Source organism: Oncorhynchus tshawytscha, linkage group LG11 (genome assembly GCF_018296145.1).
Source record: "Oncorhynchus tshawytscha isolate Ot180627B linkage group LG11, Otsh_v2.0, whole genome shotgun sequence".
NCBI classification, from domain to species: domain Eukaryota; kingdom Metazoa; phylum Chordata; class Actinopteri; order Salmoniformes; family Salmonidae; genus Oncorhynchus; species Oncorhynchus tshawytscha.
Genome location: NC_056439.1, coordinates 29,611,868 through 29,680,564, shown reverse-complemented (window position 1 = coordinate 29,680,564; position 68,697 = coordinate 29,611,868). Strand labels below are relative to the sequence as shown.

At 44.3% G+C, this 68,697-nt stretch overlaps 1 protein-coding gene and 2 long non-coding RNA genes across 5 annotated transcripts in view; all 3 read right to left on the bottom strand.

The window, feature by feature from the left end:
- Positions 1–10,185: 10,185 nt before the first annotated feature.
- Positions 10,186–36,415, bottom strand: LOC112261695 (protein jagged-2). 2 transcript variants are annotated; one of them, XM_042330004.1, is made up of 25 exons: positions 36,094–36,415; positions 35,186–35,506; positions 28,912–28,972; positions 23,582–23,836; positions 23,383–23,443; positions 21,459–21,589; positions 20,699–20,818; positions 20,413–20,526; positions 20,203–20,316; positions 18,848–18,961; positions 18,403–18,449; positions 18,092–18,265; positions 17,819–17,969; positions 17,432–17,596; positions 17,168–17,281; positions 16,845–17,072; positions 16,578–16,694; positions 16,461–16,488; positions 15,618–15,703; positions 15,138–15,251; positions 14,626–14,741; positions 14,291–14,548; positions 13,935–14,066; positions 12,689–12,848; positions 10,186–12,571 (listed from the first exon to the last, which is right to left on the bottom strand). In XM_042330004.1, the coding sequence occupies exons 1-25, from the start codon at positions 36,160–36,162 to the stop codon at positions 12,066–12,068; spliced, it is 3,756 nt and encodes a 1,251-aa protein (XP_042185938.1). In that variant the 5' UTR covers positions 36,163–36,415; the 3' UTR covers positions 10,186–12,065. The 2 variants fall into 2 exon arrangements, with proteins under 2 accessions (XP_042185938.1, XP_042185939.1); XM_042330005.1 differs by lacking the exon at positions 18,848–18,961.
- A 24,579-nt stretch (positions 36,416–60,994) lies between these two features.
- On the bottom strand, positions 60,995–62,164 carry LOC112262302. Its single transcript, XR_002955323.2, has 3 exons — positions 61,493–62,164; positions 61,255–61,391; positions 60,995–61,130 (listed from the first exon to the last, which is right to left on the bottom strand). It is a non-coding gene; the product is annotated as an uncharacterized LOC112262302 (long non-coding RNA).
- Positions 62,165–64,440: 2,276 nt separating this feature from the next.
- Positions 64,441–68,697, bottom strand: part of LOC112261694 — a 12,448-nt gene continuing 8,191 nt past the window's right edge. For both annotated transcript variants that reach the window (XR_002955190.2, XR_006084556.1), the window contains exons 2-7: positions 66,693–66,761; positions 65,344–65,514; positions 65,115–65,212; positions 64,807–64,925; positions 64,643–64,713; positions 64,441–64,514 (exon numbers count right to left, since the gene is read on the bottom strand). This is a non-coding gene — a long non-coding RNA (uncharacterized LOC112261694). The remainder of the gene's footprint in view (positions 64,515–64,642; positions 64,714–64,806; positions 64,926–65,114; positions 65,213–65,343; positions 65,515–66,692; positions 66,762–68,697) is intronic.

Sequence of the window (68,697 nt, the reverse complement as noted above, 5' to 3'; positions counted from 1 at the left end):
CTGCAACTGCATCATGGACGCTACCCTGGTGTTGGAGCTACCCTGGTGTCGGAGCTGGGAATCCCCACACAACCCGTCTCTATTCCCATGGACGTCAGAGCACTGGATGGGCGCTCTTTTGGCAGAGTCACCCACAATACGTTTCCCATTAACCTGAGAGTGTCAGGTAATCACAATGCGTATATGCAGTTCCTGCTCATTGAATCCCCTCATGCACCTGTGGTTTTGGGGTTTTCATGGCTCCAGAGGCACAATCCTCTGATTGACTGGGCTACTGGTTCTATCATGGGTTGCAGCCCATTCTGCCAAGCATATTGTCTGAAGTCGGCGCAGCCCGCCCCGGGATGTCTTCCTGCGGGCTTGGGAGAAGCCTCGGATCTCTCCGCCATTCTCGGGGAGAACCAGGATCTCTGGGAGGTTTTCAACAAGGTGCTACATCTCTCCCTCCGCATCAACCCCACGACTGACAATCTTCTCAAAGTTGGACCTTCAGAACTCCTACCATCTGGTTCGGAAACAGGAAGGAAACAAATGGAAAACAGCTTTTAACACGGCTAGAGGGCACTACGAGTACCTTGTTATGATATTTGGACTGACCAACGCTCCCGCAGTGTTCCAGGCCTTGGTCAACGATGTGCTCCATGACATGTTGAACCAGTTTGTGTTTGTCTACCATGACGACATCCTTGTTTTTTCCCGGTCAGCTCAAGAACACATACTTCACGTCCGACAGCTCCTTAGACATCTCCTGGAGAGCCAGCTTTTTGTTAAAACAGAAAAGTGTGAATTCCATCACTTCACCATCTCCTTCCTAGGGTACGTCATTGCTGCTGGAAAAATTCAGATGGACTCTGACAAGGTGAGAGTGGTGGTGGACTGGCCTCAACCCACATCCAGAGTGCAGATGGAACGTTTCCTGGGGTTTGCTCATTTCTACCACCCTTTTATCCGGCAGCTAACCATTTCTTTGACTCTGACCATTCCCTGGTCCTGGATTGGGCTCATTTGTCCAGACTGGCCTGCCTTCCTGACTCCTGTCGAACCCTTTGAACGACAACACTGTTGGTGGCCCACCATGGTTCCTGACGTCTCTACGTTTGTCGCCGCCTGCACTGTGTGTGCTCAGAATAAGACCCCGCGGCCAGCTCTAGCTGGCCTCCTTCAACCACTCCCTGTTTCTCACCGACCCAGGTCCCATATATCCCTGGACTTCGCCACTGGTCTCCTTCCATCATATGGCAATACCACTATACTTATGGTGGTAGATAGGTTTTCCAAAGCTGCCCATTTCATTCCCCTTGCCAAGTTACCCTCAGTCAAGGAGATGGCCCAGCTCATGGTACATCACGTCTTCCGGATCCATGGACTTCCGGTGGACATGGTCTCCGATTGCGGTCCTCAGTTCTCGTCCCGGTTCTGGAAGGCTTTCTGCACCCTCATTGGGTCATCGGCCAGCCTGTCCTCTGGGTTTTACCCCCAGTCCAACGGCCAGTTGGAGCAAGCCAATCAGGACCAGGAGACGGCTCCTCATTGCCTCGTCCCGGCCAACCCTACCACCTGGAGCCAGCAACTCGTGTGGGTGGAATACGCCCACAACACCCTTCCCTGCTCAGCCACTGGTCCCTCGCCTTTTGAGTATTCCATGGGATATCAGCCCCCGCACCTCCCTGAACAAGAGGAAGAGGTCAGCATACCCTCGGCCCAGATGTTTGTCCGCCTCTGTCACCGTATCTGGAACAAAGCCCGGTTTCCTCTTCTCAAGACCACCTCCAGGCCAGGTATCGGCGAAAGGCGGACCGCCACCGGACCCCTGCTCCCTGCTATCGTCTCGGGCAGAGGATATGGCTGTCCACTCGGGATCTGCCCCTCCGGGTGGATCCCGTAAACTTTACCCCCGTTTCATCGGCCCTCCGTATACATCCCACTTTTCATACCTCTATCTCACAGCCCTTTGTCTCCTGTTTCCAGGGTTTGGGGATTAAGGGATTGCAAAAAAACGGTAACTGTAATTCCTTACATTACCAGCAAAAATATTGTAATCAGATTACAGATACGTTTGAAAAACTAGATGATTACTTAGAGGATTACTTTTAAATTCAGAACGAATGTTTGCGAAAAAAAACTTTTACACTTCTGTTTTATCAATGACATTCAAATCAGCATTGAAAAAACGCGCCTGAGCGAGTCTGACCACAAGTCAGAGACTACTACGATGACACACCAAATGGGTTTGATGGATCGCGGGATAAGAGCAGGAATAGGCTTTTGTAGGCTACAGTCCAAGCTATGTCTTCCAATGGTGCGACAGCTGTCGGCATCCAAAGATTATAAACAAAATCTTGGCTGTAAGGATGATAGCAGTGGTGTAGTCTACGGCTATACGGATATCACTTATTATTCATATCTACATAACGCAATGATGTGAATCACACTGCTGCTCTCTCATTGAGCTATTTGCGCCTTACAGATTGTGGTTGTTGTGGATGGCTGTTCACAAATCTAAATATGTTCTTGCAACAGCTGCATATTGCAGATCCCAGCCTATGGAAAAAAGTGGGGCTTTTATTGCTCAATCTAATTCATTCTGAATTACATTGTTAATGTTGTAAATGTTGTAATCTTGTAAATGACTATTGTAGCTGGAAACGGCTGAATTTTATGGAATATCTACATAGGCGTACAGAGGCCCATTATCAGCAACCATCACTCCTGTGTTCCAATGGCACGTTGTGTTAGCTAATCCAGGTTTATCATTTTAAAAGGCTAATTGATCATTAGAAAACCCTTTTGCAATTATGTTAACACAGCTGAAAACTGTCGTGATGATTAAATAAGCATTCAAACTGGCCTTCTTTAGACTGGTTGAGTATCTGGAGCATCAGCATTTGTGGGTTCGATTACAGGCTCAAAATGGCCAGAAACAAAGGACTTTCTTCTGAAACTCGTCAGTCTATTCTTGTTCTGAGAAATGAAGGCTATTCCATGTGAAAACTTGCCAAGAAACTGAAGATCTCATACAACACTGTGTACTACTCCCTTCACAGAACAGCGCAAACTGGCTCTAACCAGCATAGAAAGAGGAGTGGGAGGCCCCAGTGCAAAAAACTGAGCAAGAGGACAAGTACATTAGAGTGTCTTGTTTGAGAAACAGACGCCTCACAAGTCCTCAACTGGCAGCTTCATTAAATAGTATCTCCAAAACACCATTCTCAACGTCAACAGTGAAGAGGCGACTCCGGGATGCTGGCCTTCAGGGCAGAGTTGCAAAGAAAAAGCCATGTCAGACTGGCCAATAAAAATAAAAGATTAAGATAGGTAAAAGAACACAGACACTGAACAGAGGAACTCTGCAAATGTTTCTCTCAACCCCATAGCAAAATGAGTAGAATTGCATGAAATTAGTTATACAATTGCTAAATCTTCTCTCAACCCCATTGCAAAATGTGTAGAATTGCATCACACTTGCTTTAAAACTGTAAAATGTGTAGAATTGCAGGAGAATCACTCAAAACTTTTTTTTCTCTTCACTGTCAAGATGGGGGCGCCTAAAATATTTTGCTCTTAACGTAGGGGCCTCCAAAAGGCTAGGGTTGGCTGCATGTGTGAGTATGGATATGGGTATGCAGACCCAGGACCCACTGCAGCCCATCATAATGAGTTCAGAAGGGCTGCTGTTGCACATCCCACGTCTATTGGTTTGGGCTTGTCTGTAATTATGTAGCCTTGGGGATAATGTGCATGTAAGAGAGGCAGGCTGTGTCATAAACAAATAGATTATGATTTTATAAGGTGCTGAGCTCTTGTTACTATCTGCTGAACCAAAACCAGGTGGATTTTTACCTGATATGGCTTTGTAAAGGTTTTACAAAAAAGTACTTTTTTGATTGAACTTTCAAACTGTTTATAGCTACATAAGTAAACTTAAAAAGTTGATGACTTACAGTAGTCAGTGAGAGGTGCCTGTTTTCCAATGCAGAGACTCTAAACCCTAGAACTGCTCTCAGACTGGGCTTTGTTAGACAGGAGCGACTGACTGCTCCATAAGGCAGATGTTGTGTTGTTAATACAGATGTTTTTGTAATAGGAGGGGGGACTGACTGACGGACATCCCCTGACATAGATAATGAAGTTATTAGGAAGGGGATCGCCTTACTGTAAAGAATGTCTTGGCTCACGTTACTTTTCCTTCTGCCTAAAAATGCATACTCACAGGAAATAGGAATCAACGTCAGCTATTCCTATGTACGACCCTACCCTCTTATTGTACTAAATCACATATACATTTTTTTCTCAGCATGAACAGCCTGGAGCTGCAGGAGGACTGTAAATGCTCATTGTTTTAGTCCTCCTCCCCAGACTTTGATGTGAAGGGTCGGGCAGAAGCCCCCTCTCTGCATTTCACAGGAGAATATTCAGTGTCAGGAACATCTGGGATTGCACTAAGTAAGGCTTACTTGGCAGGCGGTTGTATTGGCATTGACACCATCCTAACAACGCCTTTCATCTCTGTTTGAACATGTGGATTCAGCTCTAACCCTCTCTGGGCCATCACGGGAGGAGTTGTGGGCCTGCCGCCAGCACAGACCAAGGTGTGGCAGCAGCTCCCTCTGAGACGAGGAGGAATCTCATTGAACCCAGCCTCTTTCCCTTTCCCACTATCCTCGGGACTTAAATATTTCTCTCTCTCCACACACGCTATCCAGGACACTCCCTCCCCTTTGAATTCATACCATTATTACTCTGTGCTACTTGATGCTGAATCTGGTGACGCCATTGAGAAATCCCTTCAATAAAAACGTTCTTATCTGTTCATTAAGTGATTTCTATGAGGAATATCGTCAGGTAAAGTCATTAAGGCCTGGGTGGGTTCAGGCCTGTGTATCTGGGTCATTGTGTTTAAAAGCAGCAGCAGGTCAGGAAATACCTTGGGTACTCTGGTGTTGCATGGGATGCTCTGGCACTGCGATAGCCCTCACTACGCTACCCTGGGTTAGTCTATTACTGACCCAGTCCCATGTATTTACCTGATGTGGACACTACATTACCCTGGATCATTCTATTACTGACCGGGGTTTGTGTATGAAATGGTACCCTATTCATAGGGACGGGGATGCCATTTTGGACACAACCCTGGGCCACTGACCCACCACCACCACCACTACTGTGTTTACCTCATGTGGATACCCCTCACTTGTGAGATCATAGGAGATCCTGGAATGGGCTATCCATTTTCCACCAGATGCATCTTCCTCCCCAGCAGATTAAATGTTCATTTCTCTACCATTTTAGGTAAACACAGCGTCCTTTTAGAGAATTTGGCAGTACGTCCATCCGGCCTCACAACCGCAGACCACTTGTCTGGATCAATCCCAGGATCTCCACATCTTGCTTCTTCACCTGCGGGATCGTCTGAGACCAGCCAACCGGACAGCTGATAACACTGTGGGTTTGCACAACTGAAGAATTTCTGCTCAAACTTTCCGAACACGTCCCAGGGAAGCTCATCTGCGTGCTCGTCATCCTCACCAGGGTATTGACCTGACAGAAGTTTGGCGTCGTAAACGACTTCAGTGGGCAAATGCTCACCTTCGATGGCCACTGGCACACTAAAGAAATGTACTCTTCGCGGATGAATGCCTGTTTCAACTGTACCGGGCAGATGGCAGACAGCGTGTATGGCGTTGTGTGGGCGAGCAGTTTGCTGATGTCAACGTTGTGAACAGAGTGCCCCATGGAGGCAGTGGGGTTATGGTATGGGCAGGCATAAGCTACGGACAATGAACACAATTGCATTTTATCGATGGCAATTTGAATGCACAGAGATACCGTGACAAGATACTGAGGCCCGTTGTTGTGCCATTCATCCGCCGCCATCACCTCATGTTTCAGCATGATAATGCACGGCCCCATGTCACACTTATCTGTACACAATTCCTGGACGCTGAAAATGTCCCAGTTCATCCATGGCCTGCATACTCCAGACATGTCAACCATTGAGCTTGTTTGGGATACTCTGGATCGACGTGTACAACAGCATATTCCAGTTCCCACCAATTCTTCACACAGCCATTGAATAGATGTGGAACAACATACCACAGGTCACGATCAACAGCCTGATCAACTCTATGTGAAGGAGACGTGTCGCACTGCATGAGGCAAATGGTGGTCACACCAGATACTGACTGGTTTTCTGATCCACACCCTTACCCTTTTTAAGGTGTCTGTGACCAACAGATGCATATCTTTATTCCCAGTCATGTGAAATCCATACATTAGGGCCAAATTAATGTATTACATTAGGGCATAATAAAATTGTTGCATTTTTATTTTTGTTCAGTGTATGTAGTATCACACCCTGCTCCTAGTAACAGACAGCATTGTTGTAATCACAGCTAAAACAGTGTGATACTAGATATATGTGGAGTGGAGGTGGCTAACCTGTCTTAGACAGATACCTTTGACTGTAGCCAGTGACTCGTGGAATCTGGTGTTGGCTTACATGGCACATACTGAACGGTCGGAACACATACTGTACAGTGCGAGGTACTGGGTGCCATGAAGTCCTCCTCTCCTCTCCTCCCCCCTCTCCTCGCTCTCTCTTTTATTGTACTACCAAGTAGGTCAGTGATCCTGTACTGTACACACGTGACTTAACTGATATCTGATCCTGGATTCCAGACATTTCAAACCATGGAGCGTTACGGAGTCTACGCAGCTACATTACTGCCATCATAGTGAATGATTCTAACGCAAATCATTACATTTAAGATCCAATGCAGACGTTTTTATCTCAATATCAAATCATTTTTAGGTACTTTAATGTAAAGTAATTAAGTACTTTACTGTGATTTTTTTCAATCAAAAATTGTTAAAAAGAAACTAAAATAGCTTCCGACCAAAGGAACATTTCTCAAGCAAGAATTTGCTAGAACGGCCTGGGAGTTGTCCGAGTGGGGAGGGGATAACTGAAAAGTAGCTGGTGTGAGGTTTGGAACTCTTGCTTATTGGTCTATCAACTCATTTACGGCATGGTGTTGTCACCATGGAATGCCAAAACTCCATCCCACTAAAACAGGCTGAAACGTCAGGCGGTCTTTTCAAACAGGTCTTACACTAAAAGGGCATTGTCATCATTTTCACAATTTCACAGTATTATTCCAACCTCATAGTGTGAAAATGGATCTACAGTGGCAAGAAAAAGTATGTGAACCCTTTGGAATTACCTGGAATTGTGCATAAATTGGTCCTCAAATTTGATCTGATCTTCATGACAAGAGACAAACATAGTGTGCTTAAACTAATAACACACAAATTATTGTATTTTTCTTGTCTATATTGAATACATAATTTCAACATTCACAGTGTAGGTTGGAAAAAGTCTACTGTGTTTATTTCCAGCAAACTTAATATGTGTAAATATGTGTATGAACATAACAAGAATCAACAACTGAGACATAAAATGAACAAGTTCCACACACATGTGACTAACAGAAATGGAATAATGTGTCCCTGAACCAAGGGGGGTCAAAATCAAAAGTAACAGTCAGTATCTGGTGTGGCCACCAGCTGCATTAAGTACTGCAGTCCATCTTCTCGTCATGGACTGTAACAGATTTGCCAGTTCTTGCTGTGAGATGTACCCCACTCTTCCACCAAGGCACCTGCAAGTTCCCGGACATTTCTGGGGGGAATGGCCCTAGCCCTCACCCTCCGATCCAACAGGTCCCAGACGTGCACAATGGGACTGAGATCCGGGCTCTTCGCTGGCCATGGCAGAACACTGACATACCTGTCTTGCAGGAAATCACATACAGACCGTGCAGTATGGCTGGCGGCATTGTCATGCTGGAGGGTCATGTCAGGATGAGCCTGCAGGAAGGGTACCACATGAGGGAGGAGGATGTCTTCCCTGTAACATACAGCTCTGAGATTGCCTGCAATGACAACAAGCTCAGTCCGATGATGCTGTGACACACCGCCCAGACCATGATATACCCTCCACCTCCAAATCGATCCCGCTCCAGAGTACAGGCCTCGGTGTAACACTCATTCCTTCGACAATAAACGCTAATCCGACCATCCCCCCTGGTGAGGCAAAACCGCGACTCGTCAGTGAAGAGCACTTTTTGCCAGTCCTGTCTGGTCCAGCGATGATGGGTTTGTGCCCATAGGCGACGTTGTTGCCGGTGATGTCTGGTGAGGACCTGTCTTACAACAGGCCTACAAGCCCTCAGTCCAGCCTCTCTCAGCCTATTGCGGACAGTCTGAGCACTAATGGAGGGATTGTGCGTTCCTGGTGTAACTCTGGCCGTTGTTGTTACCATCCTGTACCTGTCCCGCAGGTGTGATGTTCAGATGTACCGATCCTGTGCAGGTGTTGTTACACATGGTCTGCCACTGCAAGGATGATCAGCTGTCCGTCCTGTCTCCCTGTAGCGCTGTCTTAGGCATCTCACAGTACGGACATTGCAATTTATTCCCTGGCCACATCTGCAGTCCTCATGCCTCCTTGCAGCATGCCCAAGACACGTTTACGCAGATGAGCAGGGACCCTGGGCATATTTCTTTTGGTGTTTTTCAGAGTCAGTAGAAAGGCCTCTTTAATGTCCTAAGTTTCCATAACTGTGACCTTAATTGCCTACCGTCTGTAAGCTGTTAGTGTCTTAACGACCGTTCCACAGGTGCATGTTCATTAATTGTTTATGGTTCATTGAACAAGCATGGGAAACAGTGTTTAAACACTTTATAATGAAGATCTGTGAAGTTATTTGATTTTTACAAATTATCTTTGAAAGACAGGGTCCTGAAAAAGGGATGTTACCTTTTTTGCTGAGTTTATGTGAACCTCTAGGTTTAATGACTTCTCCAAAAGCTAATTGGAGTCAGGAGTCAGCTAACCTGGAGACCAATCAATGAGACAAGATTGGAGATGTTGGTTAGAGCTGCCTTGCTCTTTAAAAAAACACTCACAAAATTTGAGTTTGTATTCACAAGCAGCATTGCGAACCATGCCTCGAACACAAGTGATCTCAGAAGACCTAAAATTAGGAATTGTTGACTTGAATAAAGCTGAAAGGGTTACAAAAGCATCTCTAAAAGCCTTGATGTTCATCAATCCACAGTAAGACAAATTGTCTATAAATTGTCTATAAAAGTTCAGCACTGTTGCTACTCTCCCTAGGAGTGCCAGTCCTGCAAAGATGAATGCAAGAGCACAGTGCAGAATGCTCAATTAGGTTAAGAAGAATCCTAGTGTCAGCTAAAGACTTACAGAAATCTCTGGAACATGCTAACATCTCTGTTGACGAGTCTACGATACGTAAAACACTAAACAAGAATGGTGTTCATGGGAGGACACCACGGAAGAAGCCACTGCTGTCCAAAGAAAACATTGCTACATGTCTGAAGTTTGCAAAAGTGCACCTGGATGTTCCACAGCGCTACTGGCAAAAAAATTCCGTGGACAGATGAAATTGAGATGCTGTGGCATGACCTCAAGAGAGCAGTTCACACCAGACATCCCCAGAATATTGCTGAACTGAGAGTTTTGTAAAGAGGAATGGTCCAAAATTCCTCCTGACCGTTGTGCAGGTCTGATCCACAACTAATGAAAATGTTTGGTTGAGGTTATTGCTGCCAACCAGGTCAACCAGTTATTAAATTCACGGGTTCATCAACTTTTCCCACCCTGCACTGTGAATGTTTACACGGTGTGTTCAATAAAGACATGAAAAAGTATCATTGTTTGTGTGTTATTAGTTTAAGCAGACTGTGTTTGTCTATTGTTGTGACCGAGATGAAGATCAGACCAAATGTTATGACAGATTTATGCAGAAATCCAGGTATTTCCAAAGGGTTCACATCCTTGTTCTTGCCACTGTAAAACACAGGAAAATCTAGTTTTTGATTGCACTTGGCCTATAAGGGCAAATGTATGCATGCAAGGGACTTACCTTATTAGTGGTTCTGAATTGGTGTCTGTCTGTAAATAGACAACCAATCAGCTAGAGAAAGATTAATCTTATAGGAACAGCAGATTCAGCGCCATCGATAAAGTGTAAACACATCAAATCAAATTCAACACATTTTATTTGATTTCCAGAGCTAAGGTTAATGGGAATGAGTGGGAAAACTGAAACGTAAGGTCATATTCCAATGCTATAAAGAGGACAAAAAACAAAGATATTGGTATAAAATACTTTAATAAATAAATGGATTGTTCTAAGAACAAACACAAATTCCACTAACAAACCAAGATGCAACTGCTCTTTTGTACAAAATAATTACAATGTTCTGCACATTCAGCCCATGCTCTGGGGCTAGTGGGATTATGCTGACTGGATATTGGTAATGATTTTGAATTCCTTTATCATCAAAACATTTGAAAGACAGTTCTTGTCAGAGAATAACAATATTAAACTGTAAAGAACAACAAAAATCCTTTTCACTACCGCCACTGAGGTAATGCTAAATGGGTTGTCTTCCTGTCTTAGTGCAGAAACAGGATATAATACAAACACTGGACAACAACCACAACATCAACAACAACAATAAAACTTGTTCCCTTCATTAGACCAGTATTGAAAGCAGAAATCCAATGCACCACTGCAGGGCTTGGTAACTGAGTACTGCTGAAAAGCAGCAGTGTATCCATCAGGCTCCATCCCAGACAACAATTAAACCACAGGATTGATCTGATAATGGCCTTGAATTGAATTGTAGTTACTCCTGATTCCGACCTAAATCACGATGCTGAAAGCCTGCTAGCACTGTTTCTGTATCAGATCAACCTAACCCCTCCATGCACTGGTACACCCCTGCAATATAATAGGACATTCTAATGTTCACATACAGTAGCATAGTGAATGGGACATGGTGAGCCAGCATTCATTAGGGAAACTCCCAACAGATAGCTCCTACTAAAGCAGCAGACGAGGACAAGCCTAGAACTAGAACTAACAGCTCTGCTTACTCACAATTTTAAGTGTTGTAACAAAATAAAATCATAAAGCAAAACAAACAAGCACTTATAATAATTTGTTTCTGTCAATGGGACCCTTGATATTGTCCATAATATCTGTATAAAACCAGCCCTGTGTCAACGGACACTAATAAAACGGAATGACATCATAAAAAACAAAACAATCTTATTCTTTAGAATAACTATAATAAAAAGGGTCACTTAAGTTACTAAATTCAAATATACACAGCCATTTTTATATTTACATATATACATTGTTCAAAGAAATACCTTTATGGTGATATGAAGAGGTGTGAAAAGACATATTTTCCCTTTATATGAATTGAGTTCTGGATAAATGTTTTGAATGAGATGAAATGATAAAAGGGCTGAAGGCACTTTCTACCAAGCAAATAATAAAGCATCTCGGCTTGCAGGAAGTGGTAGAGTAAAATGCACGTTAAAGGGATACACTGTACATAAAATCTTTAGAAGCATTGACATGTCATGGAAAATATGTTTATGCTCATAAACTAATGCTGACCTCAGGTGTTATATACTGCGTATAGCTTTCAAAGGGTCTTATATATAACATTGTACATCATTTTACATATACAAATGACATTATTATACCAAGAGAACAAAGAAAAGGCCCACGGTGCGGGTTAAGGCAGATAGGGACTAAATGCACTAGTAGTAATGTAGTAGTACAACAACAGCTGCCATTCAACGGCTCTCCATAGTCCTCCAATGGCAGTGCTCACGCCAAAGTCACATAATAAACTAACTGCTCAGTGACATGCGGTGAAAAGAAGAGCTCTCCTTTAAAGGGAGCGACAGTTTGTAAACAAAAAAAATAAAACAAAAAAAAAGGTTTCCTTTTTCCTATTTTCAACAGTGTGATTTAAACTGAAATTCGGGTCTTTTTTTGTTGCTGAAATGTTCATTTGCAATGCTTTTAGTAGATAAGGAGCCTCCATGTTGCAGACAAAGAATGTAAAATTAAATGTAAAACGTGTCTGAAATCTTCACCATTGGTGTTTGTGTTTTTCTATTAGATGGAGACATTGTCTTTAGTTTGAGAGGTCCCACCTCAAGGCTGTGCTCATACATAATGGTCTTTGACGTCTTCACTGACGTTGGCAGCGTTGAGGTTTTTACACCGGTTGTCTTTCGGGCTGTACGCTGTCCGGTGGGGGGGTTTGACAGGGGCACTATGCGTCGTACAGATCACTCCCCCTTTGCACATCACTTTGTCCTGCACTCCTGCCAAGGAGCACTTTTGGGTGGAGAACTTGTCTAGCTCCATCCCTCCCCTCCTCAGCTCCTCCTCCTCTCCGTCCTCCTCCTCGTCTCCCTCAGCCCCGTCACACGTTCGGTCTGGAGGGTTCATGAGTTTCTTACATTCGTGCTGAATGTCTTTGCCTCGGTTGTCTTTGTGCTGTGGCAGGCTGACCCTCAGTGGCTCCAGCTGGTTGTTGACGGTGCTGTCCTCTGCTGCAGACTCTCTCTCACGCTCTTTCTTCCTCTTACGGGTCCACCACACACACACCACGATACAGAAGATCCACAGCACACTGAACACCACGCACAGCACTGGCACCAGGTGGTCTAGAGACAGAAAGTCCATAAAATTATACTTTACGATCATGTATTGTAATGCTACCTAATCAAAGCACAGTATAAGAACATGCAGACAGTGAAACCAAATCTAGTCCGGTCACTTACCCACAGACTGGGGCATGACCTGCGTCTCCACTTTGACCTCCACCACGGCCAGCATGACAGTGCTGTTGTGGCGTTTGGACAGGGCACCGACGATGGCACTGGCAGCCTCCTGGATCTGACCACGGTCTCCATTCTGCTCCTGACCATCCTGATCATATGACTGGAGAGGGAGAAAGGAGGAGAGATGGTAAGTCAACACAGTAGAGCCCCCCCCCCCCTCTCCCTCACACCCAGCGGGTCTAGTTAATTGCCTAATAAGTGGACCAGAGAGTCCAGGGGGAGCAGAGGGAGATTAGCTGGATGCTGTGCACTTCAATTAGGAGGAACAATGGAGAACAAGCAGAGATGTGGCTCCCTGGTGATCTCTGGCTAGCTAGTCAGTCAGCAATACTCCTCTTTCTGTGTAAGCAGAAGCTCATTCATTCACACACACACACAACTTTCTGAAAGTTAACAGCCTATGGGCTTCAGGGTGGACTACAGGCCTCTTAGTGAGAACTCACAGAACCCGCTGGATGGGACTAATCTGCAAAACCCAGATCCACAATAAATTAGGTTGAAATGATGTGACTTCGTGTTGAGTTCACTTCGAGATCAAGACTATTTCATAATGGTCTAAGAAAGCACAACTAACATTTGACTGTAAGCCTGACAGAGTCTAAGGAGTTTCATTATTGAACTCAGTACAAAGCTACCAGGACGTCAGACGCACCACTCCTTTTCCTGTACGTCCCCAAACATGACTACATCACAAGAAAAGGCCTAATCCCCTCCATTAAGGGCTTAGTGCCCTGTAGCGTCTGATTTCCCCTGTGTCTGACTGGAGAGCAGAGCCTGGGTGGCCACGCCAGTCCCAGAGAGAGGGAGAAAGTGAGAGAGGGAGGTATTTCATATACACGGCCTATGAGAAGCGAGAGAGGAGTGACTGCACAGTAACAGTAAGGTGGACCAAAGTAAAGCTAAATGGCATCCAGATGTTCAGGCAAAGGACGATGCGCTTCAAAAGGCACCACTTTTACAAGTCTACCCTGGATCCCATTTACAATGACCAATTAAGTGTGTGATTTAATAAAGTGAAAGAAAGAACCTAAAGGGGTGTGGTCCTCGGGGATAACTGAAAGAGATGGGAGAGAGACTATTCTTGCAGGCGACCGTGGGAGGTGAGGAGGAGGTAAGAGGGGATCATTGGCAGATGGCAACAGCTCAGAGACTGAAGGTGGGGGGCTGAGGTGGGATAGTCACTCACCATGGCAACCTCCACGGCGTCACTGTTGGAGTAGGACAGGTCACAGAGAATGAGGAGTGTGCAATCTTTAGCCAGGGTCTGGGCGATGGGAAGGTACCTCAGCTCCGAGCAGATGTTCTCCACAGTGGTGCCCTTTGATTAGCAAACACACACACAAAGAATGATAAGAGATAACCATTAGCATTTTCGGCTGAAGTGACTGCCAGCTCCTAGCTAATTCCATTCACTTGAATTCTCGGGTAAAAGTTTGGGGAAGGTGTTGTCGGAGATTCAAGTCTAGTAAAAAAACATCTGTAACTGATTTCTTGTGTTTCTTAAATGAAATCTCTCATCAAATGATGATGACCTGTACCCACCTGTGGAACTTTGTCTCTGTTAAAGATGAGTGTGATGCGGGCACAGCTGTTGTCCAGGTAACCACTGTTGGGTTCACACTGGGTGTGGAGGGGCGGAGGGGGGTCGGGGGTGGAACACACGCCCCACTGGTGGCAGGGCTTGGCGAAGCAGGTGAGGAATTGGTGTTCCACACATTCCTGTCCTCTAGGACACGGGGCACTACTGTCTGGACCGGCACCACCTCTCTGCAGCAGGCAGGGCCGTCGGCCACACCGTACCTGTACACACAGACAGAGTTCATGGAGGCAGCTCACACACACACACCGTCACCATGTGTAATAAAAGCAAGTCTCACCTTAGAACAGCGCACAATGCCATTGACACACTGGCAGGTATTACACTCCTCCTCCCATCGACTGCCGTGAGGGAACTGCAGGCCGGAGTAACGACAGGCCTTCCCGATCCCTATCACTGCAGAGAGGAGAGAAAGGAGCAGGTTTAGGACTAAGGCAACATCAGGCTCAGTCCTTAGAAACTCTTCCTACCACGCGTGAGGTCAAAGGAAGAAGGTTCCCCCACTACATGGATAGAGTAATAAAGGTGTTCTCTCTACACGCTTAGAAAAAAGGGATCCAAAAGGGTTCATCGGCTATCACCATAGGAGAACCCTTTTTGGTTCCAGGTAAAACCCTTTTTGGTTCCAGGTAGAACCCTCTGTGGAAAGCGTTCTACATGGAACACAAAAGAGTTCTACCTGGAATCAAAAAGGGTTCTTCAAAGGGTTCTCCTACGGGGACAGCCGAAGAACCCTTTTCGGTTCAAGACAGCATGTTTTTTTCTAAGAGTGTATAGCTGCAGTGTACTCACACTCTTGGCAGTGAGGCCCAGCCCGGCCCAAGGGACACACACAGAGGAAGCTGTTTATCTCATCCACACAGGTAGAACCATAGGCACAGGGCGATGACTGGCACTCATCTATGTCTGATGGGGAAACAAGAGGACATTACTATACACATATCTCTAGTCTACTGCAAGGCACCTAGCTAGAATATCATCACAACAGGGGATAGGCTTATTGGTTCTCATGTCTGGCATCCCCACGTGAAAAATAGACCTCTGAAAAGGGGGAAAGGAAAGAGGATTGTCCCTGAGAATGTAAGACTGAACTGACCTGTTTGCAGAATACAGCTGACCTCTCCTCACAAGAGAGGTCGGAGGTTAAGACAGGCTTCCTAAAGGCTTCCTAATCTGTCCCTCACAAACAATCAGCTCAAACTCCCCCGTCCCCTTTCACCCCTGACCCCTCCAATCTGACCCCCCACACCCTTCTGGTTCCCAGGGACTCACTGATCCGGCAGTCTGGTCCGGCGAATCCCGGGGCACACTCACAGCGGAACCAGTTCACGCCATCCACACAGACACCACCGTTATAGCTGCAGGGAGGAAACAGAGCCACACATCAATACGTCAGCCTATCCCATAGGAAACACTGGCACAGGTGCAGCAGCATACACAAGCCTGAAGGCTCAGACTACAAAGAGAATACATTCACATTCTCAGGTCTAGATCCCAACAGCAGAATCCCAAGGCAAGGGACTAGAGACTGTGGTCTCTAAAGCTGATCCCTTATCAATGTTCAGACTTCATATGTAAATCCCAAACTGACCCCATACCGTGCTCGCCCTATACCCCCTGCTACCCAGCCCCCCTCTCCTGCCTACACTGCCCCATGCTCAGGGGTCAGCGGTGAAGAATAGGGAGAGGGGCGTCTCTTTCCACCCCACTGCCCCCCTGTGCTAATCCCCCTGTCAGTCATTGTGGTGGCGGGAGCCTTTGTCCACTCAGCCCCTCTGATCCACGGGACCATGGAATACCCAGCTGTCAGGCCCTGCAGTGTTCTGTAGAGGAGTCAGGGATACACACACTTCCCCTTTCACACACACACCTTCACAGAACAAACTTTAATGGGAAATCTCTGAGCATTAAATTAGATTTGTGAGATGAGCGGTGTGTGGGAGTCATGTGTTCCTGTTTTAAAACCAGAACATTGAGAGAATATGATCTTATATGGGTGTGTGTGCTACTGGACAGGGAATGGGGTAAGAAGGCTGGGTCTCATCACTTGTAAGAGAACCAGTACAGGAGCCAAGAGGTTTAAAAGACTTTTACAAGTATTTCAATTCAATTTACCAGGGTTGAGGATTGCAGTCATTTGCATCTGTGAAAAAAAGGGGATAACACAGAATTAAAATCAGTGTGTTAGTTTATGATTATAACCTGGATATAGTTCAGTATATGGTGCCTTACTGTGAGCACATGTGGGCCCCTCCCAGCCATCCTTGCAGATGCAGGTGTAGGCATCACCCCCTCCGACACAGGTCCCTCCATTCTCACACGGGTTAGAGTCACACGTACTGTTCTTGGCTGACAAAATAAATCAAGTATGATGAGTTTAGAACCTATATTCACAAAATGTATTAGCAATAGGAATCCTATGGAGCATATGGACCAGAGAAGTCTATTGAACTTTTCCTTGAACGACATAGGCAGAACCGTACAATAATGGTTTCTCACCTGTGTTACAGGTGCTGCCCACCCACCCTGAGAGACAGGTACAGCGGAAGGTGTCCCCGTGGTCGAAGCACGTCCCCCCATTACTGCAGGTACTGGAATCACACTGGCTCTCACGTGAGTGGCAGGTCTTGCCTTTCCAGTTGTCCTGGCACTGACAGTAGAAGTGGTTGAGCAGGTTCACACAGCGACCTCCGTTCTTACAGGGGTTCCTACTGCACTCATTCACATCTGAAACACCACCACCAGGAATCAGTTAGAGAAACACACACCATGGAGAGGTACATTAAAACCACCCAGGGACACATACACACACTCAAACTTACCCATGTCACACAGCGTGCCCTCCCAGCCGTCAGGGCAAAAGCACTTGAAAGAGCTGATCCCGTCAATGCAGGTTCCTCCATTCTTACAGGGAGGCGGCACACAGTCATTTATGTCTGTGGGGGAGGAGAGACATATGAAAGAGAATGTGGAGGATGAGGAAGACGATGATGATACTCATACAGTAAGGACCAGGATGTTCAGTCTTATGGTATGATGACGGTGATGATGATGAAGTGTGATGATGATGGTGTGTGTCTGCTCACTCTCGTGACAGTATGTTCCAGTGAAGCCCGGTTCACAGGAACAGGTGAAGTTCCCAGCAGGCTGGCTGATGCAGCGTCCGTGTGGGCCGCACACATTGGACGAGATGTGCCACACCCCTTCCTGTGTGCCATTGGTGGCCACGGCGACAGTACAACTGTCAATCACTGGGATCAAAACAGAAGGAACGACAAGAGACTGTTGGTGAGATGGGCCTGAGAGGATTGGGTTGAAATGAGTGTTGGTCTAGAGGTTGACCGGAGGACTGAGCAGCTTAAGAGCAGGTTTCAGTTTAAACTAGACAAGAGAACTGCCTGGTTAGCACTTTTACAAGGGGTTGAGTTATTGGAATTGAGATGACAACAATAGGTTTATAGATTGGTTTGTACCTTCACAGGGATTTGTCTTACAGTGGTCCTTGAGCTCAGAGCAGGTCTTGCCCTCAAAGTCGTCAGAACAGGCACAGTAGAAGTCATCCATCAGACTGTGACACTGGGCCTGGTTTTGGCACGGGTTAGGGCTGCACGGGTTGCTCTGCACCTATGGATGGACCGCCGGAAGAAAGGGTGGATGAATGGATAGACAGATGTATGAATACATAATGGTGGTGTATAAAAGAGAAGATCTGACCTGTCAAAGGTCTGGGAAGGACTGTAGCTCACCTCACAGGTGGTGCCAGTGTACCCATGTGGGCACTCACACATGAAGCTGTCCAGCAGGGTGTGACACCTGCCCCCGTTCCTACATGGGCCGCTGGCACAGCTGTTCCTCTGGATGTCACAATGCCGGCCCACAAACCCCGGTGAGCAGGCACACACGTAGCCTCTCTGCCCCTCCTGCACGAAGTGTGAGAAAAACACATGTCATTCAGTGGCTTTCATACCCATGATGTCAACCATAGATATACTATGTCAACCATAGATATACCATCAAACACGGTGGCTAGATTGCCTTATTAAATACAGATTCCTACCTTGCAAGTCGCTCCATTCTGACACTGTCCATGGCAGCTGTTGACATCTGCAGAGGTGAAAAGAGAGAACTTACAAATACAGTACACCAGATAGGACAGGGGAACATGCAGGGGTAGCATGCACGTGACACACAAACAAAACATAGGATGTGCAACTTGGTTAATGCTTCAAAGAAACTATCAAGATGCAGGAAGACATGATGCTGTTGGTTAAAGTGCATGCAGTGAAAGCCAGTGAGGTTGACAAAAACCTTCAAAGATATCTACAGGATGTGCTTCTCATAGCCATGTAAAAGCACGATCCATGGATCTAGATAAGCATTGTAGGCCATAATAAAGCAGAAAGCCTGAGATAGGAACAGGACAGTAGGCCAGTGGCCCAAGTAGGTGACAGAGCTAACTGCAGGCAAAGTGGACAGAGGCACATTGATTGATTGATACTGACTGATGTCACAGTTCTGGCCGGCCCATCCTCGAAAGCAGGCACAGTGATATCCACCAATCAAGTTTTTGCAAGAATAAGCATTGAGGCAAGGCTTCCCCATACACTCATTAACGTCTGCGGAGTGAAGAGAGAGAGATGAGAGAGAGAGAGTGAGAGAGAGAGACAGAGAGAGAGTGAGAAAGAGAGACATAGAGAGAGTGAGAAAGAGAGACAGAGAGTGAGAGAGAGAGAGAGAGAGAGAGAGACAGAGAGAAAGAGAGAAATAGAGACAGAGAGAGAGAGAGAGAGACAGAGAGAGAGTGAGAAAGAGAGACAGAGAGAGTGAGAGAGAGAGAAAGAGAGAAATAGAGACATAGAGAGAGTGAGAAAGAGAGACAGAGAGAGAGTGAGAGAGAGAGAGAGAGAAAGAGAGACAGAGAGAGAGAGACAGAGACAAAGAAAGGAAAGAGATAGACCTAAGAGCCAGCATCCAAGCCCCACCACCCAGCAGATCTCTATAGTACAAGGCTACACCTGCCTTTAGAGAACTTTCTCAACTCGGTTACATTTGATTGCATTTTTTGCCATCAATTTTGCTGTCTCTGCCTCCTACACTGACCATTTATTTTAGTTCCCTACACTATTTCTGAATGGACCTATTCTCTGACATCCAGAGCTCTCCCAGTGGTTAGTTCACAAGGCAATGGTCACTAACACCTTCTCCCTGGACTGACCAGAACACAACTGCTTTCCCTCAGAAGTGAGGAGCACCTGTTGGGCTGCGGACACCTGACACCCCTCTCTCAGGTACCACTCGCTCACTGAAAGGGGAACCGCCTGCGCACTGAAAATAATGGACCGCGTAACACAAGACCCGAAGCTTGTGTTCCTCCCTCAGCGTGTTTACAGGTTCTAAAGTGTTTCCTCTCCACGTAGCTAAACAGTGGTGGGGTGAGGCTCTGCTCTTGGTGGAGACTAGAGTACATACCCCTTTTACCCCAGTCTGTAGCCAAAGATAACCCCCTGTCAGGCTATATCCGTCCCCAAGGCTAGCTGTTGCCAGGCTAGGTGTTATTTATAGCTTTACTCAAGTCACCTGGCTCGGGTTACACATAATGTCCAGCTTTCTACATGGACATGCATACACCAATTTCAAATTAGTATCCACGCCATAGTACTAGTACAGGCTCAACAGGGTGAGAGACACAAACAACCAGATACTAGACGAGCACATATTCCTGGCATACGATGGAACAAGGCATTATCGACGATTTCAAGTCAAGATTCAAAAACACATCACAACATATCACAATCACTTCAAATCAAACACGTAATTGAATTTAGCATGCAACCCCACCTCTCCATTCCAGGCTTACCTATCTGGCAGGTCTTCCCAGCCCACTGTGGGAGGCAGAGGCACTCAAATCCGTTCTCCATGTCGATGCAGGTCCCACCCTGAGCACAGGGGTTGGATGCACACTCGTCCGTGTCTGGAACACACACACAATGATGTTAAGGCTCAGCTTTGTAAAAACATGGGGGCACACACACACACTTTGGGAGGGGCAAGATCGTGACTCACTCACCTTTAGCGCAGGTGGGCCCTGCCCAGCCTGCAGGACAGTGACACTCAAACCCAGACGGTACCTCGTGGCAGGTGCCCCCGTTGGCACAGGGGTTAGACACACAGGCGTGTTCCGCTGGACATAAGTGGACAGACAGGTGAAGAGAGATGTGTCAAAGTGACAGATGACATGGATAGCACAAATATAACAAAATATACAAGCAAACTATCAACCCTAGGACATTGGCACTGACAGAATTGAATTTGTCATCCTTAGCCAGTTGTTTGAGGAGTAATGACTGACTCACCTATCTCACAGTTTTTGCCTGAGTAGCCGTCAGGACAGGCACAGTTGTACTCATCTGGCTCCGTGTTCATACACGTTCCTCCGTTCTTACACGGCTTGTTCGTCCCACAGTAGTTCAGATCTGGAGAGAATGATACAGGAAGGATTACATGTACACTGTAATGGTCTCATAGGAACACATCTAAAGGGTTAAGATGGTAAAGGATATGTTTCAGACTGAATACATTGTTATAACAAGACTTCAAAGGGCCGGACATGGAGGCATACAGACGCCGTATCTTAATTTGTTCATCCTGTTGTTGCAGGAAACTGTTGTGTATTCAAGGTTTTAAAGGGCTTCTAAAGTTTGTAATTTCCACTTTAAAATGTCAGACTTGATTTGCACTAATGAAAAACATATCAAACCCTACAAAAAATGTCAAATAACTATAATCAATAAAACATTTCCTGCTGCTGCGGGATTATTTTCCTGCTGTAGCAAACTGGCTCAAATTAAGATCCTACCTCTGTACTGTTACACATTGCTAAATGTCGTCTCTCCGTCCCCCTCTCCATTCTACTCTCCATCCTCCTCTCCATATTGTAACTCTGTAAGTGATATCCTGTTTCTAGCAGTCAATCTAAACTGACCTCTGTTGACCACCTGCTGCTGAGGGGCTCTCAGAGGTGACCTTGTGCTCTGTGACACTACAGTGAGGTCAGGGGTCACTGTAGAGGATGTGTTAAAAGTACGGTGGGACAGGTCTGCTCTGTCTTCTTACCTTTTTCACACAGCAGGCCTCCCCAGTTCTTCTCACAGGTGCACTGCCAGGGCTTGACGCAGGTCCCGTGGACACAGCCTGGGTATGGCAGGCAGTTGTCACAGAATGGACCCTGCCACCCGTACGTACACCTGCAAGACAGATTAGAGACACCATTAGACATTAGGAGCGGACGACCGATTGTCTGGTCTTAATATGATGTGCATATTTTGTGCAAAACATGGAAGGAGTCAAAGACGCACGGATGTCATCAGGACAGGCACTGTGACACTGGGCCTTGCTACATCTTGAAAAATTAATCAGTCCCATTAATAGATGGTTCATAATTGAACCAAGACTCATAGGACAAGGCCTTCTGCAATACATCAACCACATGACAAACCTGTTCATGTAAATCTCAAGGTAATCTCCATCAGGAGCCAGACATAGTGTCTTCATCTAGGTGAGCAGTGACACCCCTTCCCTTCTGAGGCTCCTAATCTTAGACCGAGAGCCAGGGACGGGGACGGAGCCTCCTGAGACAGACAGCATTGCAAGCTAGCGGTGGCGGACGGTGAAGGGTTAGCTAATCTGTTGGTTTATGGCAGCACTCTGTTATTCCAAGGCCAGCGGTAACCTTGCCCCACCTGTCCTGTCACTTCTCTCCCTGGGCTATTTTAAGACCACTCTCCTGCAAATGGACACCAACCAAACCCTACACTACTAGTTGAAATGCTGTACTGGAGGGAGTGAATGTACTGCTGGGTGCTGTGTGCTGTACATGTTCTGTAGTATACGGCACTGCAGTCACACAAGACGTGGTGCAGTACTACTTTGTGTTGTAGTCTACTACTGTACATGTGTAAAAGTACTGAAGTGTGCAGTGGTGTGCTACTGTATGTTAGTGTGCTGAGGTTAGTGTATACAGTAGCTATATAACAGGGGTGGGTAACCACTTCGGGCTCGAGGGCCATATTGGGATTTCAAAATTCAGTGGAGGGCCGCACATCAGTTTTCTGGACCGATTTGTTTGTCAAAAGCAATTTGCGGGACAGAAAAAGGGCAGTTATTGAAAACGTACAGGACCATTATCATTTCTGCATAGTTTTAGACGTTCAAGAGTGGCCTGGAGTTTTCTCTCCCAAAATAAGCAGCAGTAGCAGCATTGAGAGGCCATGGTCACAGTGGGAGCAGGGAGAGACCATGGTGGCCACAAGGCTAGGGTGGCATTACCATTACCAAACAACCACCTTACCACAGACCCATCAATGAAGGGCTCTTAGCTCTTAGCAGTTCAAATCTTTGTTCCACTCCTCCTGCCATTTTCAATGAGAAATGCTTTCTTTTATGAGAACTAAATCAAACCGGTCTCTTACTCACAGCTATCCCCACTGAACAGATCTATAGGTGTGGTACAGTGCTCACATCAGAGAGATACACAAGAAGGTGGTCATACAAGAGGATTTGAAATGGAATACTTGGTTGGTTCAGCCGTGCAGACTAACATGTACGTGACTAAGGCTGCTGGATTGAGTCCACACTCCCATGTGGGGTGTGCCAGCCAAAACAGGCCCAGGATAGGAAGAGGGGATTGGGGCTGCAGACATGGGCAGAGGGGCCATGACACACCGATGGAGGAGGGGAGGAAATGCTGTGTGAAAAACAGGCTGCCACTAGAGCTACAGACCAGGTCTGGGACAGGAAGGAGAACAATAGCTCCTGGATCAGACTGAGGGGGGGGTGTTCCATAGCGAGGTGGGACAGGGAGGGGAGTGGGGAATGTGGGGGTCAAGCTCTGGTATGCGATCAATCCTGTGTCATCATTATCATCCTCATTGAACTCAAAAAGAGATCCTGCCCATTATCCAGCCCATACATCCAAATCTCTGTCAAAGGGATGTCAATGGATACAGTGGTACAGAGAATGAAGCTACCCCAGACTCACGTGCATTCTCCTGGGGCACTGCAGACTCCTTGCAGCAGGTTGCAGCCCTGCTTGCAGATAGCTGTGAAACATTGACAAAAGGATTCACACATTTACTCCTAATATCATTAGAGGGATATCTAAGCATTAGTTTCACTGTGTGTATTTTGGCTCAGAAAAGTATTGCACATGGATTGTATCAGGCTGCTCCCCTACTCACCAGTTGTACAGTAAGTCCCCATCCAGCCCTCCATACATCCTCTATTCCCAAACTGGTCACACACGTAGTGGCCATGCCAGTCATTACGTGGCCGGCACAGCTTGTTGCACTTGCTGCCATAGTAGTTCTCGTCACAGCGCACGCGGATGCTGTACTCAAAGCTGGCTGTAAGACCGTTGTATTGGATAGTCTGTCTGTCATCTCCAGGGTTGATCCTTTCTTTACGGACACTTCGCTCAATCAACAGATCCTCACCTGCATAAACAAACAAAAACCGAGAGATTTGATCATCATTCTTTAATGGACGCTTGACAACATGCATGCAACTTAATAGTCAAAAAAGGGAATTCCAGCTAGCCCCTTATTCAATGTTAGGACCTGTATGCCTCAGTACAAGTCCTAGTAGTGTCTAGAAGCAGGAGAGAAACTAATCTGAGAGAACACGGTTGTTTATCTGCTGCTGAAGATCAGAGGGTGACCCGAGGTCAAACACCACTGTTTCCAAGAGCATGAAAGAAAAAAGAAGGAAAATAAACACAAATAGAGGGTGTAGGGCCAGAGCTGCGGGAGCTTGATAACCAAATGCTTTTAAAAGTTTTCCTGCTTGTGAAATGCGTTTTGTCCGTCTCCCTCCCTCTCTCCCCTTTCTCAGGAAATCCAGCTCTGACTCCTCCGGAGCCAGGACGGAAATAATACGAGACGGGAACAGACGAGGAAGGGCGACAAAGGAAAGGGCCTTTCGTTTCTTTCTCAAGAAACAGAAACACTATGACCCAACTGGCTTGGCTTCTACAGCCACATCCAAAGGGGGCAAACAACAGGTACTCACCCCTAAATGGATAGTGTGCTGATTTTGGACAGGTAGTCAGGACTCTAAGGAATTATAGTCCTCTTCATTAGATGGATTCTGTATACCTTCAGTTATGCAGATATTACTATTGTATTATCTCTTTCTATCTTACTTACTACACAGTCCAGGCTAGCCATGCTTACTTCCAAAGTTAACTCATGATAAAGAAGTTAAAAAACACTGACAATTATTTAAATTGTCACTTGCTGTCCTGATTTTCTCAATTTTACTGAGAGTTAACACACTGGCACAGATTATCAGTCACTCTCCCACCTGAAAACTCAAGCACTCACTCTGCTCATTTCCAGCAATTAGATATAAAAATACAGACCAATCATGGGCTCTGTCAGCGGAGAAGTAGACACTCAGAGAGAGGCCGCTGTTACTAGGGAGAGCAGGCAGAAGGGGTGTGTGTGTGGTGACTACAACACGGGCTTACACAAACAATGAGGGGGCTTCAACAGAGTTGACCAAGTCAAGAGCGACATAATTGTCTGTTTTCAAACAGCCAAGATCATTTAGTCGTGCGTGACTAGTGGCATGGTCGTCTTAAGCCGATGTCTGTTGTCAGGCTGTTTTCAGCATGCTAAACTTAGATATGGACACATCATTAGTAGTCAAGTAACATTAGCTCACTCATTAACTGATTAACAAGATACTCCTCAAGACAACCTTTTCTAAAACTTAATTTACCAGTAGTCCTGATAGCAGCCCACTGATCATCTTCGATTTATCCATCCCCTCTTTCGTTCTCTGATGGTGTTAAACTGTGTGTTAAGAAACACTAACACTAATAGCCATGCCACCACCTAATAAAGAAACAACAGGCAGCCTGTCTGTTTAGTGTTTAAACACAGAGCCAGTTGCTGGGGCTCCCTGGAGGATAAACAGCACTAGCCTAATTTTTCCTGGGCCCTATCCAACTCACTGCCCTATCCAGCCCACTTCCCCCAATGCCCTATCCAACCCACTGCCCTATTCAGCCCACTGCCCTATCCAGCCCACTGCCCCATCCAGCCCACTGCCCCATCCAGCCCACTGCCCCATCCAGCCCACTGCCCCATCCAGCCCACTGCCCCCGATGCCCTATCCAACCCACTGCCCTATCCAGCCCACTTCCCTCAATGCCCTATTCAGCCCACTGCCCTATCCAGCCCACTGCCCTATCCAGCCCACTGCCCCCGATCCCCTATCCAGCCCACTGCCCTATCCAACTCACTGCCCTATCCAGACCACTTCCCCCAATGCCCTATCCAACCCGCTGCCCTATCCAGCCCACTGCCCTATCCAGCCCACTGCCTCCGATGCCCTATCCAACCCACTGCCCTATCCAGCCCACTGCCCTATCCAGCCCACTGCCCCCGATGCCCTATCCAACCCACTGCCCTATCCAACCCACTGCCCTATCCAACCCACTGCCCTATCCAACTCACTGCCCTATCCAACTCACTGCCCTATCCAGCCCACTGCCCCCAATGCCCTATCCAACCCACTGCCCTATCCAACCCACTGCCCTATTCAGCCCACTGCCCTATCGACTAGCCCCAATTTGACCCGTCCTCTGTTAATTTAATGTATGAGGTGGTGAGAACGTTGTGAGCTTGTTATCTGTGTCAGCCAATTGCAACTCAATAAAATGTATAGCTAAAACTGGTTCCGGCCATTCACCTCACGTGCGCCTGCTGCTGAGGAGAGAGAGAGCGAGTGAAAGGAACCTTGGCCTTTGGCTACTGTTGATTGCAAAGATGGAGGCCTTTTTCATTGAAGTAAAATGAAATTTAGAGGAGAAAGTGTACAGTGAAGAGAAGCCGACAAGTGGAATGTCCTCCGTGGGTGGACAAAGATGAGAAGAATGTTGGTGGCCAAATGGACTGTGTGTAACTCACTATTCAGGTTTGATGCAATTTTCTAACTTTATTTATTTAACGTAATTTAATGCAGCAATTTTTTAAAACTTTTATTTAACTAGGCAAGTCAGTTAAGAACAAATTCTTATTTACAATGACTGCCTACCCCGGCCAAACCCGGACGACGCTGGGCCAAATGTGAGCTGCCCTATGGGACTCCAGATCACAGTGCCTTAGAACGCTGCGCCACTCGGGAGCAATACAACAACCTGTTTGTATTTTCTCTGTAAACAATGACTTGACTTACTTTTCATATTACCCTAACAAAGCTAAGAAACTTTTGTGAAGGTTTGGTGTGGCATGTCTATTATTAGGCTTAGCTACTGCAGCCCTATGAAGGCAGTGTGCGCCGGCGCTCCAACCATCTCCGACAGTTTAACTTGGTGAGGAAGAATGTTTTAGGTGTACCAGAGTTACTCCTTTAATCTACCTGTATAATAGTAGCCTATCTGAAAAGGATAAAGAAATGCATGTTGGTGTCAGGAACATAGCTGCATTATAGCTCCATCTTCCTCTCAGTCTCTCTCAGGCTTCTCTTCCCTTAAGATGTTTTTTTTAAATATTCATATCATACGCCTAGGCCTATAGTCATGCAATGCCCTGATGCATTTAGTGTTCAAATCTCTGACAGCTGATCCGTGAGGTGGACAATTCTTTTTTTAGGAAATTAAAAAACAATAGGCTCTACCGTTTTTAATATGCTATATATTGAAGCACAATGAAACGTTTGTTTTATCATTTGTTAAAGGCATTTTTTAAGGACACCTCAGAATTGTGGATCATCTGGCCAATATCATTTGTTTATTGATCTTCGCTGGCAGCGCCCCAGTTGGGGGTTTCTTTCTCTCGCTCACCTCTCAGATCTGAATGGGTCTCTGGGATCAGAACCAGCATGGGTCTGTTTGGGTCTGTTTTTCCACAGGGCTTTTCAGAACAGGTCGACTGTCCTGGTTCTATTGGGAACGGGTCTCCGTTTATTTATTTATATCGGGGCAGTGGGGAAAGCTTTTTGGACCCTTGAAGACCTCTAGTCCAGAGGCGCCCTATAACAGGCTGCCTGTCATTGTGTCCAGGCTAATTTAGCAGCAGTAGGGCTGTCAGAGTGTCAAGGCTGCCTGTCAGTGTCCAGGCTGCGATAATGAAGTGGTGTGCAGTAGCACAGCAGCTGCTGGGACGGTAATTAGCAGACAGACATCAGTGGACAGAAAAAAAGAGCTGTGGTCCATAATTAATGGCTTAACGAGGTGATGTGCTCACAGGTTTTATATAGAGACATGGAGCACAAACAGTCCCTCAAGCCAGCTGGGTGGGAACTAGCCTGGCAATATGAACGGCCAGCCTGCAGCATAGGAATGCACCACATCCCAGACAATGGCTGTGTAGATCAACAGATTAAACATGTGTTATAAATCCTTGTGACTTATAGAGACAAAGGTTTGATGCGCTCACTTACCACCACTAAAAGTGAGCGGAGTTGAAAGTGGAGGGATTACAGCTGACAGACTGACCTGACATAGTGCACATGCATGTTGAAGGGTCAAACACTGAGACAGAGAGGTGAGCTGGTTGCTGTGTTGGTCTGTTTGCTGTGGTTGGTCTATGGCGGCTCAAATCGACAGTCCATTTCAATCTAGAGCTTGGGCTTTGCATTGGAGACTTTTCTTCCTCTTGTGCTGCTATGAAGCTGCTTTGTGTGAAGATGCATTGTTCCTGTGAATATCTAGAGCTGACTCTCAAGGCTAAGTTAAGCAGCACTGAAAACACGAAGTGTGTTGTAGAATCTTGGATTGGTGTGTATCGCATGTTTACTGGCTGGAAAAACACAAAGGCCTTGTCAGGTTACGTAAGCCATTGATCTCACCTCTACGCTCTTTGGTCCTTGAAAAGTCATTGAAGTTATGGTTTAGAAATTCTACTGCTTCTGTGATTTAATTTCTGATCCGTTTTTATGAGAGATTTAAGAGTTTTCGTTTGTTTCACACCGTTTCAATTGAAGGGTTTTGCGCTAGTTTGTTGGTTGCGCTTGTTTTGGTAAAACCATGTGCGGTTACTATGAGCAAGACAACATTGAATGTTTGTTCAACTTGGTTTTCCATACAAAGTGTTCCATTACAAAGTGAACCCGCTTTTTGGCCGCTTTCTCGTTCTAAAACATGATACATTAACCCCTCAATAACTCTTCAACATCGGAAATGGCGAGACTAACTTAGCTACCAAATGGACAGACTTCATCAGTGTACAAGTTTAAAAGATGGTTATTCATTATTAGCCTGGTTCTGTTTGAAATGCAAGCACATTATGGAACACAGACCAGGTCATTATTAATTATTATGTAAAAAAAAAACATATATAAATAATTGGTGCCACCAAATCATGTGCTGGTGCCACCAACTGAAAAGGTATGTAGCGCCAGTGCCACCAGTGGAAAAAGTTAGTGTAGAACCCTTATCACTTCTAAATACGTCCCTCACCCCTAACCTAATGACTTATTTTCATGGGAGACACTGAGGCCTGGCCGGCTCTCCTTACATGTGGTAGTAAATACCTGGAAAGCTGAAGCCTACTGTACTTACCACTGCTGCTGTGTGTACCATTGTCCCAGTCCCACGCTTCCACGATCAGAGTGTAGGAAACCTGGAAGGGAAACACACAGGGGACCATCAAGGGGTTATTAGAGTTCATACTCCCCACACACTGACACAGACAGACGCACAGACAGACACAGAGAGACACGGACACATGCAAATTCCTACAGAATGTGGACTGCATTGCATAAGGAACACATGATGATGATGATGATGATGATGATAACGCACACACACAGTTTGTGAGTAAATGTGGATGCTGCTGGTGGGAAAATAACTCTGGTTCCCACACTGATGTCACTGATTAGCTGGATATCAGCCTAAGGTTAGTTAACAAGTGCAACTACTGTGGGGATAAACATCTACTTTGAACCACCGACTGGCACCGAACATATTCCAAATTAACACAGGTGATTAGGCTGTTGGCTCAAGACTCGCTGCTGTACTTATTGTACAGTGATATCATTTCCTTGAAAGGTACACACATACTAATACAATACAAAATCTAACAGCAGCAGGCTTACTCCAACTGAAACTCCTGGGGAGTTATTTGGGTATCAGTACAGCAGAGCCAGAAAGGAGTTGGCTTTCTGTCAAGTGACTGGGGGCCAGTCCAGCAGATGTGAGTTCCCATGCCCCAGGTCCAGGTTGGAGAGGTAAATTATACACATGTCAGATTAGACAGAAGGGGGAGGGGAGCTGTAGACTGTGGTCTGTAATTTTCCAGAGAAACCTTTTATGACGTCAACCTCAAAAACACCTAGCACAGCCACAACTAGCGAAAACAAAGCTGACCTAAGCTCACCAAACATCTCCTCGGACTTAAAATGAGAACATTCAAACAGGTGAAAAAGGAGCCAAACATTTCTGTCATTTGGATTCTTGGGATGCTCAAAGCTGTTGGACGAAACCTTCCACAAATATGACTAAGAATGCTAAACTGCTGAGTATGTGGAAGGCAGAGGAGTCTCGTTCCAGTCCTTCACCTCCCGCCCCCCCCCAGAAGTGACTTATGACAGTCTCCCTTCATCACTTCTAGTCTCTTTACCCTGTCTGTCACTGTCATCTGCAGTCATCTAACTAGTACGGCCCATCGCTCAAGATTCAGTCAGTCACAGGGATAGAGAGAAGATGAGGAGGCACATTCTGACCACAGGCATGTGACTTTCACACTGCCACAGAGTACTCAAAGGTCAAGACCTGAGCCACCGAGAACTGCTCATCACCAGAGTCGGTGATGTAATACTCAGTCTACAATACATTGTTATACTCCATCTACCGCCATCAGAGCTAAATGAAATCACACAATGAGTGTTCTTCATGAAAAGCACAGTGGAGGGTGTGACACAAAGAGAGGCTGCCTCCGTGCCCCTCTGCTGTCCTCCCCTGCCTCCCTCGTCTCCCAACTTCCACTGGCCCAGCCAGGCTCCAATAACTCTCGCAGGGAAACAAGACTTGGCTGTGAATGACAAAATCAGACTACCGCCTCCCATCCCCTTCCCTGTCAAATATGACTGGCCATGATTTATGAGACTGGAGAACCCAAAGGTGTCATCTTTGATAATAAGTCATACTAATAACAGTGTAATATCTTAATCAATCTTTCTTTAATCAATCTGAAATGTCACAATGACTGACTTCCAGACAGAATCCTCTCTCCGCTCTGACTCACTGATGGGCTCCCTGTGTGCATATGTCCGTGAGGAGAGGCTGGAGGCTGGGAGAGACTGGAGCAGAGGGTGGGGCTGTGGGGTGTCTGTCTGACTGTAGTGTAACCTGATGGACCAGGCAGGGGCAGCAGACGTAGCTCTAGATACTTGACACCTCCCAGCCAATTTATAGGAGTCAGAGGGATACGAGTTTTCATTAGCCCACTCCTCACTGCCTTCACTTGTTCAATGAATAAATGACTGTCCCCCTTCCAATCGCCTGTGTCCTAACACACTGCAAATACATAGGCACTGCTTTAACAAGGGGTCACCGACACAAAAAGGACTCAACATTCTATTTTAACACTAATCGCTATAGGGTTTCACAGAATGTTGTCCGACACCATTGTAACACCCAATTTACAACTTCAGTAGAATTGAGATGAGAGGGGGAAAAACAGCAACACCTGTCATCTCACACCTGTTAGGAGGATATTGAAATGAATAAAACATGTAGAACTCAGTAGGGTACAGTGAGGCTGGCTAATTCAGCACGTTATTAACAGAGAAGCCGCGCTCAAAGGAAGGCCTCTCCTAACCAACACCCTCCAAATGATACTCATACACAGGCTACTCATACACAGGCTACTCATACACAGGCTACTCATACACAGGCTACTCATGCCACAATCAAATCAAAACTAATCTAATCAAGCCTTTTATAGCATGGGCGTCCATTAAAGACCAAAATGACCCAGTTAGAGTTTCAACAGCTTGGCTGAGAAAAATTATTTCTCAGGGTCTCCTTCAGTCACATTAGAAAATAGCTTTCCACATTGTACAGTAACACTTAGGTTATCTTTCACAATTTATTAACAGGAAAACATATTTTTTTAATGTATCTTATTTTTGTTATCCTCAAGTGATTAACACAGATATCTTTTAAATGTAACATGTCAGATTATTCTGACACCAAGATGACACACATTGAGAACCTTTGGAGAATGGCACCATGCTCAAACTCCACATACAGTATATGAACCAAGTAGCCAGTGGCCATGATGATATCCTGATAAAGACTAAGCCTGACATACCCTCTTCCTCTGTGACACACACTACCTGTATTAGAACTGCCGCCCCTCTCCACAGAGCAGTATTGTTGTTTGTTTCCCCAGGACCTTGTAATGGTCACCAATGAAGCCATAAGTCAGAGTCCTCTGCCGACAGCCTCTCACTTCAAACAGGATACCCAACACCAGAGTGAGGCGTTGAACACGAGATATGTCACAGGCCTACTTCGGAGCGCAACACAAGAGAGGCCTTATGTAAACGCTCTCCAATCCACTCCTGACATTTTGCCTGGTGTGGCTGCCATCTTCTCTCTCTCTCCATCTCTCCACTTGTTTTTATAAATAACACAATACATGCAGACAAAAGTGGAGGTATAAACTCATTGTTTGGCCTGAAAGACTCTGTGACAAAGGGGAAACCTGCTTTTCTCCCAAGGGCTTGGAAAACTGATATTTCATGTTGGGAAAACCCAACTTATTCAGCACAGCAGTGGAAACTCAGCTAAGGCATGAGTTTTAGACCCGAATCACTGGGAATCACTGCATGTAGGCCTATGCTCGCATGTCAATCATAAGACTGAACATTTATTCATGTACGCTGGACTGGCAAACTGTGAGGCTCTCACGCAATTAGCACACACACACACACAAACGGCCTGAGGACGACTGTTGGATGATAAATTGGAGATAAATCCAGAATGTACCGGGGTTCCCTCACTTCCCTAAAACAACAAGGATTGAGTAACAAGGCTACTAACTGAGACAGAGGCTCCTGATGTTGTAATCGTTGAGAAACCCTAATGTGGATGAACCCTCACCCCCTTCACCCCAGAGGAGGGAGCAGTGTTACAACACCCTTCCTGAGTTCCTAACCATTTCACTATCAAAAATACAACCTGAAAACAAATTGCCATAATATTTGACCACCAAGGTATGAGACAGAGATGCATACAAAAGCCATACAATGACATTACAGTGGGCAGCTGCTGATGTCAAGTATTGGGAGAGAGAGCTGTGGTGTGTAGAGTGAGGTCTCAGTTAATGATATACATAAAGCCTAGGATTTAATTAGCCCTGAACACAAAGCAGCGGAGGGAGGGAGGGAGGGAGGGAGGGAGGGGAGGGAGGGAGGGAGGGAGGGAGGGAGGGAGGGAGGGAGGGAGGGAGGGAGGGAGGGAGGGGGGGAGGGAGGGAGGGAGGGAGGGAGGGAGGGAGGGAGGGGGCTTTGCTGTAGTCCTCCTGGCCTGGTGGGCTGGCTGGCTCCAGCTGAGCTCCACTAACCATGTGAACCGGTACTGGAGGCAAGTGGAAATGAAAGTAACTGGCTGTGTAATAACATGCTAAGCATCAGCACCAGTACCAAGAAACCAGAGACGTTATGCTTATGCACCGGAGTTATGCACCACTGTACAACATGGTAGTTAACCAGACAGAAGGGAAAAGGTAATCCTTGTGTCTAAGCCGAAGTTCTACCTCTGTAGCACCCAACCACAGCCTGATGAAAGGTGACAGAGTTTTTTACAGTGAAAGAAGAAATATGGCCAGGGAGAGAGGGGTAGAGAAACAGCCCCTCATCCATTTGATTTACTCCCATAGGGGTGATCGGAGGACAGATTGCCTCTCAATATACCACAATATACCACACACAAGAATAAGGAGGAGCAAATTAAGTGACTCTGAAGAGCCGGGTGGGTCCTAAAAATACCTCTCCCTTGTGACAGAATCCTCACAGAGGGAAGAGAAGAGGCAGCTTCTCTCTTTACAAGCATCCATCCCTCCCTCACTCCATTTCATGAGAAAGATGTCACTAAAGACCCAAACAGCCTGAGGGGTTAACCACGAAGAAGAAATTATCATTGAGTGACAGAACAAAAGCTTTTTCTCTTTAATTCATGTCAGGAGCTAGTGGCCCAGATATTCTGACCAACCGGTGATGCCATTACAGTCTACAAGGCATGCCTTGATAACTCTATTAGGGTTATCAGTCAACAGAATAGGCCTGCCAGTATACTGTACATGCTGTTTACTACAAATGTCTGTCATTTGCTTTGAAAGTAAACTGGGAAGCTATTATTTTTCATGTAAAAATACATGTGGAAAGAGGGGGGACACTCAAACTATTAGGGGTCTCCTAGCATCTGACAGAAAGCCTCAAACCAAATGCAGCTGTCATGTAGTGTTGGGAGTATGAGGTTGCTGCTGTGCCCTACTGGTGGTCTCAAAACACCCCCACTGCGGTAACCAAAGTCACCTCCTCAGCAACACAGGAAATACTACCTGGCAAGCTCAGCACACCCTGGTGGTTTTAGGACCAACATTAAAAGTGCACAACACTTGAATGGTTATGACATGCTACTACAGTTACAGTAGTTAATGGGAGAGAACATTACCTTCTTCTGGACTTTTTAAAACTATTTCGAGGCCAATGTCAGAACATTGATGAGCACATCCACTAATATGCCCTTGACTAGCCAATCACAACAATAGAAAACCTAAAAGGGTTCTCTCAGCTCCACAATCTTCTCTTTTGTCCTGTGTACATAGAGGATAATACTGACCCGCTGAGTAGAGAGACAATGACCAAATAATGGCAGACCAGTGAACCTGAGAGGCCAGAAGTAAAGGCATCCCCAAGCCTAGATGGATAGGGATCTTCTGGGATTTTCGCTTGTTTGAGTAGTGGTGACACCGATATCCACTCCCTATGTCACACAGAACTTAGTGGTAATTGTATCTGCCAAGGGCCCCAGGTTACTACTTCCATCTTTCCCTCCCGCTGACAGCTGACCATGAGGACTGATGAATGGATAGGTCACACAGCCAACCAAACATACAACAATCCTCACATTTCCAAAATGAGCAAAGACATTTTGTTTATGAGGAGAGGTATTTGTTCAACATCACTTTGATGCATTGCGAGTGTCCATGTCTGTGCTGGACTGTAGGCCCATCTCTGTTGTGTAGAACCAACCAAAGATATGATTGGCAGATTACTACTAGGTTACTGTGATGATGCACCAATGAATGACTGAAACCACCATGAGCGCAATTGTACTGTGTACAGCAATTTCGATGTTCAGACCTTAGGAGAAAGGCACGTGTAGCCATTGACTTACAGAACCAAAGCTAAACCAAATGTAATACATGTAATTTGCTACGAGTTAAAAGTGTGTGCGTTCATGGCATTCGTGCTGCGTAAAATAAACACAGGTTTATGCACATCATGTGCGCTTTTCTGGAATGCACTAGGCCGAATACCAACTGAGCTCTAACAATGACATTAGACATGATGTAAAGGCCATTCTACCATTACTTTGTACACGATAAAAACATTTAGCACCTTATTACGCACAGACAAGTCTTACACATAGAGGTGGTCTCCAAAGTCGCCAAGTGGACACTGGCAATAAAGATGCCACGCTCACAGACTCATCCGGTTAGGACTCGGCTAGTGACTATATTTGACTACTAATGAGTCAACGAATAATAGCACGCCTTATGCAGTGGATCAACAGCTGTAATAATGAAGTTTCGTCAACTTACCGGCCAAGCGAACTGGAATGGGATGACGATCTTTCCACCATCGTTGTTTCGGTTTTGGTTGTTTTTGGCGCTCTTAAATTGAAAACTATTTCCACCGATAACGTTAGTAGATCCAGATCCATAGATGCACAAGCCCGTGGTCGTGACATCCGTTTGGTATTCCTTTAGACACACTCTGAAGTACGTATCACACTCATCGCTGCTACAGCGGAGATCCTGCGTGTTCCTTTCTCCGTCGCAGCAGTCCCCGTCCGACAACTCACCATTTGCGTTCTGTACCGCAATCAGCTGCAGCTCAAAATAGCCCGAGGACTGGGACACCTATAAATAACATTTGAATAGAAAATAAATACATGAAGCGTGTAAAGTATTTAAGTACTCTACAGTAGGTTAAGCATGTTGCACACTTGAACATTACATTTTTTCTAAATATAATGTTGTTTCAGGCTGAGTAGGCTATGAACAAAGTGGTTTTAGATCCATTTCTAGTAAGTGAAGAGGTTTTGGGAGATTTGTGTTTTTAATTTATAATTATTTGATATTATTAATGTTGCTTTATACTAGAAATGTATGTTTTTTTTAAAATATCACATTTTTACCCATGAAAACTGATTGATAATACCTAGATTCTAAATTATAATCCAGGTATGAACACTGTCGATACTTTACGCTGATTGCAATGACTCAGGGCAAAAAGAATGCAAAACGAATTCATCCATAAGGACGCTCCAAACTAGAAATTCCAAGATCACATGATTTAACTGTCGAAAACGTAATTTAATTAGGAAGGGAATTCTAAAAATTGAATTTACGAAATGAATAAGACCTCGTTGTCTGCATGAGCCACTCGCCCAACTGCCGATCAATTAATTTGATCTGACAATATTAAAATTTTAAAAAGTTCTCACCTCAGTCCACACGGTCAGAAGAACACACACTATTGACAGGCAATTCGAAATCCCCATACAATTCCACATGTCTCTGTTTGATTAGTGTAGGCTAACATTAGGAAAAATGTACTTATTTCTTAGAAACTGCCGTTGACCGCCGATGTATCGTCTTCTCCTAGCATGCACGATGTGAAAGCGTGATCTATTCCCTACTATATCTCCGAATGAAGAGTAACATAAGATGGGTACTAGGGACACCCGAGGCAGTGTTCTGCTGGTCCAGACACACGACTTTCCCCCACCGTTCGAATCACTCAACAGCAAGGCAAGCGATCGGTTTGAACGCTGAAGCAAAGCCCAGTGATGACTCTTTGATTGACAGTTTAACAAACCATTCACAAAGTCTTGGTTCAAACAGTTGTTGAGGAACCGCCACGAGACAGCCATAGAGGCGGGAGGCGGAGTGTCATACACATTATGCCTGAGTTTGATACATTTATAATCAGAAAACATAGTTTGTCTTCACATATATTTCTTTATTTTTCCTTTTCAAGGTTAGGCTACAGTTTTTATACTTGACTATTTATTTTTACAAACAATGCTTGCCTTATGTTGCTACAGAATAAAGTCAAAGTTACAGTGCAATGGTTGATTGTTGCAAAAATAGTCTGACATTATATAAGTGGCTTGAATCAATTATCAATATTTTCAATTACAAGACATTGCTGTCCAGAGTATGTGGGGAGTGCTCCAAGATGCAGGTACAGGACACCTGAGTAGCCAGTTTATTTTACACATAAGTAGAGAAACACGTGTCTATCAGCACCCTCTACTGTTTATGTTGTAGGACCCCTGGGTTCAGCTATATACATAGCCGCGGGAAGTAGGGGTGCTGAGGGAGCTGCAGCACCCTCTGAAAAATAGGAAAAATATTAATATTAATATGAAATACATAAATAGAAAAATGTAACAATTATTTTTTCACAAAAAAACATTCTCCCCCCACACAATATCTATTTCTATCAGGACAAGCACTATTCATGACACAAACTGTTCACACCGCTCTTGTTGTTGGAGAGAATGTTGCAGGTTTAAAGCTTAGTTCCTGCGATTCTACACATTTTGTCATAGGGTGCAAAGAACATTTTGCCATTTTAAAGCTATTTTTTTGCAATTATATATATTTTGACATGTCTAATGTGTATTAATGTGATATTTGAGTGACCGAAAACTTACAACAATGTCTATGGCCTAAAAGACCTAAATATAAAATTTAGGTGACATGGGCAAGTTGATCTGGACAAATGCAATAACTAACATGATAACAGGAACTGATGATGCACTAACCAATTTCGAAATTACACCACGTTCACTTTACTGTGAGAACTTTCAAGAGTAAGTTTAAAGCCGGACTGAGTTCGTTTTTTTCAGCCCCCCCCTTTCCCCATCCCCATTTTGTTAGGTTACAGCCTAATTCTAAAATGTATTCAATTTGATTTTTTCCTCATCAATATACACACAATAGCCCATAATGACAAATTAAAAATAGTTTTAGACATATTTGCTAATTTATACAAAATAAAAAACGCAAATATCACATAAGTATTCAGACACTTTACTCAGTAATTTGTTGATAATCTTTTGACAGTGTTTACAACCTTAAGTCTTCTTGGGTATGACGCTACAAGCTTGGCACACCTGTATTTGGGGAGTTTCTCCCATTCTTTTCTGCAGATCCTCTCAAACTCTGTCAGGTTGGTCTGGGAGTCTTTAGGTGCCTTTTGGCAAACACCAAGCGGGCTGCCTTTTACTGAGGAGTGGATTCCATCTGGTCACATGACCAAAAAAGGCCTGATTGGTGGAGTGCTGCAGAGATGGTTGTCCAAACGTCTTCCATTTAAGAATGATGGAGGTCACTGTGTTCTTGGGGACCTTCAATGCTGCAGACATTTTTTGGTACCCTTCCACAGATCTGTGCCTCGGAGCTCTGCAGGCAATTCCTTCAAACTCATGGCTTGGTTTTTGCTCTGACATGCACTGTCAACTGTGGGACCTTATATAGACAGGTGTGTGCCTTTCCAAATAATGTCCAATCAATTGAATTTACCACAGGTGGACTCCAATAAAGTTGTAGAAACATCTCAAGGATGATCAATGGAAACAGTCTCATAGTAAAGAGTCTGAAAACTTACAGTACCAGTCAAAGGTTTGGACACACATACTCATTCAAGGGTTTATTTAGAATATTTTCTACATTGTTTCAAAATTATGAAATAACACATATGGGATCATGTAGTAAACAAAAAAGCGTTAAACAAATCAAAATATATTTTGTATTTGAGATTCTTCAAAGTAGCCACCCTTTGCCTTGATGACAGCTTTGCACACTCTTGGCATTCTCTCAACCAGCTTCACCTGGAATGATTTTACAACAGTCTTGAAGGAGTTCCCACATATGCTGAGCACTTGTTGGCTGCTTTTCCTTCACTCTGCGGTCCAACTCATCCCAAACCATCTCAATTGGGTTGAGGTCGGGTGATTGTGGAGGCCAGGTCATCTGATGCAGCATTAAATTACTCTCCTTCTTGGTCAAATAGCCCTTCCATGGCCTGGAGGTGTGTTGGGTTATTGTCCTGTTGAAAAAGAAATGATAACCTCACTAAGTGCAAACCAGATGGGATAGCGTATTGCTGCAGAATGCTGTGGTAGCGATAATGGTTAAGTGTACCTTGAATTCTAAATAAATCACAGACAGTGTCACTGGCAAAGCACCCCCACACCATCACACCTCCTCCTCCATGCTTCACGGTGAGAAGCACACATGTAGAGATCATCTATTCACGTACTCTGCGTCTCAGAAAGACACTGTTGTTAGAACAAAAAATCTAAAATTTGGACTCATCAGACCAATGGACAGATGTCCACCGGTTTAATGTCCCTTGCTTGTGTTATCTGGCCCAAGCAAGTCTCTACTTCTTATTGGTGTCCTTTAGTAGTGGTTTCTTTGCAGCAATTTGACCATGAAGGCTTGATTCACGCAGTCTCCTCGGAACAGTTGATGTTGAGATGTGTCTGTTACTTAAATTCTGTGAAGCATTTATTTGGGCTGCAATCTGAGGCGCAGTTAACTCTAATGAACTTATTCTCTGCAGCAGAGGTAACTCTGGGTCTTCCATTGCTGAGTAATGAAAGTAATGATGTACTGTCATTTCTCTTTGCTTATTTGAGCTGTTCTTGCCATAATATGGACTTGGTATTTTACCAAATAGGGCTATCTTCTGTATACCAACCGCACCTTGTCACAACACAACTGATTGGCTCAAACACATTAAGAAGGAAAGAAATCCCACAAATTAACTTTTAACAAGGCATACCTGTTAATTGAAATGCATTCCGGGTGACGACCTCATGAAGCTGAATCTCAAATTTCAAATATATTTTAATTTGTGTAACACTTTTTTTGTTACTACATGATTCCATATGTGTTATTTCATAGTTTTGATATCTTCACTATTATTATGCAATGTAGAAAATAGTTTAAAAAAAAGTAATAACCTGGAATGAGTAGGTGTCCAAACATTTGACTGGTACTGAATGTAAACAAGGTATTTATGTTTTCTATTTTTAATACATTTGCAAAAATGTATATAAAACTGTTTTCGCTTTGTAATTATTGGGTATCGTGTGTAGATTGGTGAGGAATTGTATTTATTTAATCCATTTTAGAATAAGGCTGTAACGTGTGGAAAAAGTCAAGGGGTCTGAAAACTTTCCCTTAGGTACTGTATATGGTACGCAGCATCCCCGCCCCCAAACAACTTCCCGCGGCTGTGGCTCTATACCCACAATTACTTAATATTCCTTATGGTTAAGACATACTAATTAGCCTGTATGTAAATTAAGAGGAAAAGCCCCAATGCCCGCAAGCATGCACGCACGCATACACACACACACACACGCACACACACACACACACACACACACACACACATTCAATTGTCATCAAGTACCCATGAACTCTGTTGTGTGCCTTAGGGACATTTCTCAGTTATCTCTTAATGAAATCTTTCAAGCTTGCCAAAGAATAACCAGGAAGAGCATTGGTGTCATGTTTTTACCCACCTTCACACATACTCTGCATGCATTCTTGATGTGCAGTGACTTGAATAAAACGTGTCAAAGTAAGATGATTTAGCTTCCTCCCTCTTTCTCTCTCACTTCTGGGAAGTCATATGCTGTTTGTATGATTGTTCTCTGCTGTACTTTGTCCATTCATACTAGAACCAAAGATATGTGTTTGAGGCAAAAAGACTGTATAATAACTATGTTACTGACATATTGTCAAGAGAAAATACATGAAAAATAGCTCAAAGAAACCAGGTAGGATGTGTGGGAGGCAACACAATGGATATGTTTACAAGAACACAAGGAGAGGGTAGCCCTTTGACCTTTTATTTAGTCTTTTGTAGGCTTCAAATGTCACAGCTGACAGGTGATAAAATATAGTTTTGTTGATGGTTTTACTAAAGGTAACAGAGACAATGTCAATAACAGGAATGAGTACATGGAGAAAGGGGAATCTACTTAATTAAACTGAAAGGATATACATGCTATACAAATAGCAGTCAATTAAACGCTTACAGTATCAGCCAAAAGTTTGGACACACATACTCATTCAAGGGTTTTTCTTTATTTTTAATATTTTCTACATTGTAGAATAATAGTTACCACATCAAACTATGAAATTACACATACGTATGGAATCATGTAGTAACCAAAAAAGTGTTTAACAAATCAAAATATATTTTATATTTGAGATTCTCCACCCTTTGCCTTCATGACAGCTTTGCACACCCTTGGCATTCTCTTAACCAGCTTCACCTGGAATGCTTTTCCAACAGTCTTGAAGGAGTTCCCACGTATGCTGAGCACTTGTTGGCTGCTTTTCCTTCACTCTGCAGTCCAACTCATCCCAAAACCATCTCAATTGGGTTGAGGTTGGGTGATTGTGGAGGCCAGGGCCCAGATTCATGAAACACTTCTTATGCAAAAATGTAAGAAGTTCACAAGATAGCACGTAAGTGCAATTCCTCAACAATATCTTAAGATTTAATGATTTTCTTACGAACTTCTCAAATATCTTCTTAAGATGTTTGTTGTTAGGCAACTGCTTTAGATAGCAATGACAATCATGTTAGCATATTTCTTTTACCCCAATTTCATGGTATTGAATTGGTAGTTACAGTCTTGTCTCATTGCTGCAACTCCAAGAATGGACTCAGGTCAAGAGCTGTGTGTCCTCCTAAACACAACCCAACCAGCCACACCAATGTGTCAGAGGAAACACTGCACAGGGGTTGCTAGTGTGGGATGGGACAGGGACATCCGTGTCGGACAAACCCTCCCCTATCCCGGATGACGCTGGGCCAATTGTGTGCCGCCCCATGGGTCTCCCGGTTGCAGCTGGCTGCAACAGAGCCTGGACTCGAACCCAGAATCTGTAGTGGCACAGCTAGCACTGCAATGACTTAGACCACTGCGCCACTCGGGAGGCCCCTGTTAGCACATTTCTTACTGAGATTACTATTCTAAAACATGTTCTTGGGTTTAAATTAATCACTACTAAACCTTTCAGATGAAGTTTGTGAGTGAATTAAACATGATATATTGCTTTTAAGATTGTTTTCTCTCACTGCCCTGAGGTTAAGGGTTTAGCTGTGTTGGAATTAAGAACATTTCCAATAATGTTAATTTCAAGAATCTCATTTCTTCTTAACTTTTTGTTGATGAGAAACAATAAACAACGCAAGAACATTTCCAATAACCTTTTTGAGCAATAGCAACTTTGCTTAAATTTCTTCTTGTGATGGTGAGGGTGATGGTGTGGGAGTGCTTTGCTAGTGACACTGTTACTGATTTATTTAGAATTAAAGGCACACGTAACCAGCATGGCTACCACAGCATTCTGCAGCGATACGCCATCCCATCTGTTTTGTGCTTAGTGGGACTATCATTTGTTTTTCAACAGGACAATGACCCAACACACCTCCAGGCTGTGTATGGGCTATTTGACCAAGAAGAAGAGTGATGGAGTGCTGCATGAGATGACCTGGCCTCCACAATTACCCGACCTCAACCCAACGTCCCCAAGAGGATCCGAGCTTACCCGAGTTCCTCCAAGAGCCTCTGAAGACTGCCTATTTACCGCTTCCCGAGCCGATGCAGCTCGGCAGGGCTAGGCTGTTTCCAGCCAAATGCGTACGTGGACTTAACACCCAGAATTGTCTGTATTGCGGTACTGCTGGTCATTATGTGTCTACCTGTCCCTTTAAGAGACCTAGCTCATTGGTTGGAATGAGTACTCTGGTGGGTCTTAAAGATAATGTTGCTTCTCCCCCTACTCGCCCCCCTCTCCATACCACCCTGCTGTGGGGCGACCAGTCCAAGTCTCTCCGGATACTCATCGACTCGGGGACCATATGAATCTTATGGACGTTACCCTGGCGTCCGAGCTGGGCATCCCCACTCAACCCCTCTCCATTCCCATGGATGTTAGAACACTGGACAGGCGCTCTATAGGCGCTGGACGGGCGCTCACCCACCAGACCACCCCCATCAACCTATGAGTGTCGGGGAACCACAGCGAGACGATCCAAATCCTACTAATTGTGTCTCCGCAGATTCCTGTGGTATTGGGGTTATCTTGGCTCCAGCGACACAATCCCTCGATTGACTGGTCTACTGGTGCTATCATGGGCTGGAGCCCGTTATGCCACGCCCATTGCCTGAAATCAGCTCTGCCTGCCTCGGGACGTCTTCCTGGGGGCTTGGAAATTGCCCCGAAGGAGAGGTGCTGGGTCTCCTCTAGGGACATCCTGGACCCAGGTCTCATCTCTGAATTCCAACGCCCAACGTGTTTTCTGTCTGTCTGTGCCAGTTAGTCTTGTTTATTCCAGTCTACCAGCGTTTTGCCTCAGCTCCTGCTTTTCCTCAGTATCTCTTTTTCTCATCCTCCTGGTTTTGACCCTTGCCTGTCCTGACTCTGAGCCTACCTGCCGTCCTGTGCCTTTTCCCCTACTCTGGATTACCTACCTCTGCTTGACCTGACCCTGGGCCTGCCTGCCGTCCTGTACCTTGGCCCCACTATCTGGATTATCGACCCTTGCCTGCCTTGACCTGTCATTTGCCTGCCCCTGTTGTTGCAATAAACATTGTTACTTCAACACAGTCTGCACTTGGGTCTTACCTGAAACCTGATAGACAGAGGCCTTTCAAGGGTTACATAGACAAAGATACATGGTCTCTGTATGGATCTCCTTAATATTCAACAGCTCTCCTTAGACCTCACATCTGAGAGGAGCAGAGGAATGAGGCAGGCTGAGTGACAACTGTGTTTTTGATGGTTCAGCCATAACTGGCCAGGACCAGGGGCAGGCTTACAGTAACAGTAAGAAGCGCTGTCCTACTCCATTCCTCAACCTGGGCTCGGGGCAGTTAGGCAAACAGCCAGCCAGCCTACAGCAGTGTGGACTGGAGAGCTCCAGTGTTTACCCGGGTCAAGACCAGGACACAGTCCAACAGGTGGCTTCTGACACACTCCAGCAGATGTTTCCTCCCCCCCGACCAGGGAAGCAGGTGCCGACGGCTGCCCTGTGTCTCCTCTCCCCACACCCTCTCCTCTGCTCTCCCCCAGCCCTCTATTATCCTCTTCCCACACCCCTCTCCTCTAATCTGCTGTCCCCTGTTCATCCCTTTATGATGGCTCTTATCACACATGATAAAGAACCATGGGAAACTCTAGTGGTCTTGATAAACTGGGGGAAGTAGTGAGGTATATTTATTTGAAAAGTAACGCAACTTGATTGCTTGTGTAGGATGTGTGGGTTATGATAAATTACAGCTGTATCCCTTTACACTTGTTTGTGTATACGGGTTAACAGAGCTCTTCACAGCTCTGTATGGGTTTGACTGACCGACATTCTGAACTTGAACACCGCACGCTACAAGAAGTTGCCCCCATCCCTCCTGCTAATTGGGCATCTTTTGCAAAAATGTTGTTGTCTAATTGAGGGAAATGCTGTAAATTAAGAGGACTCAATGTATTTTGAAAGATGAGATGTTGAGGATTTTAACTAATACTGCTTTGATGTCTTACAAGCAAGCCAAACACCAAATGTGAACTTAACATTTCCATATTATAAAACTCATGTCATATACAGCGTCCATTTATAGTGGGACGTTTTTGGATTGCGTAAACAACAACAGGAATTGTGTGATGGTGGGGATGCAGAGTTGTGTTCTAAGCAAACAACTTGCTCTAGTTCCTCAAAGGCACAGCTAGGAGACAGTTGATGACTATTCTTTGGGTCATAAAGTGCATCGGAATTACTTAGCAACTGTGCACACTCTGGAAAGGTGTGTGGCGACTTGGAGACACCAGTTAGTCCTCTCACTCAAATCCTTGTCATTTTTTGTCTTATGTTGCACCTATCTCACATTTTCCAGGAATATTCTTATCATGTTACAGAATGTATCCAAATAATCTTCAGATTTTGTTATCAACAAATGTGTCGAAAAAGTACAGTAAATGTAAAATGCACTTAAAATCACCAGTGTAATGTTCGGATTCAGTCTTGTGTCAAGTGAACTGTTCTAATAATTTTCCCATAATCTCCAAACTGTTCCCTTTCAATTGCTACCATGCCTATGCATTTCATATTTCTTCTGAAAGAAACATTTCAATGTAGCCCTATCCATATAGGCCAATTCTCACAAGTGTAAAGAGTTAAGTAACACTTTATGGTATATGCACAACTACCTTCATCCTGAAAATCCACATACAGTGCTGTTGGTTTATTACAGAAACAAGTCTCCCCCTGTTCATTGTGGTCAACACCATTTCACAAGGTCAAATTCCTAGTAATGTAGATGAACTTGGCGAATAAATGTGATTCTAATTCTAAATTGCTAAAAGAGACCTGGGAGAGAGTGTTGTCTAAACCAACCCTTCTTACAGAGATGTTGAAAACATGTTTTGTGGAGCTGAACGTCTGAGGGATTAACCCTGCAAACAAAAATCTGTCGTTAGGATGTCCCTGGAACATCATGAAATGGTCACCTAAAGTGGTCAGGACGTTGTGTCATGCTCCCCTGGAGGTTACCGGTTTGTCCTGGGGACAAACAAAGAAAAAGACACGCAAAGAAACGTTTTCATTACATCTCAGACCTTGTTACTATTGCCAAGCCCATCAAGGAAGACACACGCAGAGCTTTTAACTTACATATTTGACACTCTTTGACGTATATTATTACATTGTGTAGGTTTATTTATACAGTAATTATTAATAAACATGTTCTCACCTGGGATGTCCTCACAAACTTTTGGTCCACCACATTCCGATCTTCCTGTTACGCACCATGGACTGATTTCACCTTTATTCCTATGCTTTAAAGTGAATCTCAGCTCTGTTATAAATACACTCCAGAAAAAACAAGTATATTTATCAAAGTGATTTGTATTTGGATTTAATATGGATCCCCATTAGCTGCTGCCAAAGCAGCAGTTACTCTTCCTGGGGTCCAGCAAAATTAAGGCAGTTTATACAATTTAAAAAACATTACAATACATTCACAGATTTCACAACACACAGACTTTGTGGCTGTCACGTTCTGACCTTAGTTCCTTTGTTTTGTCTTTTGTTTTAGTATGGTCAGTGGGTTGTCTATGTTAGTTTTTCTATGATTTTCTATTTCTGTGTTTGGCCTGGTATGGTTCTGTCACGTTCTGACCATCGTTCGTGTGTGTTTTCCTTGTTTTAGTGTTGGTCAGGATGTGAGCTGGGTAGGCATTCTATGTTGTGTGTCTGGTTTGTCTATTTCTATGTTTGGCCTGATATGGTTCTCAATCAGAGGCAGGTGTTAGTCATTGTCTCTGATTGGGAACCATATTTAGGTAGCCTGTTTTGTGTTGGGTTTTGTGGGTGATTGTTCCTGTCTTTGTGTTTGTGGCACCAGATAGGACTGTTTTTTTTTTTTTTTTTCTTTCACGGATCTTGTTTTGTAGATAGTTGTACTTTCATCTTTATTAAAGATGCACAAAACTAACTACGCTGCATTTTGGTCCGCCTCTCTTTCCCCAGAAGAAAACCATTACAGGTTCTCTTCTTCCCACGACAGCCAGTGGCACAGCAGAAAGATCAGCATACCCTAAAGGTTGAGAGTTCAAATCCCAGGTGGGGATCATATTGAAAAGTCAGTACTAAGTGATTGTCGAATTTAATCATATTGTCATTCATTAAAGATCTTTATACTATTTTAGCCAAACAGCAAACCACTTACCAAAGAAACATTTAATTTCTTCACCTACTGTATATTGGTTTGGTACACTTTAGACCATCACATGACAAAAACCTCTAGGGGACCATAACACAACGTCCCAAAAACATCCTCGGGGATGTCCCCAGGACAAACAGGGAAGTAGACAAAAACTCCAGGGGACCATGACACAACATCATGACTTCCTTAGGCATCTTTTTTGTGACGTTATGGGGACGTCCTTATGGCAAATTTTTGTTTGCAGAGACGTTGCCTTAGGACCATGACACAACATCCTAATGACTAGTAAAATTAAAGTCCTGGGAATGTCCTGACATAGTCCTCGGTGACATCATGGGAACTTACAAGGAACAAGACAAAGGTCCGTCCCACAGAGAACGTTCCCTTTGGCCATCATGCAATGTCCCGAGGACTAGTAAAATGAAATTCCTGAGAATGTCCGAAAAAGGTCCTGACACTTTCCTTGGTGACGTCCTGGGAACTTACAGGGAACTACACAAAGTTACCCAAGAGAACATTCTGCTCGGACCATTATTTATGTCCCCTTGACCATTATGGAACGCCCCCTTGTGGTCATTGAATGTTCCATGGATAACGTCTCGCCGAAACCCTTCAAGGGACCTAATGGGAATGTTGCTGAATGTCCTTAGGACTTCCCCTGTTTGCTGGGAAGAAATACAGAGTGAGATAAATTCCCCTCTTGCATTTCTGGCCTGCTCTAATGCAGAACAAAGACAAAACAACATATCTGTCTGCTGAAGCCTGCACAGATAGACCCAGTAATGCTCAGTGTTAAAGATCTGGGATGGTGTGCAATGCAGACATAACTATCTGTTTGTTCAAGCAAATGTAACAGTGAAATAGTACTCGTGCTGTCACTGTGAAACATGTTGTTTTTATTGCATTGCCCAAGGATTTGGCCATCTCCACTCTCTTCTTGGTCAGTGTTGGAAATCCCTAATTCAGATATCTGAGTATATGCTGCTACACCCGCCTAGCGTGTATGTACCTGCACAGGAGGAGTCACCCTTCTCTTTCTCTCCCTTACTCTTTTCCTTATTCATTGCCATGTTGATTTGTTCATGCATCTGATCCTTAACAAGTTAACTTACCTGTGTCACACCTATTCTCTTATGATCTACCTTTCTTGGTGCAACAGGAACGTTTACAAGTCCTATCCTGAAGAATGCAAACAGAGGTCTCTTATCTTCAAAAAAATAGTAAACTTTAGTCAGTCTTGTTGTGGCTTGCCAACCTCGTCTCTCCTATAAGGTGGTGGACAGATAATAGCCATCCATAAAAACAGTGAAGCCTGACAGTGACAGACCATTCCCCCCACAGGTCAGAGAGAGGAGAAGAGAGGAGAGAGGGAGCATGTTTCTATTTCTCTCCCTGGGACCTTTATCTCACCTATGCTAAAGAGTGCTAATGCCTTTGGAGGACCTGCGTGTTTGATCACCTGACAGCCTGTTGACAGAGCTGAGCACACCCCAATACTGCACACACCTACAGCACCCAACACCACCCCATCCGAACACCAACAACCACACCACTTCAACAAGAGACTAGACTGTGAATCACAAACTCCTTAAACAGAGGAAGTGAAGTAAATACAGTCATGCAGTTAATGCAGTTTGCATCTCTGTGCTAGAACGTCTCCTACTCCACGCCAACTAAACTAACTGACCTCAACTCCACCCCACACCTCTGATAAGTAGGAGGCTATCACAACCCTGTACACACACACACACACACACACACACACACAGAGCAGGTGTTCAGTGGCGGGCAGACCACCGGCAGTCTCACAGGGTCAGTATGTGAACAGCAGCAGGTGCACCTGCACAAAGGTGTGTGAGATAGCCCCTCATGGCTTTATAGCATTTATTGCCCTGCAACATAGTTTGAGACTGATAAGAACAGTGTATACACCTGTCTCTCTGGCTCCATCTGCCTTCTCTAGTCTACTTGAATCTGGGCTAAGCCTAGTGGGTATACTGGGGATGATTATTGACATGGAGCTTGCTGTATTAATGTTTGTCTAGACTGGTACGTGGTGGGACGTTTACAGTACAAAGAGTTCCAGGACTCCAATATGCACTGCTCTTAATCAAACTCATCATGTAATACATTTTTATATATTTTTATTTAACTAGGCAAGTCAGTTAAGCACAAATTCTTATTTACAATGACGGCCTACCCTGGCCAAACCCTAACGACGCGGGGCCAATTGTGCGCCGCCCTACGGGATTCCCAATCACGGTCAGTTGTGATACAGCCTGGAATCAAACCAGGGTCTGAAGTGACGCCTCTAGCACTGAGATGCAGTGCCTTAGACTGCTGCGCCACTCGGGAGAAGGGGTGATATTTGGGGAACTGGAGTGAAACAGAGTTCCACCAACTTAGGATGGAAAAGACTGAGTGAATTGGGGGAAAAAAATACATAGAAATCAAAGGCAAGCAAAAGGGACAGTTCCACCAGCTACAAAATCCCAATTTAACTTGCGGAGACATACAATGAGAACTAAAAGCATTTTTAGACCACAATAAGTCTACATGAAACAATTACGTAAATTAGGCTCGGCTAAACCCAAAATAAATGAAACCCCAACAAAGTTCAACACCATTGTTTTATATAAAATAAAAATGGCTTTTCAAAATCTATTGTTGTCTAGAAAACAATTACACTGAATAGAAGCCCTTAGTCCAATGATGTACAGTACTTTAGCAAGGTTATGATGAAAGTTAGGTGAGTATAGAAAAGGTGACTTTCTGACCAGCTCTAAAGAGAGTCACCAGTACGGACAGAAGGCTTTGATTTGACTCCTCAAACCCCTTAACACAAAGCCAGGCCCTGTCATCTAACACTGGAGCATATGGGCCCTGTTCCCACACCCTACTCCATGTAAACATCTCATTAAGCACTGAGGAGAGGCTACGCAGCCATAAAACGCAGCCAGGAACAATACAGCAGCATCCCCCCACAGACAGACAGTGTCAATTAGGCCCCAGTCTTTGATTACCCAGGAGCTGCTGCTCCACTACAGAGGCCCTCTGAAGGTAAAGGTAAGGTAATCATCCCCTCAAATTAAAACCCACGCAGCACACACAGGCTCAGGGGCTTTCCTGTACTCTGTGAAAAGGTTTTAAAGATACGACTGAAGTTCTTGCTACGTCTCCAGCACATACGTGCGCACACACACACAAGCACGCACACATCACCATACACAACCTAGACCCTTTGAAATACAGGTTTGCGGTGCAGCACTATTGATAATTGGTGGTTGGGAGGGGTCACGGGGCAAAAGAGGGGGTTACCAGATTAGCTTCTCCAGCCTTTGTGACTGTGCTCCAAAGAGTCTCACTATGATGGGATTTCAGTGGGGAGAGGACAATACTGGGCACAAAGACCAAGAGGGCAGTGAAAGATGCATGAGGTTAGAGCTGCTTTAAGCGCTTCCTAGCATTATTCCAAAAAACAATTAAGTGGTTCCAAGGTATTGGAGGTGATGGCCACTCAGCTCAACAACCCTTTCCACCTGGTTCATTCCCTTGAAGAAACAACACTCCTAAACTATACCACCAGCACCACCACCACAAATTAATTCAGGACCCTACCTATAAAAGCCCAGCTTCACTGGACTGCTGCCCTCAGCCCTACACTGCCCTGCACATGGACACTTCAATTTAAAGGGAACACTCCAAATGGTGTTGGGAGGATCCAAAGATCTGGAGCCACAAAGAGAAGCAACCATGTGATCCAAACAGATTAAAGTCTAAAGGATCCAGGAGCCTCCTGGTGCACTGTGTTAACATGGAGATGAGGGGGTGGAAGATAACAGGATCAGTAAGACACAGCCCTGGTCTGGGTAATGACATCTCATAATAATGTCTGGAATGGAGTGAATGAAATGGTATCAAACACATGGATGTTTGATGTGTTCGATACCATTCCATTAATTCCGTTCCAGCCATTACTATGAACAGTCCTCCCCAATTAGGTTGCCCAGAGTAGGCACTGGCCCGATATTTGGCCATTAATTGCATAATCCATTCCCAAGGATTTGGATGGTGGTTTGGTGTCATACCCACTCTATAAGTATTGCAATGCTATTCACACTGTAATGTGGATGTGGAGGTTAACAAATTCATTCTACTCTAAATGATAAATCAATCGTCAAAACAAAGAATTAATCAATTTTATGATCTCAATTACATTTAATTGAGACCATAAAATAATCTTGACCATTTTACCCGCTCCCCTTGTTACTTACATAGGGGCTTTTGAGATAAACATCTGATTATTTTCCATGTGTTAAGAGATGGTGGGAGGACAGCCAGCACTATCTCTGTTTTGCCCATTCCAATGGTTAAGTGTGGGTGGGAAATACATAACATTCTGTTTAAGAGGGGGACTGGGGCTGGGGGTGGGGGGCACTGCAAGAGCAACAAGTGTGTGCTTGATTCCATAGTTGTGGAGGTGGGCATCCCAGCAAACAGGGGACATCCTGAGGACATTCGGCAATGTTTTCATTAGTTTTCTTAAGGGATTCAGCGCAACATTATCTCACTGCGTCCTGAGAAGGTTATATGAATGTTGCGTGATGGTCCCAAGGGAACGTTCTCTGGGGACCTTTGTCTAGTACCCTGTACATACCCAGGACGTCACTGCGGAATATGTCAGGACCTCTTTAGGACATTCTCAGGACATCACTGTTGACCATGTCAGGACGTTCTAAGGACTTTCATTTCACAAGTCTTTAGGACATTGTGTGAAGGTCCCAAGGGAGCATTCTCTGTAGTTCCTTGTAAGTTCCCAGGACATCACCCAGGACCGTTTTAGGATATTCTCAGGACTTTTATTTTACTAGTCCTTAGGACATCGCCTGATGGTCCCAAGGGAACGTTCTCCTGAATCACTATGATGAATATCATATTTTTTCAACAGAGCTGAGATTTACTTTGAAGTGCAAAGTTTAGGAATGAGCCTACAGGTGAAATCAGTAATTGATACAGACATGGTGGCGTAGCAGGAAAATCTGTGTGCTGTGACCCAAGAGGTTTGAGTTCAAATCCCAGGTGGGAACGTGTTAAATAATAATTACTGTATGAATAAACATGCAATCAAATATGGACGTTGGCAACACTACGTTAGTGTTCTTTCTGTGTGTCCCTAGCATTGCCAAAAGATAAAAAGCTATCAGTGGTTCACAAATCAGGTCCTTGACAGGCTTGACAAAAGGAGCGGTCTAATAAAACTAGGCTGTGTGTGTCCTGGGTAACATGTATTTTTTGTTGTTTTTTTTTTTTTGGGGGGCGACATTCCTATGCGACCATCAGGTGATGTCCCCGGGACAAATCAGGAACTAGACAAAAACCTCCAGAGGACCACGACGCAACATCCCAATAACATCCTATAAATGTCATCAGGGACGTCCCCGGGAACAACCGAGAACAAGACAAAACCTCCAGGGGACCACGACGCAACGTCCTGACGACTTTAGGCAACCATTTTGTAACGTCCTTACAACTTATTATTGTTTGCAGAGATGTTTGTGTTGGCAGGAGGGAGCAGGTAGTGTAGCCTAGTGTAAGTAGGTGCTGCCTCAGAGGGTTGGGTTTTCTACAGACAAGACCATTTATGACTATGACACTGTTATCAGAGAACAGAAGAGATAAAAACAGGATGACAATTGGCAGGATAACAATCTGATGTTGGGGAATTATATTTGGCGAAACTTGATATTTTTTCCACACATATTTTTTGGAGATGAAAAACTTGGCAGACGGAGCTAAGATGGCTGCAATCAAAGACTTGAACACATGTCTTAATTGATTATATCTCAATGTAAGTTATTGCAAATGATGACTGTTGGTTTGTTGGGTTACATCAAAATCTATATAAACATCTATTACACACCATATAAATGATGATTCATGATGATGATTGTTGTATTCAAATGATAACAGTGGGAAAAGTACTTTTTGTCTTTGAGTGACTGTATACTTCAGGTTTACAGCATAGTGAGTGATATAAGGGTCCTTTCAATGGCGAAACACACCATTGTTCCCCTATACAATCCACAATCTCACTAAGGAAGTGATACACAGGACACAAATACAATGCACAACGAGGCTGCCTAACCCAGACAACAGAACTGTGGCTCCAAAAGCAGTGGGAAAATGTTCCTATGTGTTCTGAAACACCCAGCCTCCTCCCACCGCCATCCCCATGACCACACACACACACACCTCACCCATGCACACACACACTCACTACTACTACTACCATTATTGTGGTGGAAATAGCTACTGCTGCTGATAAGTAACACAGGCCCAATTAGAGATGTAAAAACCCATAACCACCATCTGATGACATTACTTAAAGGGAAGATGATCTCATGCTCCACAGACAATGGGTAAAACCAGGCACCTGAAGGATCTAAAGCATCTAGGCCAAATCCAGCAGCACCAAGGTAAACAGAGACACTCACTTAAGCATGATTCCATCATCAAGACTCAACTCATTCTAACACCGCTTAGGCTGGAGCTCCCTGTTCACTTCTGCTCTCTCTCAGTTCTCTGTAACTAGAAACACAGAGCCCACATTTGTTTATTTGTCTTTTTGGGGGATTTTCTTCCTTTGTCGATAAGATCTGGAGGAGCACTTTTTGGCACTTTGTCTCAGATTCTCCTCAAACGTGCTGAAACCCAATCAAGCAGGTCCACTCGCTCGTCATCCTGACTTTTTTTCAGGAGAGGGAAGAAGCGAAAGGGTTAATTGTTAAGCGTGAAAGAATGTGAAAATGAAGTGCAGGACTATTTTTACAAGTTGCCTCATTATTGGAGGCTCACAAACAGGGTCCTTGGCTCTGAAAATGTGTTTCTCTGGGGACTCTTCCTAAAGAACATCAGTTTTTCCCCTGAACAGTGAACATATACAGTTGAAGTCGGAAGTTTACATACACTTAGGTTGAAAAAAAAATTGTAGACCTCCACAAGTCTGGTTCATCCTTGGGAGCAATTTCCAAACGCCTGAAGGTACCACGGCCGCTCAGGAAGGAAGAAGCCTCTGCTCCAAAACCACAATAAAAAAGCCAGACTACGGTGTGCAACTGCACATGGGGACAAAGATGGTACTTTTTGAAGAAATGTTCTCTGGTCTGATGAAACAAAAATAGAACAGTTTGGCCATAATGACCATCATTATGTTTGAAGGAAAAAGGGGGAGGCTTGCAAGTCAAAGAACACCATCCCAACCGTGAAGCACGGGGGTCGTAGCATCACGTTGTGGGGGTGCTTTGCTGCAGGAGGGACTGGTGGGACTTCACAAAATAGATGGCATTATGAGGGAGGAAAATGATGTGGATATATTGAAGCAACATCTCAAGACATCAGTCAGGAAGTTAAAGCTTGGTAGCAAATGGGTCTTCCAAATGGACAATGACCCCAAGCATACTTCCAGAGTTGTGACAAAATGGCTTAAGGACAACAAAGTCAAGGCATTTAAGTGGTCATCACAAAGCCATGACCTCAATCCCATAGAAAATCTGTAGGCAGAACTGAAAAAGCGTGTGCGAGCAAGGATGCCTACAAACCTGACTCAGTTACACCAGCTCTGTCAGGAGGAATGGTCCAACATTCACAAAACTTATTGTGGGAAGCTTGTGGAAGGCTACCCAAAACGTTTGACCCAAGTTAAACAATTTAATTAAATTAAATGCAATGCTACCAAATACTAATTGAGTCAACTTCTGACCCACTGGAAATGTGATGAAAGAAATAAAAGCTGAAGTAAATCATTCTCTCTACTATTATTCTGACATTTCACATTCTTAAAATAAAGTGGTGATCCTAACTGACCTCAGACAGGGAATTTCTACTCAGAATAAATGTCAGGAATTGTGAAAAACGGAGTTTAAATGTATTTGGCTAAGGTGTATGTTAACTTCCGACTTCAACTGTAGAGGCATTGAAAGCCTTACGACTGGAAATGTAAACATGGCAGTGTGGAGTACAATCACTGGAGATGTGAAATGCCCTTGACTCCATGGCACTGAGCTGTTCCTACACTGATTGCTAATGGTAAAACTGGGAAGACAATCGGAATGCCACAGGAATTCCCCAGAATCCCCCTCCTTCTGTCCAGGCCTCTCTCTTATAATTCCGTGTGGAGCTAACATGGAGCACAATGGACAGGCAGCTATTCACCCTATCAATGCAAGGAAACGTTACCTCAGCACAAAAAATGTCAAGACCATAGGCACAGGCCCTGTAAACAATCGCTACGGAAACAAAAGCAGGTGCCCACCTCCTGAGAAAATATCCTAGTGCACATGCAGCGGGGGAAGAGGTGGGTGTGTTGTCGTTGACAGCAGGGTTGCGCAAAACAGTAAGTCAGAGTAATAAAGCAATAAAATAATAACTACACAAACTACAGTATACAGAATAGTAGGCATCTGTAATCCAATGAAAAAGTCCACTTACAGTTACATTGTAAAATGTGTCAGACGTTGAACTTGATTGATCTGTGGCATGAAGTTTAATGATTGTTAGCATTTCATGACTAGGCCTGATGATAAACTGTAAGAGCCAGGTGAACTACATCCACAGAACTAGAATGAAGAACTCTATTTTTAGGACTACAGAGCACTAATACCATACTTTCTCTTCTCATTCGAGTTTTTGGTTTCACTTTCCCTCTAACCTGCATTATTGGAGATGTTCTGATCCTTATCTACATCGCTGAATCCAGAGGACCTAAGGGACAGATGAACAACAGAGGACTATGTTAATATCAGTTTAGACAGCACGACACAACACACCAGCTTCCATACGCCAGTCAGTCAGGTTCTAGAGCAGCAGTTTGGTATTGAAGGCATAATAACTGTAGGTCCCAAGGGGGGCAGTGGGGATCAGAAAATCCTGCTCTCCTAAAGCATGTCTTTAATGTCTTTGTGTGAGGGGATTTGATACCCCTCAGGTGTTTAAATTAGACTAAATTACATCCGTTAGTCACATGAACCAGGAGTTTCTCTACACTGGGAGAGGGTTTCTAGGTTCAGGTCAATTCTACTGATAACATATGAACCCACTTTGACCTTGTAACCCCAACAAATGTGCACATACAGTACATCATTCATTCTTAATAACATATGGGAACATGTTCTGAAACCACAAGGTCAAAGAGGCAAGGCCCAATGTTATCATGTGCTATCAATAGCATTGTTAATACAGGGACATTTGTGTTGCATTGAGTGATGGGGTAGAAATGTACTCTGTGGACTAGGAGGCGGCGGTAGAGGCTGAAGTGGGTTAAGGAAATTCCACTTTCTACTGCAGATCTCAATCTAACAGAACACAGCCGGACATAACAATGTGGTGTTTAAACAGACCGGTGCCGAGGCAGGGTTGGTTCTCCTCCCAGGGCTGGTTCTGAGTAAAAGAGTGGTCCAGAGGGCTGGAGGCTCTGATAAGCACCTGCCATGCTGCAGCACAGGAGGGACTGCCACAGAACCATTGTTCTGGGTAACACCCAACCTCCTACCCTGCATGATGTCACTGAAGCCTATATACTCCAGGGAGTCAGGGGTTTTACTGAAGGTGCTGAAACATTCATTGGAATAATCTAAAACAGATTATGAGTCACCCTGGGCGGTGGACCACTCTCCTAAAGGTCACTCTAAGACCTGGCTGCAGTACCCACCTATGATGCAGATATGAGAGGTGGGGCTCAGGGGCAGAGGGGAGTTGCTACCAATGACCTATATAGGGGTCCAGCACCATGGCCATTAACCCTACAGATACACATTACAGAGTCTGTCTGCGGGACACCACACACAGACAGAGATGGGACAGCAACATGACTGGACAGGACACAGGGGAGACAGGGGAGATTATCCCCCCTCCTCCATTGTCCTTCACACACACACTCGTACACACACTCACACCAATTTTAAACCCAATTTTGTTGCTTGAAAGAAAACAAGGAGAAAACAATTTTGTTCTTGTACTGCATATTTGCCTAAAGAATAGGTGAGTGTTTGTGTTTGTTTCATGCAGCATACTGCAGGTATGGGTCAAACAGCCAGGACACACACGAGTGGCTTCTGACTGGCACTTCAAACCCCTCCTGCTCTCTCTACCGTGTGGCCTGCGAATAATGGGAACCCGATCGGAGAGGGGGGACGTGGCCGTCTTTTGTGAGCACTCTTCAAAGCTCTGGCCCTCGTATTTGTCCAAAGGAGCTCTTTGTAATGGAATACTCCACTGTCATTTTGCCCCTTTATTTTTAAGCAGGGCTATTATTGCTCTCATACCCCTCACATACCCCTAGGCTTTGTGTGTGTGGACAGGGTCATTCTGAAACCTCCTGTCCCCCTCCTCCACATGCTGTGGTATAGAGTGATGTATCACACACAGACCCATGGCTAAATTCAGGTCTCACAGGAGGGACAGGATCTGACCACTGCCTGGGCTCCTTTTACTTCAGATGAATTCCTAACTTCCACTACATGTTGTTAATCCAATACAATGACCATGGTAGCTCTTGAGATGCCTGTGAGATGCAACAGGGAGGCACAGACGGATGTTATGTTAAAAAAGTATTTTACGATGTTGTTGCATTGAAGGCAGGTTAGACTATATTCTTGATCAAGATGGTGAAAAAGCAGTGATGACTGCACCGCAATGGGTAAAGTCACATCTTATGCTGCCCTTTTGTGTGTGTGTGTGTGTACGTGCCTGTTTGCGTGTTTGTGCATGTGTGCGAACACAGGTGTGCGTCTTGAGTGAACACTTATTGACCCCAGTGCAGTCGTGCATATGGTCCCCCCACCCCATCCTGTTTCTCTGTTATATCTGACATGAGTAGATGAATTATAGATCAGACGCTTTAGCAGGCCTGTAACTCAATCTGTGGCACAGGAGGCAGGGCCAGAGGTACAGGCCAGAGGATCACGTGACCAGAGGGGAGAATAGCCATTGAACAGCAGGATCCCTGTATAAAGACTGTATAAAATAAATTGTACAAATACTGAGCTATATTGTATGCTAAAAAAATTAGGAAATTATATTCTTTTATACTAATACAATTGCTAACAAGTAATTCAAAAAGATAGGGGTGAAAATGATGGCACCCATTTTCAAATACCTTCCCCTTGCGAGGATAACGGCACTGAGCCTTAGACCTTTCCTCATTACAGAATCTTTCCAGATCCTTGATTTCCTATGTTCATGTCATCCAACAAATGTAAATGCATGGAGTTTGCTTAACTGCATTGGCACTTGGATTGTATCCGGTGTTATGGTCAGATGACATGAAAATACAGCCCTTTGGCAAGGGCCGGTTCCAGGCATGAGCGGCATATGCGGTCGCTTAGGGCCCCCGGCCGGTATCTCAAAAATTAAAATGGCAATGTTTTTAGGGGGGGAACTTAGTCAGGGTTTGAACCTACTTTGGAGAGCTAGAATAGTAGAATTTACAAAGTGCGGTTTCGACATTTGGATGGGCATCGGCAGTTTTTCACTTGTTGTCAGTCACTGACAGTCACTCAATTAGCCCATGTCAGCTACACGTTTTTAGATTGGTAAATTAGCTTAGCCAGCTAACATTGCTACATTTCAGAAATGGCAAATAAAATGTGTAATCTTCTTGACACATTAAGGTTGCTTACAGATCATGAAGTCAGCAAATTTCCACTCCATGCATATGCAAATCCATTTGATTCTTACACTGGCTTGTCTGGCTGTCATGTTTGTGTTTCAACCTGCCCGTCCCTTATTTACACTGATATAATATCATTTCAGTAGTCCTCTATTATGATTTTTTTTTAAATAGATCTTGCATAGCTCATCAGTACACCCTTGTGGTTGAATATAAATGAATCTATAGCAGGTCTGAGGAAACAATGAATAATGTGGACCAAATAAATACCATCAAAGGACACCTTACTACTTACAATAATGAACACCTTGCGAAACAGCTGTGAAAACCAACTTGGCAATATTTAAGATTAATACATAAACTGATATTTTTTGCTACAGTTGTGTCATTCATTTTCACCGATTTTTTTGTACACTCACATGGCAATCATAGACTAAAATCTGAGTTATGGTGTGTGGAATATAAAGGAGGTGGTTGCTGTCTGGGTGGGAGGTTCTGCCTGTCACTTGTTCTCAACAGGCAGCCAGTCTCAGAAAGGGGACTTGAAGAGTGAGACTGCAAAGTCCAGGCACTGCTGTGTTTGCAGTGCTAGTGTTTTTAGTTCATCTGTATCTCAAATATTGCCCTGTATGATAGTTTTCTTCTCCTTTCTTAGCAGATAATGACAACTTTACAATAACAGTAGATGATGTAATGAAACGTTGGAGGGTGGTTGGTTGTTACAAATCCCTTTTGGCCCGACAGTCTAGGGGGGATGGTAATGAGACCCGTAACATAACTCATGCAAATTATAATTGTGACAAAGTAAAAGTGTGAACGAAATAACCACGATAACTGAAATTATACCGTCAAACTCAGGGTTTATTGTAAAACACACGGTAATGGGGGGAGCAGGAAAAGGGGCTGGGCCCAAGGAAAGAAACAATAAGCATCCAAAACACCCCTAAGCTAGACTAGCCTATTTTTTATTTTTTTTTATTTCACCTTTATTTAACCAGGTAGGCCAGTTGAGAACAAGTTCTCATTTGCAACTGCGACCTGGCCAAGATAAAGCATAGCAGTGTGAGCAGACAACACAGAGTTACACATGGAATAAACAATTAACAAGTCAATAACACAGTAGAAAACAAAGGGGGGAGTCTATATACAATGTGTGCAAAAGGCATGAGGAGGTAGACGAATGGTTACAATTTTGCAGATTAACACTGGAGTGATAAATGATCAGATGGTCATGTACAGGTAGAGATATTGGTGTGCAAAAGAGCAAGTAAATAAATAAAAACAGTCTGGGGATGAGGTAGGTGAAAATGGGTGGGCTATTTACCAATAGACTATGTACAGCAGTAGCGATCGGTTAGCTGCTCAGATAGCTGATGTTTGAAGTTGGTGAGGGAGATAAAAGTCTCCAACTTCAGCGATTTTTGCAATTCGTTCCAGTCACAGGCAGCAGAGTACTGGAACGAAAGGCGGCCAAATGAGGTGTTGGCTTTAGGGATGATCAGTGAGATACACCTGCTGGAGCGCGTGCTACGGATGGGTGTTGCCATCGTGACCAGTGAACTGAGATAAGGCGGAGCTTTACCTAGCATGGACTTGTAGATGACCTGGAGCCAGTGGGTCTGGCGACGAATATGTAACGAGGGCCAGCCGACTAGAGCATACAGGTCGCAGTGGTGGGTGGTATAAGGTGCTTTAGTGACAAAACGGATTGCACTGTGATAGACTGCATCCAGTTTGCTGAGTAGAGTGTTGGAAGCCATTTTGTAGATGGCATCGCCGAAGTCGAGGATCGGAAGGATAGTCAGTTTTACTAGGGTAAGCTTGGCGGCGTGAGTGAAGGAGGCTTTGTTGCGGAATAGAAAGCAGACTCTTGATTTGATTTTCGATTGGAGATGTTTGATATGAGTCTGGAAGGAGAGTTTGCAGTCTAGCCAGACACCTAGGTACTTATAGATGTCCACATATTCAAGGTCGGAACCATCCAGGGTGGTGATGCTAGTCGGGCATGCGGGTGCAGGCAGCGATCGGTTGAAAAGCATGCATTTGGTTTTACTAGCGTTTAAGAGCAGTTGGAGGCCACGGAAGGAGTGTTGTATGGCATTGAAGCTTGTTTGGAGGTTAGATAGCACAGTGTCCAATGACGGGCCGAAAGTATATAGAATGGTGTCGTCTGCGTAGAGGTGGATCAGGGAATCGCCCGCAGCAAGAGCAACATCATTGATATATACAGAGAAAAGAGTCGGCCCGAGAATTGAACCCTGTGGCACCCCCATAGAGACTGCCAGAGGATCGGACAGCATGCCCTCCGATTTGACACACTGAACTCTGTCTGCAAAGTAATTGGTGAACCAGGCAAGGCAGTCATCCGAAAAACCGAGGCTACTGAGTCTGCCGATAAGAATATGGTGATTGACAGAGTCGAAAGCTTTGGCAAGGTCAATGAAGACGGCTGCACAGTACTGTCTTTTATCGATGGCGGTTATGATATCGTTTAGTACCTTGAGTGTTGCTGAGGTGCACCCGTGACCGGCTATTTTAACAACAGCTAACTAACTAACTAAAAATACAGTGGGTGGTCCGCCCAGTTCTAACTAGTGTTTTTAACAAAGTCTACCTACGGGTAGTGTATGCCCATGGGCGACTTGTCTTGGTTTCCCCTTTTCCCACCAGCAATCAAACAAACACCATAACCAAAAACAATACTCACAGGAGATGACAAAGTGATTTGGAGGTGCTCAAACAAGAGGTTAAGACACAAAGAGAGAGTCAAACACAGAGATCTACATACATGTCATTTACAGAGAGATTGAGCTCTAGAGCAAACAACTGATGGGGTTTTTAAACCAAGGGAAAGGAACTGTGATAGGGAAGGAAACAGGAGGAGGTGTGTCTTCTGATTGATGATTGATTGTTGTCTGATTGGGGAGTGATGATTTTCACCTGTGAGGGGAGAAGGAGAGAAAAGAAACACACACAGGATACTTGTATCCGTAACATTGGTAAAGGAGGACATCAGGTGGATCCATGTCTGGGTGTTAGGCAGAACCTCTAGGTCCTGGAGAACAGGAGCAGAGTAAAAGGAACAGGGTGGGAGACAGACTTAAACCAGAAAACACACAGGTTACACTTTACTGTTTGAAAATTTGATGGATTTGTGTGGTGTTATAAATGGTATGTACCTTTCAACACTTTTAGAAGGTATAGCCTATCTCAAGCTGGTCCCACTCCAACTCAGAGCAGTGACAATCAGACTGATCTGAACTCACAGGTTCTGGTGGATGGGATACCTCCTGGGGGGCTCGGACAGTCGATGGTCCTAAAGTCATTTGGAGAGATAAATTGAAGAGGTACATTTTTATAAGCTCAGCATAACTATAATTTCTTGCTTTCTCAAATGTCAACCAAAGCTTAACATACTTTGTCTATTGGGCTTCACTGAAGTATAGGGTGTCAGGGCTTTCAGTGGTTGACTGTCCAACTGTAGAAGATTGTTGGCTTCCACCGAGGTAACCCTAGGAAGACAGATCAAAATAAGTGTTAGGGAAACTAAAACTAGCTTCAGTGTCAGGTATGCGTAAATGGCTGTCAGGGATTCAGGTGCAGGAGAGCAAATATTGGGTAGCAAACAGAGACTTTTATTTAGGCGAACCAAAAGCACACGGCACAACTAAAACGAAATACAATACGGGTTGACATAACCCAGCGCAACAGTCTAACATGCAGATACATGGAACAGAATAAACAATGCCACACAAAGACATGGGGAAACATAGGGTTAAATACACAACACAATTAGGGAAATGAGAACCATGTGTGTGGGAAAACGAGACAAAACAAATGGAAAATGGATCGGCGATGGCTAGAAGACCGGCGACGTCGACCTCCGAACACCGCCCGAACAAGGAGAGGCATCGACTTCGGCAGAAGTCGTGACGTTCAGGTTATTTTCTGTGAAAATGCAAATAGTTATTATCTGTGATTTTTTATATTCACCTTAAAACCTGTATGGGATAGGGGGCAGCATTTTCATGTTTGGATGAAAAGCGTGCCCAGAGTAAACTACCTGCTGCTCAGGCCCAGAAGCGAATATATGCATATTATTAGTAGATTTGGATAGAAAACACTCTGTTTCTAAAAGTGTTTGAATGATGTCTGTGACTATAACAGAACTCATATGGCAGGCGTAAACCTGAGAAAATCCAACCAGAAAGTGGGAAATCTGAGGTTTGTAGTTTTTCAACTCATTGCCTATCCAATATACAGTGTCTATGGGGTCATATTGCACTTCCTAAGGCTTCCACTAGATGTCAACAGTCTTGTTTCAGGCTTCTACTGTGAAGGAGGAGCGAATAAGAGCTATTTCAATCAGGTGTCTGGCAGAAGGCCATGAGCTGGTCACGAGCGTAGCCGTGAGAGTGACCTGCGTTCCATTGCATTTCTAAAGACAAAGGAATTGTCTGGTTGATACATTATTGAAGATTTATGATAAAAATATCCCAACGATTGATTCTATACATTGTTTGACCTGTTTCTACAAACTGTAATATAACTTTTTGGACTTTGTCTGAACTTTCGCCTGGCCTTGCGAGTTTGGATTTGTGAACAAAACGCGCTAACAAAAGGAGGTATTTGGATATAAATGATGGACTTTATTGAGGAACTAGGATTCCTGGGAGTGCATTCTGATGAAGATCAAAGTTAAGTGAATATTTATAATGCTATTTCTGATTTTTACTGACTCCACAACATGGCAGGTATCTGTATGGGTTGTTTTTGTGTCTGAGCGCTGTACTCAGATTATTGCATGGTGTGCTTTTCCGTAAAGCTTTTTTGAAATCTGACACAGCAGTTGCATTAAGGAGAAGTATATCTTTAATTCTGTGCATAACACTTGTATCTTTTATCAAAGTTTATGATGAGTATTTCTGCAAATTGATGTGGCTCTCTGCAAATTCGTTGGATATTTGAGGCGCAACATTACTGAACACAACACGCCAATGTAAACTGAGATTTTTGGATTTAAATATGAACTTTATTGAACAAAACATACATGTATTGTGTAACATGAAGTCCTATGAGTGTCATCTGATGAAGATCAAAGGTTAGTGATTCATTTTATCTCCATTTCTGCTTTTGTGACTCCTCTCTTTGGCTGGAAAATGGCTGTATGTTTTTTTGTGACTAGGCTCTGACCTAGCATAATCATATGGTGTGCTTTCGCTGTAAAGCCTTTTTGAAATCGGATACAACGGGTAGATTAACAAGAAGGTAAGCTTTAATTTGGTGTATTGCACTTGTGAATGTATGAAAGTTAAATATTTCTTTAAAATATTTTTGAATTTCACGCTCTGCCTTTTCAGCGGATGTTGTCGAGGTGTTCCGCAAGTTAACAGATGGTGACCCCAGCTAGGAATGAAAGAGCAGCGAGGTTTCCCAGGTCTCGGCTTCCTTTCGTCCTTCTTCCAAACCAAGTAATTTGCCTGGATGTAGTAGCACTTGGTCCCCTTCTTGACTCTGCTCCGGTAGCTCTCCTTCTGTTTTTCTTTCGCCTTGACAATGTTCAGTCTCACCTTAATTGATAACAGGAATTAATGCAATTATATTTCATATTACAAATACATTTCTTACATATCTCTTGGAGAGCCAGAAAATAAATTAATAGCGGACAATCATTTTTACCTCCACATCCTTCTCAGTCGGTGCCTGAAGGTGGTCCACGAAGGTTTTTCCGATCTGGTTCGACAACTTAAAATGTTACCCCTTTTTTTCCTCCCCAATTGCGTGGTATCCAATGGGTAGTTACAGTGTTGTCTCATTGCTGCAACTCCCATACAGAGTCGGGAGAGGCGAAGGCCAAGACACAACCCAGCCAAGCCGCACTTCTTCTTGACCCAATGCCCACTTAACCCACGAGCCAACCACACCAATGTGTCGGGGGAAACACTGTGCACCTGGCAACCGTGTCAGCGTGCATTGACACCGGCCAGCCACAGGAGTCACTAGTGCGCAATGGGACAAGGACCTCACTGCCGGCCAAACCCTCCCCTAACCTGGGCAACACTAGGCCAATTGTGCGCCGGCCCATGGGTCTACCGGTTGCGGACTCTAACCCAGAATCTCTAGTGGCACAGCTAGCACTGTGATGCAGTTCTTAGACCACTGCACCACTCAGGAAGATCTGAAAGTATGTTATACAAAAATGTCAATAGACAAACACAAAGTAAATACCAAATTGAAAAACTACAGTATATGCAATAATTGTATATACAATTGCATTGTTTACCTCAGTCAACAGCTGCTGCTCCTGTCCGTACTCGGTGGAGGCCTGGATGCTGTTGTGTGCAAAGAGAATTACCTTCAGGTTGTTCTCCCACCATTCCTGGTACCAATCAAGGGACTTTCTCATGTCTTGAAGGTCTGGTTGGTCCATTCACCAAACCTGGAGAAGGGGGTAGGAAAGCCATATCTATTGACAATGTAAGATATTGAAATATGTCTGATTATGTACCATGGAAAAACAAATAAAACAAACCATTGGTGACAGAATATAACCTATAACATCCATACCTTGTTCCAGCGTTCATGACCTCGGTCACTCAAGATGACCTCAGGAGAACCATGGCCTTGACAGTCTCGTCCTTGATGGGTATCATACAAAACAAAAATCTATTTTTGGTTCCAAGCACCCTTTTAAATGGGTTACAGAAGGGAATTTAGAGTTAAGCACGTACTCTTCCTTTATTGACCTTGATAGGTATTGCCTCCACCCACTTGGTAAAGTGATTGGTCGCCGTCAGACACCAGCTGCTGCCATTCCTGGATTTCGTGAAGGGTCCGATGAGGTCCACCCCTAACATTTAAAGTGTTAGAAAGAAGATTACTTTATTCTGTGTCATACAGTATGCAGATTTTCATATTTGTAAGGACACACACACACACACACACACCCCCACACAATAATATTGAACTCCGCTGTGGTCAAATAAAGCAACCATTACAAAACAACTTATCAGGGCAAAATCTGAATTGGGACACTTACCGATCATGTGCATTGGTGAAACAACTTTGATGTGCTTCAACTCTGGCGCCACAGTCTTCGCACTATGAAACTTCTGGCTGGCTTGACAGGGTACTGACCTTTAAGCAAAAAGTGTCAAATTGAAACATTTTGTGCTCTCTGATATGACATTCATTGAAATCATAATAATTTCAGATATAATAAATGTGATTGATAAACAAAAGATTATTTCAATTGCCCGGCTGTCCACCTCCTTGACAATTCCTCGTCAGAAGAATCGTAGGTTGATTTTGGCAATCATGTGCTTCACTCCGAAATGGCCAGCATGCATCTCGGTCAGCACGGCTTCCTTCTCCTCCTTAGTAAACATCACCCTGCTGTGTGGTTGGCCATCCTTCCTCCGTAAGGTAGATATGATTGACTAACAAGTTGGAAGAGAAGAGTTGTTGAAATACTCAAGTCTAAGTACAATTGCACTGCTGTCTTTCTCTCTCTCTCTGTCTGCCTTCCACTCTCTTCCCACCTCTCTGTTTCTCTCTCTCTCTCTCTCTCTGCCTTCCACTCTCTTCCCACCCCTCTCTCTCTCTGTCTGCCTTCGACTTTCTTCCCACCTCTGTTTCTCTCTCTCTCTCCGTCTGCCTTCGACTTTCTTCCCACCTCTGTTTCTCTCTCTCTCTCCGTCTGCCTTCCACTCTCTTCCCACCTGTTTCTCTCTCTCTCTCTCTGTCTGCCTTCCACTCTCTTCCCACCTGTTTCTCTCTCTCTCACTGTCTGCCTTCCACTCTCTTCCCACCTGTTTCTCTCTCTCACTGTCTGCCTTCCACTCTCTTCCCACCTGTTTCTCTCTCTCTCACTGTCTGCCTTCCACTCTCTTCCCACCTGTTTCTCTCTCTCTCACTGTCTGCCTTCCACTCTTCCCACCTGTTTCTCTCTCTCACTGTCTGCCTTCCACTCTCTTCCCACCTGTTTCTCTCTCTCTCACTGTCTGCCTTCCACTCTCTTCCCACCTGTTTCTCTCTCTCTCACTGTCTGCCTTCCACTCTCTTCCCACCTGTTTCTCTCTCTCACTGTCTGCCTTCCACGCTCTTCCCACCTGTTTCTCTCTCTGACTGTCTGCCTTCCACTCTCTTCCCACATGTTTCTCTCTCTCTCACTGTCTGCCTTCCACTCTCTTCCCACCTGTTTCTCTCTCTGTCTAGTGAAGACACCTAGTTAATTAAAGGCATTTGGAATGACCATAATTGCTTACACCTATCCATTTGATTGATCAGGTTTAATAACTTATAGCTAGACACCTCAATATGAGAGACATAACTATATCAGTGGAAGCTGCTGAGGGGAGGACGGCTAATAATAATGGCTGAAATTGAGTCAATGGAATGGTATCAACCACATGGAAACATGTTTGATATCATTCCATTAACTCCATTCCAGACATTATTATGACCCATTGTCCCCTCAGCAGCCTCCAATGTACTATATGTATAGCTAGCAACATGCAGATGACCAACGAGCTAGATGGAAAATGGTTGTTGAAAAATGGTTGTGCATGGCTAAATCTGTCCAGTTATCTAATAGAAGTGAACTGCTTAACGTTACCCTGAATTGTGACATTTTCTGAATGTTGCGCCTCTTGTCGAGATCAGTGGTGCCTTCATAGTACTTCACCTGGTTGGAAATATAAAAGAAAACCTCCTTCAGGGATGCCATTGAAGTGCAAGCTACATACAAACAGATTGCTTGTCACGCCCTAACCTTAGCAAGCCTTTTTATGTCTCTATTTTGGTTTGGTCAGGGTGTGATTTGGGTGGGAATTCTATGTTCTTTATTTCTGGCAGAGTCTGGTTCCCAATCAGAGGCAGCTGTCTATCGTTGTACTTAGGCAGCCCTTTCCCTCCTTCTGTGTGGGATCTTGTTCTTTGTTGGTGTGCAGGTAGTTTGCAGAACGAAGCTGTTGAGGCGTTGTATTCTTTATTGTTTTGTCTTTTCTAAAGTTTCACTTTGTTAATAAATTATGTGGAACTCAAAGAACGCTGGGCCTTGGTCTCATCCTTCCGACGACACCCATTACAAAGCTACAATAACATTTACAGTAGCTAGCTAACGTTAGCAAAAGAAAACTGTCTGGCTAGCTAGGAAAGTAGATGACAGGCCCCTAAAAGACTAGGGCTGGCCCGGTCTTTGGCCATGCACACCAGCGGTGGGGTTGACATCAAAAGAAAGATGCAAATGCAAAAAAGTACAACATACCTACTGTAAAATATGGTTATTTTGCCTTCACTGGTCCTGGGGCCCTAATTGTTAAGGTCAATGACACATTTTGAGAGATTAAGTGAAAAGAAATTTCTACACATTTGTACAAGTTAATAAAAACGAAATAAAATAGTCATTGCAGAAGTACTCACCCCTTTGTTAAGGCAAGCTTAAATTAGTTCAGGAGTAAAATGTTAAAAAAAAAAAAGGTTACATGGACTGAAATAAGAGGTTGACATGATTTCTAAATGACTACCCCTTCCTCTGTCCCCCATACATACAACACCTGTAAGGTCCCTCAGTCAAGTATTGCATTTAAAGAGCAGATTCAACTAAAGAGATCAGGAACCTTTCGAAAGCCTCATAAAGAAGGGCAGTGATTGTTAAATGAGTAAGAATAACAAATCAGACATTGAGTATCACTTAAAGCATGGTCAAGTTAATAATTGCGTTATGGATGATGTATTAAACCACCCAGACATCACTATGAGGCCATTGACGATTTTAAAACAGCTACGGAGTTCAATGGCTGTGATGGGAAAAAACTGAGGATTAATCAACAACATTGTTGTGACTCCACAATAATTACCTAAATGACAGATATATATATATATATATATATCAAAACATGCAACAAGGCACTAAAGTAATACTGCAAATAAACACGGCAAAGGAACACACTTTTTGGCCTAAATGCAAAGCCTTATGTTTGGGGCAAATCCAACACAACACATCACAGAGTAAACTGCCTTATTGTCCAGCATGGTGGTGGCTGCATCATGGTATGGGTATGCTTGATATCGGCAAAGACTGGAGTGTTTTTCAGGATAAAAAGAAACGGGATAGACTGCTTCAGTCTGCTTTACACCAGACACTTGGAGAGTAATTCACCTTCCAGCAGGACGATAACCTACAACACAATGCCAAATCTACATTGGAGTTGCTTACCATGAAGACAGTGAATGTTCCTGAGTGGCCTAGTTTCAATTATGACTTAAATCTGTTTGAATCTACTTTGTAACACAATACAATGTGAAGAAATCCAAGGGGCGTGAATATTTATGATACCCACTGTATTTGTCCCAGGTCTGATATTTGCATTTTACTGCTAAATGATTAATCATATCACCTCTGAGAGACAGGAAGAGCAGCAGGCTGTGAAGAGTAATGAATCATGTGAAGAGATGTGTCAAACTACCGCTGATGAGGTAACATTTATTATTACTTTCCCCTCCTCAGAGACTGTGTGGTGGAGGGATTCATGATGAAAGCTATCAATGACTTGAACAACAGATCTGTTTAGGATCAGCTAATCAACGGTGTATCGGATTTACACAGGCCATAGAATCAT

Bases quoted from the DNA above. Each gene is read 5' to 3' on its own strand.
- LOC112261695 (XM_042330004.1), bottom strand. From the start codon at position 36,162: ATGTGGAATTGTATGGGGATTTCGAATTGCCTGTCAATAGTGTGTGTT. The intron at 18,962-20,202 runs GTAAGCCTGGAA...TTCACTCCGCAG, and splicing joins TGGGAAGACCTGCCAGATAG to ACGTTAATGAGTGTATGGGG. The intron at 15,704-16,460 runs GTAAATTGAATT...TCCTCCCTGCAG, and splicing joins GACTGCAATCCTCAACCCTG to CTATAACGGTGGTGTCTGTG.